This window comes from Camellia sinensis, chromosome 5, assembly GCF_055761805.1.
Source record: "Camellia sinensis isolate YWXY chromosome 5, ASM5576180v1, whole genome shotgun sequence".
NCBI classification, from domain to species: domain Eukaryota; kingdom Viridiplantae; phylum Streptophyta; class Magnoliopsida; order Ericales; family Theaceae; genus Camellia; species Camellia sinensis.
In genome coordinates this window covers 84,324,180-84,396,268 of record NC_138965.1, presented here as the reverse complement: position 1 = coordinate 84,396,268, position 72,089 = coordinate 84,324,180, and positions in this window count along the sequence as shown.

Sequence of the window (72,089 nt, the reverse complement as noted above, 5' to 3'; positions counted from 1 at the left end):
TCTCCCTCTTTGGTTAAGAGAATTTGGAATACGTTCCAATGCTTATACCTTTCCGAAACACCGGGATACGTCCCTATGTTTCTCCCTCTTTGGTTAAGAGCATTTGGAATACGTTCCAATGCTTATACCTTTCCGAAACACCGGGATATGTCCCTATGTTTCTCCCTCCTTGGTTAAGGGCATTTGGAATACGTTCCAATGCTTATACCTTTCCGAAACACCGGGATATGTCCCTATGTTTCTCCCTCTTTGACTAAGAGCATTTGGAATACATTCCTATGTTTGAACCATTCCGAAACACCAGGATATGTCCCTATGTTTCTCCCTGTCCCCTTTCCTCACACGATTTCAGCATGTTTGGAATTCATCTTAGGTTGCATTGTCATGCACACCTCTTCACTTGCGTTGTTACGCGCATTCCGCTTGCATTGTTATGCACGCTCCTTTTCAAAACACCGGGATATGTCCCTATGTTTTTCCCTTTTTTTTAGAGCATTTGGAACATGTTTCAATGCTTGTGCCACTCTTTTTCCTTTCGCATGCAACGCGACGGAATCTTGTTTGAGACCTCGGGTGTCCCCAATGGTCGCTCTTAGTCTTTCCTGCATGGCAAATGGTTGAGATTGTATGACTCTCTTACATCCTTTCTGCATTGTAATGTAGTTTGGTTTTTGCTTACTAAAAACTGTCGTATGTTGTGCTTCGTTACAGCTTTCTTTGCATGATCATAAGTTATGCTCGGCTTTGTGCATTGTCTTCCATCTTTCCCCTGCCTTCGGGCGCATATCTTTGTCTGTTGCTTGCATGCTTTGTCTAAGTATTTGGCCTCATCAAAAATGGATTGTCTCTGGGCTTTGACATTCACTCCCGTCATTGTTATGACTTTCGAGTTCTGTCAAAGAGGGGCAACTGTAGACACCCCATTTTTGACCGTCCTCAAGACTTGGATGTCATCGTTTGAACACTCGATGATCACCCATGTTTGTGCCCGTCTTGAGTTCTCGGAGGTTTCGGCTACGCGCCTTGCCTCAAGACCTCTCGACTTGTTTGTTTTGTGTTTGGTTTTGCACCAAACACTTGTTGTTTTGCTTCTGAGGGTGGGAAATAGCTTGTTGGCCATCCCCACACGTCACCGGCCATGGCCTGAGGCCACCGGCCCTGTTTTCTTGCTACCGGCCAAAAGTGTTGGCCGGTCGGCAATGTTTTTGGTCGGTCGACCATTGTTTTGATCAATCGGCCACTTTTCCTGGCCGAGACCTTTTCTTGAGGGAGCTTGACCCCTTTGAACCTTTGTTTTAGCTTCTTGAGGAAGCTTGAACCTTTTGAACCCTTATTTTAGCTTCTTGAGGAAGCTTGAGCCTTTTTTAGTTTCTCCAAAAAGCTTGACCCTTTTGCTCCAAGCTTCCAAGAGAAGCTTGAACCTTTCTTAGCTTCTTGAGGAAGCTTGACCCCTTTGCTCTAGCTTCCTCAAGAAGCTTGACCCTTTTTGCTTTAGCTTCTAAGAGAAGCTTGGACCTTTGTTCCTCTATAGAAGAGGGCCTCTCCTTCCATTTCAAGGGTTGAAAATTTTGATATAAAATATATATATCACTCTCTCACTATATCTCCATCTCTCTCTACATTTGTGTGGGTTAGAGTGTTCCAAAGTGAGTTTTTGTTCTTATTCTTGCACTAAAACACCTAAGAGTACACTACTCTTTGGTTACTAAGGTGCTAAGGAGTTTTTTGAGGGGTTTTTGAGCTGGTTTTGATCCAAAGAGGCTGCTGGTTTGGTATTCTTGGAAGTGGTCTTCAAGGGTAACTCTTTTTCCCTCTTTTATTCTCCGTTTTTGTACACACTTTTAGCCTATCTTGCACGCTGATTTAAGCTTACCTATAAACTGAAAAACGTTTTGTATTTGCATGCTTTTGAAGTTTGTTTAAGATCACTTTTGTGTTTGGGGTTGTTTACCCCCTCTTAGGCCATGTTTGGCCTCATTTTTGTGCCTTTTTCGTGAGCTTCGAGACCACCTTGTATTGGCCTTCTCTGGATTTCAGTGGTGGGGATGGTGTTTTGAGGTCCTAAGAAGGAGATGGCCATCCCCTCTCCTTGTTGTCTTGTTTGTTGGCATTTTTGGCCTTACAAAGGAGCCCTTATTTGCACACTTCTTGACCTCGGTTCAGGCCTTTTTCAGTGAGTTTTAGGGCCTGTATAACCCTTTTCCATAGTTGGTTTTGCCATGTTAGACGCCCTTCTTGCATGTGTAGAGCAACCCCTTGCATGGTCTTTCAAAGGAGCATCTCATTTTTGCACGCATAGACCATGTTTCAGTGGGTTTTTGGGCTTTATTTGGCATGTCATACCTCTGTCTTATGCTGGTTTTGTAGCCTCTTGAATGCCTCATAGGCTTGTACTGTAAATCCCATTCACTGGCTTACATTGCATGTTGTTTTAGCCCTTCATTCTAGCACATTTTGGCCATACTGCAAACTGATTTTGTCCTTATTTTGGGCTGCCTTAGCCCTGTTTTTAGGCCTCTTGGTCGATTGGTGCTTGCCATGCATGGTTGTAGTGTAATAGCCTTGCTTAGCTTTGAGTTTTGAAGCCTATTGCATGCTTATACTGAGGTGTTTTCATGTTTTGGGGTCATTGAGCATGTCATTTCAGAGCTTATATGTATGCCATTGTATGCCACGTTTCATCCTTGCATTGCTCTTGGAGAGTTGCATTTTGTGCCTTAGGCTTGGAGCCTTTGCATTGTAAATGTTTGCATGAATCTTGGGCCTTGTTCTCATCTCATTTGGCCATTGATTTGAGTGTGGCTGAGGCCCACTCATTTTAGTTTAACTCCATCTTGCATTATGTATGCCATGTTACAATGTGTTGTGCATGTTATGTTGTTGGCATTGTGTATGTCATGTCACTCCTTGCATTGTGTATGCTAGGTGGTTAGTTGCATTGAGCATGCCATAGTTCATATAGCATTGTGGGTGCCATATAGTCTATAGCATTGTGTATGCTAGGTTGCGTGTTTGCATATTTAGGTTGTATGCCTATTGCATATTGCTTGCTAGCATACTCATTTTGCATTAGTTTGCATGCATGCTTAGGTTGCATAGCATTGAGCATGCATCCCTTGCCTCTTGACCAATCATGATAGAGGTTGGGGCTTTGATGTGTTTTGTGTGCATTTCATATTGATATTGAAGTTGCACACTTGGCTTCTTGGGCCATCATGCATGAAAATGCGTGATTGGTGGCCCGAGGGTCGAGAACCATACTCCCTTGAATTCATGACATGATAGGGAGGGTGGTTATGCACACATTTGCTTTGAAAATGCATTGCCATGCTCTGTCTGTCCTCTGCTGCTGTCAAACAGGGTCCTGCAGGAACAGATGGCCGGTCGACCATCTTTAGTGTCGGCCGGCTACCAAAATCCAGCCGATGGCTCCACTTTTGGTCCATGACCATGTTTCCATGGCCGGTGGCTTTTTATCTTGGCCAGTGGCATCCCATTCTGATCAAGGGGTGGTTTAGAAGCAACATTGGGATTTGTGCAAGTCTTAGAGGCGCATAACAGTGTAAACAGAGGCAACAGTGGCATGGCATTGGGTTTCCGAGTGAAGCCAATCCGAGCATGCATTCATCCCTCTTCCTGAGGCTGTTTTACTGCTTTAGTAGCTTAATTAATTTGTTAATTAGTTAAGGGTTTTGTAATATTTAATTAGGTAGGGTAATTAATTATTTATTCGGTTTGTATTATTATTCGGACCCTCCGAACGAGGGCAATTGTGTAATAAGTGTGCGTGCGTGCATGTGTGCATGTCTTCCAACCCCACGTCTTTCTTCCTTTTATTTACTAGCTTACAATGGTTAGATTAGGGCATGTTTCAATTAGGATACTTATACTCGCATGTTTGCATTCATTCATCTGTCTTGCATGCACCGGGCTCGGCGTATCATGCTAACTGCATTGTATTTCAATTCCAAATTGAATACATTTTATCTGTTGCATCTCATATGCCATCTTAGAGTAGCCGAGCCTATCTTAAGTTTCATTTTTGCATGTGTTGCATTAGGCATCTCAGCATAGTTAGGATTCATGCATGATTTCTAATTAGCTTCTCTTTTGGCTTGGAGTACTCGGTAAGCTTTTATGCTTTAGCATCCTTGCATGTGTGTGAGTGACTGCCATGATAGCATGCTTACCATGAGGCTATGTGCTTATGTGATATAACTGTCTAAATGCCTGTGGGTGAAGGTTGGGTTGCTTGAGTTGGAATAATTCGCCGAAACCCGTATTTTAGCCTACTTGCGAGTAGCAAACTTCAATCCATTTTTCAAAACAAACAGATATACGATGCTTTGTTCCAACTTAGGCAATCCAGTCTATACTTGTATGCTGGGCGCATCACATAGTAAATCTAGGCTAATAACCGAATAAGAGCACATAATGTTTTCAAAACTCGATATCGTGGTTAGTAGAGGCCGATCTTTGATCGGGCGAGCGGGGGTGCTCACGAAGTGACCTTCCCCAATCGTTCCCAAGTTCCCAACCCGAAGCAACTTTGGTGATGACGGACACGTGGCCTTGGGCAAACGAGTCAGGGTTTCCTAAATTCCCCCATAAAAAATATTTAGGTGGCGACTCTGTATCTGGCAAAGCAGTCCATGTTTAGCACTTCTTTCTAAAAATCTGTTTTTTAAAAATGATTTGTCGGATTTGGACTCTTTGGTGATTTATCAATCTCGCATTGCACATTGTGAGATCAGATTAAGAACCGTGACAATTTGAGTCCGAACTGTAGTAAGCCCAAATGAACGAAACGGGATTCAATTTGAGTCCGAACAAAGATCAATTTGAGAAATCAAAGCCCAAAGGTAGTTCAATTAAACACAATTTCAAAGAAGTTTTCATGAACATGAAGAACATATGACATGCATGAATTCTAGTGAATTCTAATGCCTCAAAACATGATCCAAAGCAAGATTAAACTCAAAACCATGATGAACTCATGGACTAGAACAAGAATGTAAACTTGCATGCAAGATTTCATGAAAATCAACTTCAAAATGCAAGAATATGCACATGCATGCATGATTCAAGCTTCAATTCAACAATTTAAGCCATAACTTGGCTCTAAACTCCAACAATCCTCTAAACCATGCAAGAACCAACCCAAGATATGAACAAGAAGGTAAATTCTCTACCTTAAGTCTCCAATTTCAAATGTAGAAGCTCAAAAATGCAATCATCTCTTCAAAACTTCTAATTTCAAGCAAGAATTCTAGATGAATTCAATGTCTCCAACACTCTAGCTCTCTCTCACGTTTGGTCTTAGAGGAAATGAAGAATGATGCAAGACTAAGCTTCAAACAACATTTCGTGAAGTGGCCCACTAGATGGCAAAAGGGTAATAAACATAACTAGTGTAGTTTAACATTATTTAATCTAATTTAATCATACCAAATCAAGTTCCAATTAAATTTACCATAAAAAAACACATAAATTCTAACTAGCATAAAACATTAATCAATTTCAGATTCGGCCGCCGATAAGACCTTCAATTTACAGTTTAAATCGCAAAACATGAACAGATCATTCAACAGTCAACAGATAGAAATGCACTTAAGCTATACACCCAATCAATCAGTTTGGGATTTCAGTCAATCAGTCATTTAACATGCTTAATCATAGATTAGCACTAATCAGTGGTGAGGGTTGTCACACTAATGTTTTTGAATAAACACGTTTACCACTAAGCGCAAACGTTGCAGCATAGTAATGAAAAGGTCAAGGCTGACAAGGTCGTTATGACTCTAAGAATTTGACGCATGGCTCGTGAGAGCATTGTGTTGAATTAGACTCTTTAGCCTAATTCTCGCTTAAGTTACTTGGGGAGCTGTCATAGATTGATAGCTTATTCTCTCCTTCTTGTGGATAGTAGAATTAATTTCAAGTAACTATGAAGCGAGAAACAAAGATGGCAAGAGGAGCATCGTCATCCTTCAACTAGATGCAGTAAAGTGCATGGAAAATAAAATTGACTTGAAGGTGTAGGGGATTAGCACTTACTAGTTAAATTTGCAACTTAGGCGCACTTGATATCTCCATGACATCCTTTTATGATCTAGTGAATATGAATTAGTTGCAAGTCATTACCTAGTTGGGCCTAAATCTTTAAAACTTGTCTTCAAGAACTCACACATTAGAATGATTGGAATTAGTTTATGACATTGGTCATGAACCGGTGGCTTATTATACTTAATCACATTAATGAGAAGATGACATGGATGGTTTGAGTTGGCCTTCTCAGGCCCACTCGCTTATGACATCCTGCTCTCATGTGAATGTGTAACTTTGTTCGCAATGGTTGCGCACAAAGTAAGTAGGAAAGCCGTAAAAGGGCATTTGTATTGGCGCATTTAGTCCACTATGATATATGTGACTGGATATGTGTAAGGATATGGTAGCTAAGCCTCAATCTCGACATATTTATAGATTATGATACGCATTTTAGTCAAGACTATTTGATCTCCTATAAGTCAAAAAGTTTTGAAATGATTTTTGACATTGCACATATGAGGTCGAGATCAATTAGATAAGAGCTTTCATGCTTTTAGTTTGACCAAGGTGGCGACTATCTATTTGAGTTATTTTTTAGAGAGCTCTATGAAGAGAAATGGATGCTTAGAAAATTGATTATTCCTAGTACTCAACAACACAAAAGTGTAGTAGAGATAAGGAATTAAGTATTGTTAATGTTAGGTGGATGATGGCGCAAGATGTTTCCCAATTGGGAATTGCACTAGTTTGTTGCCTATATCCCTAACTAAGTGCCCTCCATATCAGATTTTACACTCCATTTGAGTAATGGGTTAGCGGAGAGCCATCTATGGGCGATTTGTAACCGTTAAGCAGCTTATCTTTATTTTACTTCTCATAAGATTACGAAGTTAAGACCTAGGGTTCTATAGCGCATTATTGTATGATGTCTTGTAAACACATAGGGTCATGTGGTGCATTATTGTATGCTGTCATGTAAACCCTCCGGGTCATGTGCATATAGGTAAGCAGCTTTGTGGTAGTGTAACTAAGTCACATAAAGTTTTCTTAGTAAAGGTGACGTGAATAGAGTTTTGGAACTCTATAAGATAAAGAATTCTAAGCATAGCGCTTTATGTAGCCTAGTTTAGAATGGAGAGAAATTTCCAATATCCTAGGGACAGTGGGAGCGATGTGCCTACTAGTGGATTACTTCATTACGGAAGAATACTCTACATTCTTAGTTGCGTGGTAGTGAATGTAAAAATTTTCCACGTCATCACTGGGTGATTGAGAGGGAAACATTCATGATTGCTTCGTAAGATGTTAAAGAGCCTAGGATAATGCCAAAGGCTCTAATCCCCTGTTTTTAGAAAGTGGATCAATGTTGCTCGGTTTAAGACAAAGTCTTTGAGGATTAACCATTTCTATAATTTGGTTGACTTTCCATTATGACGCGAAACTGTTCTAAAGTTATGCGCAATTTGGATAGTCATTGTTGATGCATAAGGCTCGCTAGATACCGAAAAGTCATACCATTGAGAAAAGTGTAGACCATGAGAAGACTTTCTCCTGGGGAGTGAGGTTATTTTGACTTAGGCTAAGATTGATATAAGTTCGGAACATTGATTTGTGGACATTGTGACCCAACTTCTCATTGGAGAATTGGATAAGTAGATCCGCAGATATTTACCTTCTGGTTTTATGGTGAAAAGTTAGGAGCGCAAAAAGGTTGCTAGTTCCAATAAATCTTTTATAGCCTAAAACAATTATCAAAATAATGGTTCTTAGATTTCGTCAAGCCATGATAGGCCGACAATGATTGATGAAGACCACTGAGGCATGATCAATGGTCCAAAAAGAAGTTTTTCCTTACTTAGTCATTATGAGCCAGGAATTTATAAGGTTATCGCCACCTAGGGTGGGCAATCCTCTGTTTTAGATATGATAGACATGGGTGATATAATTTATATGCTCGGATGTACGATCCTTAAGGATTGTTTTTGGAGAATTCCTGGTTTGTCTTTGATGACTTACATAAGGAATATCCTAGAATGATTCTAGATGCAAAATTGCAAACCCATTGACTTACCTATCGGTAAAAGCCAAAGCCTTAGCTATTGAGTGAATCCTCGGATTGTCTTTGGGAGAAACAAATGACCTATATTCCTTGTTTTTTTTTTTTTTTTGTTGTGGGAGCCTAAAGTACGCTATGTGGGCGTATTCGGTATGATAAGTGTTATCTTTGGTAAAAGGTCAACTGAGTTGTTTAGACATTGACCTTGCTCATTAGACTGTGGATAGAATGCTTTACTAGTGGTATATTAATTTGTCCCTTTTAAGATTCAATGCGCTAGTTAGGCGCATCCAGAATGAACGCAGATTGGTCACCAAAATATCTTTAGAGAGGTAATTGTGCAAGAAGTAGTGATCTTGAACCACTTCATGTGAGGCGCACATGGAGGATTCCGTTGTATATGCTTATCGCAAGAGGTGCTAATAAGGCTTATGCTTGGAATCTAGAATTACGCAGATTGTGGTCATTTTTTTTTAAATTGATCACTTATTTGTTGTGAGATGGTGGGATGTTGACACTATTATGGTTTGTGTCATAATGATTAGTAGATGATGATGTCAACAGGCAAGATTGACTCACTCACACGAGCAATCGCCCTTGGCGCTTGGGAGCGAGTAAGGATGAGACTAGTGGTTTGTTTTTATTTGGAGCCAAAAGAGGCTTAAATTATCCACTATGTATGTCGCCTTGGTTACAACCAAGATGAGGTCGTGTTAAGGACCAAACATGGATGTTAGTACCCACTTTCCATGTTGTGCCTGTTATGATTAGCCAGATACGAGATCTCATTTGGCGCTTGGAAGGCGAGCAAATAGAGAATTTGGGTTAGGCGCTAGAAAGGGACTAGACTAATATATGTACGGTGTATCGAGTATGACGTCACTCTTTTTGGAAGAGTTACTCCACCGTAACTTGTATTCATACTACATGTGCTTGGCGACGGAGTAATGAAGTGAGAGAATGGATCCCTGTTTCCGCACCATGTGAGTCTTACGTGTCATTATTGGTATGACTTTCATTTATGTACCCTTTTGTGACTTTTGACTATGTCATAAGGTAAGGGGTTGATGTTCTGCTACTTTGGTATGTTGCCTGCGGTCATGTATGATTCGGCCTTAAGGGACATCACTGGGAAAGCGGTCAATCCTAAACTAAATAGCATGAGGGCAAAGGGAAGATCATCTAGTATTACACCACTGTTATATATTCATTGCCAGCAACTCACATCGCCCTGTATGAGATGCGGATTGAGTGTGAATATATATTGCAAGAATTGAAAGGGTCAAACATGCTCTTTTGAGGGATTAGAGATGTTTTTTGGACCGGTGTAATTAGATGGGTCTGTGGTATATGAGACACTATTTCTATTCTTTTTGGGTTGATGTCTCTATGCTGGCTCATTTTTGAGTTTCTAGTATAGAGCTCCCATATGCAGGTGTTCTCAGCAGTCGCACGGTGCATTGGCTAGTATGAGATTGTTCATTTTTTTGGAAAGATTGAGATAGAGATGTGGCAGTGTCATGCCAACTCATGTGCGAGTAGGAGATGTTAGAAATTGGGCGCCCATGTGGCATGACTGTTTGAACCTTTTGAACCTTATCCATGTAAGTTTGAATTTGAATTCAAAACTTATTTGGATAACCACTCATGATATCTATATCTATCATAGCAACTGATATGGATAGATGATATATTTATCCTATATATCTGATATGATATATGGGATATGAGAATAAGGAAAACAACATATGTTTTTCCCATACTGGCTCTCTCCCATTAAAACAACGATCAAACTTTTTGCACTGTGACTTGTGTGGATGATACTCATATTGTGGTGTCACTCCACTGCTAGGTTCGTTGTTCACATTTTCGAAGCACGTGATTTACCCACGAGACTCTTCGCTTCAGGTTCTATCACCTAAGGTATGATCTGAATGTTTTACCCGCTGCGTTGTACTTTACATTTTGTACCATCCAGGGAAGGCCAACACCGTTGCCGATGCATTTAGCTGGAAATCTGTTGGGAACTTAGCTTGTTTACTCACCGAACAAAGGGCATTGCTACATGATTTGGAAAGTTTTGAACTTAATGTTGTATTACATGAACAAGGCAGAATTTTAGCTGCTATCTCTACACAGCTGGCAATACTCATGGAGATCAAAGAAGAATAATTACGAGATGAATTCCTGAAGAAAGTTGTGAATGAAAGGGATTCCAAACCGGGACCAGGTTTCCTTTTTAGATATAAAACTATACTCATGTATGATTGATTAAAATAAATAATAATAATAATTTAACAAGAAATTCTATCATTTTTTAGGAATAATTGGTGCTTCTCTGTTCATGTTAGAGATTCAAATACTTGACTTGGTAACTTAGAAATTCCACGTGGCTATTTTATATAATTTTTTGAGTTTGGATGCGCCGAAAGTCAAAAGAGAACCGCGTTGCATAGAGCATGGTCTAACCCAAGGCAGGCACGCAAGCAGATGCCTCCTCATTCTCCTATGAATACACATATACCATCATACCATCTTCTAAATTTTAAACATTCCCAGTTCACTTTCACATTCTCTCTCTCTCTCTCTCTCTCTCTCTCTCTCTCCAACAAACTCAAACTAAAACTCAGGACTCCATTTTCTCAGCTATATATCTATCCTCTGTCTCTCTGTGTGGTAAGTTACCGACGACATGGCAGCGATAGAAAGCAGTTTAGGAGAGATGTTAGTGAAGGTGGGACTGTTCATTTTAGTGCAAGCACTTGTTTATGTCATCCTTTCAAAATCTTCCAACATCTTCTCAAAGAACAAAGTGAGGCCTTCTCCAAGTTTCAAGACAGCTCGCTCCGTCAGCATCCGTAGATTGCTTGCCTTTCTTGGTGACATGCCCGCCGGTGGTGAGACTTCTCCATCTCCATCTTCTCCTCTTCCTTCCAAAGACATGATCAATTCGCCCACCACCAACAACAAGAAGAACAAGTCCCATTAAGAAACACACATTTTTTTTTTTACTTAGGAATGTTCTAAGCATTTCCCTTTGTATAATAATAATAGTATATTAGCCATTCATACATTAGTTTTTAGGTATTTGAGCAAAACAAGATTGATACATATTTTGATTGTATATTTTGGGAATCTTTTTGTTTTTTTGTTTTTGATTGAGTGTTAGATCCAATATGGATTCCATTGATGTACCTAGCCTAGCTATGTAGAACTAGTGGATGGTTGGTTTGTTTCTCCATGAGAATTGCCAATATATAAATAAATATATATATATATATATATTTAATAAATATGATGATTCTACTTCGTAGTTGAATAATTATTAAGTATTTTTACAATATTCTATAGCATTATGCGTGGTATTTTAATAAATAAGTTTTTTAAAAAAATATTATTCATACATAATTTTATATAAAATTTTAAATGATAATGATATGAGACACATCGTTCTCTGTAAAATGTTTTGTATACAAATTTTTATTAATATAACATTACCTCATTGTAAAATTCTAGTAAGTAGATTATTTAAATGTGGGATAATATTGTTTTATTAGTGAAATTTTTTTGCTATCTAATTAATTGGAAACACCGCATTAATAATAACACATAATATTTTAAAATTAGTAAATGATTACTCGGAATTAATATTCTATCCTCATAATATTGATTGGTTCAAATAATGACATGTGATACATAACCAACCAAACCAAACCGACCTTTGTTGACAAGTCTCAAGTATATCGCGAGAGAACTGCTCAAGCAAGAGATGGCCCCTTACCAAATGATAGATATTATCTTGTTCTATTATATGACCCACTTAACTACAATAAATATATAGTTTTGACATATTTGTCTCTTCTATTAAATAACTGTTAATACTCGTGTTGTTAACTACTTTAATAAATAATTATTAATAGTTTTCAAGTTCAACTAATTTTTTTATTTATCAAATTATTTATAAAATTTAGATGTAAAATTATAATTACATTACAGTTGCACCAACTGCTTATATAATTGTTGGCTTTTTGGCTTTCGAAAGTTATTTTTGTAATTATGAGCGTGCCAGCAAGGATCATTCAGTCCTTACAGAATTTTAATTGTCAACCAATTATTTCAGACGATTGTGTTATAGTTCTTTCAGCCTCAATGAAGACGACTTTTACTGGTCGCTTGATTTAGGAGAATTTAAACATAAGAACAGTTAAATAAAGAACAATTAAAGCATTTCATTAGCATGAAAGACTTACAATGATCCAAACTCAGCCTCGTAGAGATTTACAGCGACAATATACTTGAAAACTACTCCTATGAATGAAGTGTAGTGTAGGAATGTAAAGTACAGAAATGTAAAGAACAGGAAATATAAAAACTGGAATGAAATATGTAAAGTAAGACTGGTTTTTTAGATCTGAGCCTCTCCCTTTTCCTGGGGTCATCCCTGCTATTTATACTCCCCAAAGATAACCATCGAACTGCACTTCAAACCGTCGAACTGCTCATCTTTAATCGCTGATCATGCTGCCTTATGAATAGTTCCACTACGCTTTCACTTGCAGTTAGGCTTCCCTCCTATATTTGAATTTGAATGTGAGTAACCGTTGAGGCCACGCCACTTTGCATCTCTTAGTCGATCCACTGTTACTCAAATCTTATAACAACCAATTTTAACTGCCACATGTATGATCAGGATCGGAGACTTGACTGGTTTCCCCATATTACCCTTACTTTGCCACGCGTCGAATTGTCACTGGCTTGTATAAAATATGTAGCCAACATTACCCCCCGCATTAATATACCCAAGACTTGGTGATATTAGTGGATCAGGGTCTTTTCCCCACGTCTTAGAACGTGCATGGGTTTTGCATCTTCCCAGAAATGCAACTGTCACTCACCATCTGTATAAAACTCTCATTTAATCCTTTAAGCACTTCCACTGTCTTAGCATTCGAACAGACTGATACATTTCATGGCCGAATTAATTTTTTCCTCCAGTGATCGAGCACACAAAGAGTCATATGTCGATGCTGTTCCTCCTCGAAAGAACGTCCATGCATTTATTAGCCACCTTTACCCACCTTTCTATATTCAAGTCATGGATGCCTTTGTAAATTACCAACCTTTGGATTACGAACACATTGCTCTTAATCCTTCGATTCAGAAAGTTAAATAAACAACAATTGAAGCATTTCATTAGCATGAAAGACTTACAATGATCCAAACTCAGCCTCATAGAGATTTACAGCGACAATATACTTGAAAACTACTCCTATGAATGAAGTGTAGTGCAGGAATTTAAAGTACAGAAATGTAAAGAACAGGAAATATAAAAACTGGAATGAAATATGTAAAGTAAGACTGGTTTTTTAGATCTGAGCCTCTCCCTTTTCCTGGGGTCTTCCCTGCTATTTATACTCCCCAAAGATAACCATCGAACTGCACTTCAAACCGTCGAACTGCTCCTATGTAATCGCTGATCATGCTGCCTTATGAATAGTTCCACTACGCTTTCACTTGCAGTTAGGCTTCCCTCCTATATTTGAATTTGAATGTGAGTAACCGTTGAGGCCACGTCACTTTGCATCTCTTTGTTGATCCACTGTTACTCAGATCTTATAACAACCAATTTTAACTGCCACGTGTATGATCAGAATCGGAGACTTGACTGGTTTCCCCATATTACCCTTACTTTGCCACGCGTCGAATTTTTACTGGCTTGTACAAAATATATAGCCAACATTACCCCCCGCAATAATATACCCAAGACTTGGTGATATTAGTGGATCAGGGTCTTTTCCCCACGTCTTAGATCGTGCATGGGTTTTGCATCTTCCCAGAAATGCAGCTGTCACTCACCATCTGTATAAAACTCTCATTTAATCCTTTAAGCACTTCCACTGTCTTAGCATTCGAACAGACTGATACATTTCATGGCCGAATTAATTTTTTCCTCCAGTGATCGAGCACACGAAGAGTCATATGTCAATGCTGTTCCTCCTCGAAAGAACGTCCATGCATTTATTAGCCACCTTTACCCACCTTTCTATATTCAAGTCATGGATGCCTTTGTAAATTACCAACCATTGGATTACGAACACATTGCTCTTAATCCTTCAATTCAGAAAGTTAAATAAAGAACAATTGAACACATTGCTCTAAATCCTTACAAATTTTGTCTGGTAGGCAGCATCTTGCTGTATGAGTTTCATACTTTCTTGGAGTTGACGCATCATTTCCTCCATCCCCGCCATGTTCTGCTGTTCCGGCTGACTGACTAGTATATCCATCTCTGTGATAAAAACTGAGGCCTCAGCCTGACTGTTCACTGGTGGGGTAGATAAGGGCCACTGATCTGGTAACTGCTGAACTGGTGATCTGTGCCCACTGGCCCTTTTACCCTGCCCCTGGCAAAGGAACACTGATTGCCCTTGAACTGAATCTCTGACCTGACAAAGTCTATCAGCACAAGTCCGATGAACCTCGGGGGATATTGGGGCCTTCTGAAGCTATGGTTCCAAGACTACCTAGCAAAAGAGAAAACATGCAGCATCTCAGCCTGATTTCACCAAAATAGATATGAGTGTAGTTGAATGACCATGCTCTCTACCAAATTCTGCCCAAAAGTCCGCCTGTAAACTGATACCCTCAGGTAGAACTAATTCCCAAATATTGGTGCCCTCAGGCCTGATACTCAGACTTGCACACTGATACATGCATTCCTGTAGAGACACACTCTGGAAGCACATAGTAAGCAAGTGAGAGCCAAAACACCCCTATGTTGGGATAGGGTTTCCCTGTCCTATTTTGTCAGGAGCTAGGGTTTCACTACGCACGCAGCGGTTTCAAACAACCTATAAACGGGTAAGCAACCTGTCCTAGTTTGGAATGGTCACTATGGATTCTGAATATGCACTAGGTCGAATGGTCAAAAGGGTGCCCCCGTAAAACCGGGGTTTGTTTTCCCGTCGTGGCAGAGCCCGCAACCGGTCAGCCTTATGGCACGCTTCGCAAAGCGAGCCTCCGGCAAATCGTTCAGGAATAGCTACAGCAAACATGGTGTCCTAGGCACACCAATGCACATGCAATGCAAAAAACACACAAGTGTAGTCAAAACCAGATATCACGAGTTCGAGTCAAGTTCTCTAAGTCCCCAGCAGAGTCGCCAGAAACTGTAGACGTCCCCGAACGTCCCGGGAGGGAAATCCCCCGTTTTGTTCATTTGGGCTCACTACAGTTCAGGACTCAAATGTCACGGTCCTGTATCTAATCTCGTAGAGTGCAATGCAAGACCGATGAATCATCAAAGAGTCCAAATCCGACAAATCATTTTTGAAAACAAATTTTTTGAAAGAAGTGCCAAACATGGACTACTTTGCCAAATACAGAGTCGCCACCTAAATATTTTATTTTTGGGGAAATTTAGGAAACCCTGACTCGTTGCCTAAGGCCACGTGTCCGTCATCACCAAAGTTGCCTCGGCTCAGGAACTTGCGTACGATTGGGGAAGGTCACTTCGTGAGCACCCCCGCTCGCCCAATCAAAGATCGGCCTCTACTAACCATGATATCTAGTTTTGAAAATATTATGCGTTCTTATTCCGGTTATTAGCCTAGATTTACTATGTGATGAGCACAGCATACAAGTATAGACTGGATCGCCTGAATTGGAATGAAACATCTCATGTTTGTTTTGAAAACGGTTTGCTACTCGCATGTAGGCTAAAATGTGGATTTGCCACCCTCAGGTGGGCTTAGAAAACATGGTTTTGCCACTATCTAGCGGGCTTAAAACTCGCAGTCGATGAGTTGTTCCAATCCAAATAACCCAATCTTCACCCACAGGCATTCAGGCAGGTATATCACATAAGCACATAGCCTCATGGTAAGCATGCTATCATGGCAGTCACTCACACACATGCAAGGATGCTAAAGCATAAAACTTACCGAGTACTCCAAGCCAAAACAAAAGCTATGTTAGAAATCCATGCATGATCCTAACTATACAGAAATGCCTAATGCAACACATGCAAAATGCAACTAAGATAGGCTCGGCTATTCTAAAGATGGCATGTGAAATGCTACAACTAACAAGTATTCAACTCGGAATCGACATACAAATGCAGTTAGCATGATGCGCCGAGCCCGGTGCATGCTAGACAGATGAATGAATGCAAACATGCTATCATACTGCCCTAATCTAACCATCATAAGATGGTAAATAAAAGGGAGAAAGACGTGGGGTTGGAAGACATACATCACACGCACGCACACTTATTACAATTGCACCCTCGCTCAGAGGGTCCGAATAAATAATATACAGTCCGAACAAATAGTATAGTCCGAATAAATATAAAATCCTAATTAATTAACAAACTAATCTAGGAAAGCGAGTAAATTAACACGCAAATCCATGGGCTGCCTCAGCTCTGTTCCAAATGATGGATAATGCATGCTTGAGTTGCCTTGCGCAGAAATCCATTACGATGCCCCAGTTTGCCTCTGTTTGCAATTGTTCTTGGAATATTGCGCAACACTCCAAAAGGCCGCTGATTTCTGGTTTACTGCAACAGAGAGCAACAAAGGGGCATGGCAAAATATTTTCACATATGTATGCATGACTACTCTTCAGGGAGTGTAGTCCTCGATCTTCGTGCCACTAATCACGCATATTGATGCATGATGGCCGAGGAGTCAAATTGCACGACGCAATATGAAATGAATGCACGTGAAAACACAACAAGACCTAAACTCCATCATGGGTAATCCGGTGTGTCGGCGATAGGGAATTGAGACACGTTCCGTCACTCGGAGTACGAAACGTGCCTCGTTTCCCGTGCTTAGGCTAACTCCTATCCCAAACACGATGCAAATGAGATGGCATACACAATGCGATTAACGTACAACCTAGCATACGCAATGCTATGAAATGGCATACACAATGCTCGATGTAACATGGCATACACAACACTCTAACATGCAACCTAGCATACGCAATGCTATGAATTGAAATGGCATACACAATGCACGATGGACTTACACCAACATGAATGGACCTCAGCCACACTCACATCAGTGGCCATGAGATGGAAATGAGACAACCGAAATGCATGCACACATGCACGCAAACCGAGGACCGAACCTAAGGCATAAAATATCACTCTACCAAGGCATGACAAGGGATGCAAGGTGGCATTCAAATATGTAAATTTCAGCATTGAAACATGATGCTAAATGGTCCCGAAACATGGAAATATGGCACCCGATGCATGGAATAAGCCCCGAAACTCAAAACTAGGCACATGCATTGAACCACAAGCGCACAAAGCAAGCATTATTTGATCATGAAGTATAAAGACAGAGCCAAGGCAGTCCCAAAATATGCACATTTCTGGTTTAAAGCATGGCCAAAAGATGCTAACATGATGGACTAACATAGCATGCAACATTTGCTAACAAGCATGGTTTACATGGCATGTATATGAAGCGTATGAGAACTCATCAAACCAGCCAAAAATAGTGAATAAAACATGCCAAAATATGCCCAAATAATCACTGAAATGCAGTCAATGCATGCAAAAATGAGGGGCTTCTTTGGAGGGCCATGCAAGGGGTTGTTAAGCACATACATGGTAGACGTGAAGCATAGCAAAACCACCTCTGGAAATGGACTATGACAGCCCTAAAACTCACCAAATTGGCCCTGAAATGGGTCTAGGAAACATGCAAAGAAAGGCCCCTTTGAAAGGCCTTGGATGGGATCGCTCTACACATGCATTGTAGACATAAAATATGGCCAAAAGGGCCTTGGACAGAGCCAAGGAAGACCTTAAAACTCATATAATGAGGCCTGAAACAAGACTTCAATGCATGCAAAATAGGGTCCCTTTGGAAGGCCTAAAAGACCACCAAACAAGACAAGGAGAAAGGGGGTCACCCCCCTCTAATTTTGGCCCTCAAAAATACATCTAAGCCACTGAAAATCCATTGGATTTCAGTGGCTAAGAGGCCAAACCATGGCCAATGCAAGTGCTCTAATGCATGGCCCTAATCATGAAGAAATGAAGCATGCATAAGGGAAGATGACCCCAAACAGAAAAATGCCTTTAATAAAACTTGGAGAGGGGCTCAAAATAAGAACTTTTCTAGTTTATGACAAATCTCTAAAATGTTCACAAGTAAGCCTAAAATATGATGCAAAAATAGCCCTGAAAGAGAGATATAGGATAAGGGGAAGTAGATGACCTCAAACAGCAAAGTGCCCTTAAACAAACATGAAGAGGAGCTCAAAATAATACTATTTTCAGTTTACACCAAGGCTCTAAAATTCTTGCAAATGGAGCTAAGGTATAGAGCAAAATAATGCAAAAATGGGGGAAATAAGGACTTACCCTTGTAGCACAGCAATGCAGCCAACCCTAGACCAAGAAAGTGAGCTTTGAACCTCTGAAAATGAGTTCCAAGGTGCTGGAATGGATGGCGGAGGTGTTAGGCTCTGAGGTGTACTGTAAATGGCCAAGAAAATTAGGGTTTGGAGCTTTGGAGAAGAAGGCTATGGAAGGTGGAGTGCATGTGCCTTGGCCAAATTTTTCTAACCCTTGCAAAACGAGATGGAGGGTTGGTTATATAAAGGGAGAGAAGTAAGGCTTCTTGGAGAAGCCAAGAGAGAGGTTCAAAGCTTCTAAAGGAAGCTTAACCAAAGGGGTCAAGCTTCTTGAAGAAGCTAGACCAAAAGGGTCAAGCTTCCTCAAGAAGCTTGACCAAAGGGGCCAATTCCTCTTACCAACCAAGCAAAGGGGTCAAAACCCCCTTTTAAGGACCAAAACAGGGACAAAACCCTCGGATAGTGGGTCAAGTGCAAAACAGCTGGCACAGCTGGAACACACTTGAGGAGAGCAAAAAGCAGAAAGCTGGCCGACCAGCTAAGGTGGCCGGCCGGCCACTCCCCCTGGTCGGCCGACCAGGGGTCAAAAGGGTCAAGCAAAATTGCTGGTCGACCTACCCAGAAAGGTGGCCTCCCAGATGAGTAGAATACAACTGTGTGGTGAAAAACCAGAAAATGTGACCTAGGAGAGAGAAAAACCATCCTTTTAGAGTGGTTCAAAAGGGTCAAGAAGAATTACTGGTCGGCCTACCCATATTGGTGGCCTCCCAGATGAGCACAACACAATGATGGTATGAAAAGCCAGAAATTGTGGCTCAAAAGTGAGAAAAAACAGCTTTCTGTCAGAAAAATCAGCTTTTGGAGAGAGAAAAAGAAAAAACTGGTTTTTCAGGGGAAAAAGTGGCCTCCCACCATCCTACCACCTCCCTAGCAATGAAAATAGGGTCTCTACCAAAAATGGACCAAAACGGATGCAAAACGAAGGTTCGGGGGCCAAAACGCACGGTTCGGGGCCCCGAAAACAGGCTGTTAGGCACCGGAAGTGGCGTATGACCACGAAGGTGGTCTCCCGGGCCACAGTGTCCCTGAAAATGGAGGAAGCAAGGTATGTGCCAAAAACCAAAGCAAACAGAGGTAGTTAAGTGGTCCCGAACTGAGGCACACGGCCGACGGCTCCGAAAACCGGAAACTGGGCTCCAAATGGGAAAAATGGCCTACGACCACGAAACGTAGCCTACGGCCACTGAGAGATGGTCTACGAGACCTCTCCCTCCCTTCGGGAAGAGAAAACAAAGAAAGCAGGACCTAGTTCGCAAACCGAGGCAAAGCACAAAAGAGCCCCGAAGTCCGGAGGCAAGGCTCGCAGCCGAGACTCCGCAACCTCAGAACGAGCACAATATGCAACATCACCGAGCGCTCAGTTGGTGACGTCTGAGTCTTAAGGTCAGTCAAAAATGGGGTGTCTACACCTGACAACCGAGCTACCAACTAAAACCGGGCTCCGAGTTGAACTGGATGCTGATCTTGACGACCTGTTTGCTTGACTTTGTATTTTCTTCTTTTTACTTTTGGAAAGAAAACTGTAACCGGGTTGAAATCCCACCATTTTGTAACTCTTGATTTGCACTCTTAACGAAATCTTCTTTTGTTCCTACTATTATTTCGGTTAACTTCCATGTATGTACTTTACTCTGTAATCTGAATGAAATATAATATTCTCTGGCCGAGATACTTTATTCTGGTCTTAACTTTGCAATCTAACTGGCCATACCTGCCAACCTCTTCAGCCTAGATCCTTATCCCGGCTGAAGAGCAATAAGTGTTGATTTTTCCAGCCAACCTCTTCAGCCTAGATCCTTATCTTGGCTAAAGAACAATAAGTGTTGGTTTTTCCAACCAACCTCTTCAGCCTAAATCCTTATCTCGGCTGAAGAACAATAAGTGTTGGTTTTTCCAGCCAACCTCTTCAGCCTAGATCCTAATCATAGCTGAAGAGAGCTCAAAGTTGGTTTTTCCTGCCAACTTTCAGTGAAGTGTTTGGTTATTCCTGCCAAACGTCCTGCAGCCTGGATCCTTATCCTGGGCTTAGGAGGGGTGTTGGTTTTTCCTGCCAACCTCTAAGTTGGTTATTCCTGCCAACCTAGAGTAAAGTGTTTGGTTATTCTGACCAAACGTCCTGCGGCCTGGATCCTTATCCTAGGCTTAGGAGGGGTGTTGGTTTTTCCAGCCGACCTCTAAGTTGGTTATTCCTGCCAACCTAGAGTAAAGTGTTTGGTTATTCCGACCAAACGTCCTGCAGCCTGGATCCTTATCCTGGGCTTAGGAGGGGTGTTGGTTTTTCCAGCCAACCTCTAAGTTGGTTATTCCTGCCAACCTAGAGTAAAGTGTTTGGTTATTCTGACCAAACGTCCTGCAGCTTGGATGCTTATCCTGGGCTTAAGAGGGGTGTTGGTTTTTCCAGCCAACTTCTTCAGCACTGATCTTAATCTTAGCTAAAGAGAGTGCAAAGTTGGTTATTCCGGCAACTATGCTTTCAGTGCGCCTAACTCACTAAAACAATCTTTTACATAAGGAAACAACTATACTGAAAAGAAACTACTTGCTTTATTGAGAAAGAAAAAATTACAAATACTTGAAAGAAAAGCTAAAAATAAAATAGTTTGAGATTGGCAGTGTTCCATGGCCTGGGAATGGCTTTGTTGTCTTCATCTTCCAAGTGGTATGCCCCTTTTCCTGCTAATCCAACCACCTTGTAAGGTTCTTCCCAATTAGGTCCAACTTGCCATCTCCGGGTACCAAGGTGTTGCCCATCACTTTGCGTAGTACCCAATCTCTGATTTTGAATTGTCTTGGATGTACTGTTTTGTTATACTTTTTGGACAACTATTGCTGGTATGAGGCAATGTGAACCAGTGTTTTTTCTCTTCTTTCTTTTGCAAGGTCGAGTTCTAATGCTATGGCTTCTCCATTTAAGTCTGGGTCAAAATTTTCGCTTCTGATGGTGAGGAGGCCAATTTCCAGTGGGATTACTGCTTCCACGCCGTAGGCTAAGGAGAATGGCGTTTCTCCAGTTGATCGTCGAGATGTGGTACGGTAAGCCCATAAAACATGAGGAAGCTCCTTAGCCCACTTTCCTTTTGCTTTCTCTAACCTTTTCTTCAATCCATCCAAGACGACTTTGTTTGATGCTTCTGCCTGGCCATTTGCTTGGGGGTATGCCGGTGTAGAGTTGTAGAATTCTATCTTGTATTCCTCACAAAAGCCTCTAAAAATTTTGCCGTCGAACTAGGTGCCGTTGTCTGATATCAGCGCCTTGGGTATGCCTAACCGAGTGATGATATTCTTCCAGACGAACTTCTTCACATCTTTCTCCTTTATTGATGCTAGTGCTTCTGTCTCCACCCACTTTGTGAAGTAGTCTGTTGCTGCAAGGAAGAACTTTCTGTTGCCGGGTGCTGTTGGAAGTGGTCCTACTATGTCCAAGCCCTACATTGCGAAGGACCATGGGCTAGTTAAAGGTAGAAGCTCTCTGGCTGGTTGATGTATTTGGTGTGCGAACTTCTGACATTTCTCGCACTTCTTGACATACTTCTTCGAATCTACTTGCACGTAAGGCCACCAATATCCCTGCGAAATTGCTCTGTAAGCCAATGATCTCCCCCCTTGGTGGCTTCCGTATACGCCTTCGTCAATCTCGAAGGAATGCTTCAACTTTGCTGTGATGGACGCACTTCAGGTAAGGTCCTGTGAAGGATTTCTTGTACAAGGCCATTGATGGGGAGAGCCAAAATCGTTATGAATTTGCTCTAATCTTGTTGGCCTCCTTCTTCTCTTCAGGCAAAGTACCGTCTTTTAGGAACATTATAATGGGATCCATCCATGAAGGGCCTAGTTCGGCACAACATACCTCTTCTACTTCGGGTTCTTCAATGCTTGGTCTTGGTAAGTAGTCAATTAGTAATGGATGTGGGATGGATGTATCTGCCATTGAAGCAAAGCCTGCTAGCTCGTCTGCTCTGCTATTTTCTTCTCGGCCAATCTGCTCTATCCGTACTACTTCAAATTTCATGATATCTTTTCTGACCAACTCTTGGTACTTAGCCATCCTTTCATCCTTTGCCTCGTAGTCGCCTGAAATCCGGTTTACCACCAGCTGTGAGTCATTGTAGACCATGAGCTCGGTGGCCTTCATGTAGAATGTGGATTTCAGTCCTGCCAGAAGCGCTTCATACTCCGTTTCGTTGTTTGATGCTGGGAAGCCAAGGTTGACTGTCTGTTCCACTACTAGGCCATCTGGTGAGATGAGGACTATGCCGAGTCCTGCTCCGTGCCTGTTGGATGCTCCATCCACAAAGAGCTTCCACACCTCTCCAACGAATAGCTTCCAGCAGGTGGAGGGATCGGATGATGCCTTGGGGTCCTAAGTGTTGCTGGTGTTTTCTTCAAAATACACACTTACTGTTTACCCCTCGCTATCTGATTGTACCAAGTCTGTATTTGTTGATGGGTCTTTGCTTGGTGCAGCATGGTTTGTTTCTCCCTCTTTTTGTTCACTCTGGTCTGTCCTGGGAGGTAGCTGGGTATCCTATATTAGGGGTTGCGCTATTCTGCCACCACTTTCCATCCCTATTTCGGTTGTACCCGTTAAGTCAACTGGGCAGACGTGATGACTTCCTGGTGTGAATTCTATGACAAAGTCTGCCAAAGCTTGGGCTTTTATCGTGGTTCTGGATTGAAACTTGATGTCAAACTGTCCCAACTCTACTGCCCACTTCAAGATTCGCCCAGAAAAGTTTGCCCTCTCAAACAAAGATTTTAATGGAAAAGTTGTGAGGGCGATTATGGTGTGGGCGTGAAAGTAGTGCGACAACTTCCTTAAGGCCATCATCAAGGCTAAGGCCAGTTTTTCCAAGGGTAAGTACCTAGTTTCTGCGCCCAGCAATGTCTTGCTGACATAAAAGATGGGCAGATGTTGGATTCCTTCCACTCGGACCAACACTGCGCTAATTGCGTGCTGTGAAACTGCCAGGTACAAGAATAGTTCTTCTCCAGGTATTGGGGTCACTAGCAGCGGTGGGAAAGACATGTATTCTTTCAAACTTTCTAGGGCGCGGTCGCATTCTTCATCCCACTCAAACTTGGCCTTTAATGCTTGAAAAAATGGTCGACATCTGTCTGACGACCGACTTATGTACCGGTTTAGTGCGGCTGCCATACCGGTGAGATGCTATACTTCTTTTACTGAGTTGGGCCTCTCTAGATCCTGGATTGCTTTGATCTGAGAAGGGTCTGCCTCTATACCATGGTTGGTCACCAGGAAGCCTAGGAATTTGCCTGATCCTATGCCGAACGCACACTTAGATGCATTAAGGCGCAACTTATGCTTTTTTAGGATCTGAAACATCTCACCTAGGTCCCTGAGATGGTCATTCTCATCCTTGCTTTTGACTACCATATCATCGACATAAGCCTTCATTGTTCTGCCTAACAATGGTTCGAACATCTTGATGATCATCCGCTGAAATGTTGCCCCTGCGTTTTTTAGGCCAAAGGGCATGACTTTGTAATACAGTCCTCTTGGTGTTGTAAAGGATGTGATCTCCTGGTCTAGTTCATACATAGCGATCTGATGGTAACCTTTGTACGCATCAAGAAAGCTAAGTCGATTGTGTCCTGCAGTTAGATCTACCAGTTGGTCTATCCATGGCAGGGGAAAGTTGTCTTTTGGGCATGCCTTGTTGACTGTTTTGTAGTCCACACAGACACGCCATTTTTCGTTCTTCTTTGGCACCACTACTGTGTTGGATATCCACTTGGAATAGTGCACCTCTCTGATAGCTCCTGCCTCTAGAAGGTTTCCCACTTCTTCCGCTACTATCTCGGCGTGGTGGAGTGCTGGTCTGTAAGTGCGCTGTATGATTGGTCTTGAAGTCGAGTGGACATTCAATTGGTGACAGATGAAGTTTGGGTCAATGCCAGGCATGTCATATGGCGTCCAGGCAAACACTTCGATGTTAGAGGTCAAGAATTCCATGATCTTTACTCTCTCGGTGCTGGTTATAGATGAGCCAAGCAAAAAGAACTTTTACGGGTCCTTTCATCTATTCGTACTTGTACCAAGTCTTCCACTGCCTTCTGTTCAGCGGCTTTGCCAACATCCGCAAACAATTCATTGTTCTCGGGTTCTTCCACCATCTGAACAAACCCTTTGGCAGCTCGGCTGCCATTTACTGCGACGAAGCACTGCTTGGACATAATTTGGTCTCCAAAGACCTCTTCAATTACTCCGGCTTCGTTAGGGAACCGCATTACTTGATGGTAGGTTGACGCTACCGATTGCATGGCATGCAGCCACGTCCTCTCCAACATTATGTTGTAAGTGGAAAGGACTTTCAATATCCAGAATTCCACTTGTTTCGTCATGCTTCCTGCTCTGACTGGGAGGATAATCTTGCCGACTGGCCATTCTGGCATTGAGTTGAATCCGATCAAGGGAGATACGGCAGGTGCCAAGTTTTTGTCCTCCAGTTTCAATTGTTTGAAGGTTTCGTAATACATTATCTCACATGAGCTCCCTTGGTCAATCAGAATTCGCTTGACGTCGTAATCCTTGCCGCGGAGAGTGACGACCAGTGCATCATTGTGAGGGCAATATATCTTTGTCAAGTCTCTGTCTGAAAAAGACATGACATTTGTGGCCTCTGTTCTCCCCTTTTTAATGGTGGGTTGCGCACTTAATACCTCCCTTAAGTGGTCAGCCTTCTTTATCATTCCCCTGAGCTCACATACTCGCTCAGGTTCGAATACCCCATGTATTACGTTTATCACGCCTTGAGGTGGGGCGTCAATCGGTGTTCTGTCTGGGTGATCGTGGTTTTGAGGGGCTGGCTGCGTCCCTCCCTCAATGTACTGGTCCAGATGCCCAGCTGCCACTAACCCTTCCAGATGCTGTCTCAACGGGGTGTAATTCTCAGTGAGGTGCCCTTTTTCCTTGTGGAAGGTGCACCGGGATCTTTCGTCATAATCTTTTTGAGCCTCTCCCAATTTAGCTGGCCATCTGACGTAAGGTTCATCGCGTATCTCACTGAGAATCCGATAGATCGGTTTTTTGAACACCGTGGTAACGGCAGTGCCGACTCTCAACCACCTCTTATCGTGGTCCTCTCCATTGTCCTGCCTGCCTCGCCCGTTTCTGTTTGGACGTTCTACCGCGTTGACTTTTGCTGGAGTCTTTTTATCTGGTATCGCGGCTGTACCAGACTTTGTTTTAGCACGGGCGCCATCCTCCTCCACCCGAATGTGTTGGTGTACCCTCTCCATTAAGGCTTCCATTGTGAGGGGGGGTGTCATGGTAATTGAGTCCCTCAGCCTGTTTCCGACTGGAAGTCCTCTTTTATATTGTGCGATGGCGAGATTTGTGGGGCAATCTCCTATCTGGTTGAAGGTCTCCGAATAACGACTGTTGTAGGATCTCAACAGTTCCTTGTTGCCCATGTCAATGGAGAGTAGCTGATCAATCTCTACTGGCATCTTGGTGTTCGTTCTGAACCTTGTGACGAACGCCTCCACTAATTGCGCCCAGGAGGCTATGTTGCCTTCTGGTAGCCTTTCGAACCAGGTTAAACCTAGGTCGCCAAGGCTGGATGGGAATATGATGCACATCAAAGCCTCGTTCCGCCGATATACTGCCATGACCTGGCGAAGTGGTTTAGGTGCATGTAAGGGTCTGTCTTCCCCTCGTACGTCGTAAACTTAGGCTAGATGAAGCCTGAAGGTAATGGTACAATCTCAATCGCCAGAATAAACGGCGAGCTATGTAGCCTTGCCAATGCTTTATCTGTTGGTTTGTAGGCAAAGTGCGGTATTGGCATTCCTACCTCGACGCTTCCATGCGTCCGAGGAGCCAACCCCTAAAGGACTGAAACTCTGTGCAGGTCGCGTGCCCTGGCATCCTCCTTCCGTCGTGCCCTTTCTTCAAGCACAGTCCGTAAGTCGGACAATCTAGGCAACTCTGTTTGCCTGGATGATGTCTGGTGCGTATGTGAAGGCCGATAGGTGCTTCCCACAGTGTAAGACCTCAATGATCTCATTCTCTCAGACCTAGAGTAACGAGTTCTGAAAGTCCTTGATTGAGTGTCGCCTGTTCTGAGGCTCCTACTCTCTGCTTGCGATGGTGTGGTATGCCTACCATGATCTTCTGAGTGGCGAGGAGGCGTATTGTTTTTGCGCCCCTCTCTTGTCGCCACCACTTTCCCTTTTATCTGGCGCTTCATCAATTCCATGTCCGCCGTTATCTTCCTGATTAACTCGTCCTGCTCCTTTACCCGATCCTCTAAAACTTGAGGGTCGATCCTCCGTCTCTGTTTATCGGGACTTGATGAGCGACGGGGGCTATTACCCCGCCTTCCCCTTGTATCCCTCTGGGGCTCCAGATCTGCCATGGGAGGGATGGAAGGCAAACCTTCATGCCTCCCACCTCTCTCTGGGGTTTGCCCGTTAATGACGGACTGCGGCAAATCTTCATTGTGAGCCATTGCATCTAATCTAGCGAGGAAAACTTTGATCAAGAGGTTTTGTTCTTTCTGTGATTCCCACAGACGGCGCCAATTGTACGAGTAAGAAATAATCTTCTTGTATAATCCTGTTGATCAATTTTGCGCTCCTCTAAACGTCGTCGCTTTACTCCCTGAAAACACAAACGTGAGCAAGCCGGCAGGTGTGTGCCGGATACCTCTCCGATGCCTAAGTCAGCAAAATAGACAAATAGACAAAAGCTCTGTGTATTCGAGAATCAAAGTTGTGTTACCTCTCCAAATGTGATGTTATGAGCTTTTATAGGTTCCATATGGCACAATCCTTGCAAGACTCTTATTCCTCCATGTAGAGTCCTCCTAGGAATCACACTCCTGAAGGACAATGCTTATCCTTCCACACGGCAATTGAAAGGGTAATTTATATGTAAATAGGGCCAAGCTGGGTAATGGGCCATTATGTGGGCCACAGTAAGGACTGAGTAAAAGGGCCTTGAAGTTAGCCGGGTCCAAAAGAGCCTTGTAGTTAGCTCGGTCGGCATGGTCAGAGCAGCGATAGTTAGCTTGGTCAAACCAAATTGAGCCGGGGTATTGTGGGCCTTTTCTCAGAACCTTGCTGTTGAATAGCTCGGTCTGGGCACGCTATGGATAGCGTGGTTTCAACAGACAACCGAGGTACAATTGCACGAGAACCTAGTTAGCTTGGCGTTGTGCATTGGAGCATCAAGCTTGGTTAGCTCAGTCGTAAATGAATAGCCCAGTTGTAGTATGTCAAACTGAGGCACGCGCAGTGAAAGGAAGAACCGAGCTAGTTGGAGCTCGGTCTAGTCTGCGGCTTTAGCATGGTCATGTTAGCTCGGTCGTATTGATATCCAGCCAAGGTAAAACCACCTCACTTGGTTTAAACAGTGAGAGGGGTGTGGAAGGATAAGCATTATCCTTCAGGAGTGTGATTCCTAGGAGGACTCTACATGGAGGAATAAGAGTCCTACAAGGATTGTGCCATGCAGAACCTATAAATGCTCACAACATCACCTTTGGAGAGGTAACACAACTTTGATTCTCGAATACACAGAACTTTTTTCTATTTGTCTATTTTGCTGACTTAGGCATCAGAGAGGTGCACACACCCCGCCGGCTAGCTCACGTTTGTGTTTTCAGGGAGTAAAGCGATGACGTTTGGAGGAACGCGAAATTGATTAACAGGATTATATGAAAAGATTATATCTTGCTCGTATAATAATGAATGTGGCTTCTAGACTGGAGGATTCAGTTTGTCCCATTATTGGCTTATTTTCATTTCACTTGAACTACTCTATCTTAATTTAGTACCTTCTAAGAAAAAAAAATAAAAAAATAATTAGATCTCAACATCAACATGTTTGGATTACATTTATTTTTACAATCACGGATTTTTCTAATTTTTTTTTTTTTTTTTTGTACTAATATTATATTTGTTGGTAGGTGTAATTGGAGTTTCTTACTTGATTGTCTAGCTTAATATAATTTACATCACATTTATATAAATCTCCTATTAATTGTCCAGTTTGAAAATACATTTTTTGTCCAAAGGCTCATAATAAACCTCTTGCCACTGCTGAAAAAACGAATTTTAGCGGCGTTTAATTCCTTTAGTGACGCTTACCACCAAACGCCGAGGACGCGGTCGTCGCTATAAGTTTATGACGCTTTAAAAACGTTGTAAAATTAGTATATGCATGACAACCAACAGTAGAACACACAGTCATTCAGCGACGCTTCAAAAACGTCGTAATAACTTTTGTTATTTTAAAAATATAACTATAGTGGCGTTTTGAAAAACGCCGCAATAGATTTTTTTTTTTTTTTTAAACTACTAATTTTGTAAGATTTAACTTTAAAAATATACTTGTAAAATAGCAATAATGAATAAAACTTTGTACAGACATATATTTCTGTGAGATTACTATTCCTTCACATCTATAATAGTACCCAATACAACATCCTTTAAGCAAAAAAATCCAATAAGTTCAATCCCAACATCATTCTACCTTTGTATGTTTTATCTTGGACAAAAACATTAAATAGAGAGTATAATATCTACAGAAAAGCTCATCGTCAACAATCCAGTAGAAAAATGAAAAATGAAAAAGAGTGATATCAGATGATGAACAATGCAGCTGGAGGCAAAGTCGTTCCATTTTCCTTACCCACCTGAAAAATGAAAATCCAAATTACATTAACAACCTGTTTTTATAGCATTAAAGATCGAAATTTGACTAAATACTTAAATATTTTCTAAAGGGGTGAAACTGAGGCACATGCAAAATACATGTAATCGTCATGCCCCCACGATATTTTCCAATGGGTTCCTACTATTCCAGGGATCGTGTCAATCGATTCATGCTCGTTGAGATCAACAAAACATAGAAACACCAAATACCAAAATTTGTTAAGCCATTACACAAACACCCTTCAAGAATCTCTAATTATTTTCTCTTTTTTTTTTTTGGATAAATATTCAAGAATCTCTAATTCTAAATACATATAAAACACAAATCATAACCTTAATTTAAATTAATATCCCTTCAAATTTCAACTGGAAAAAAGTTGAAAACAAGAAAACCAATTGGAAGCCAATTTGGTTAATGCACAATCCCAATCCTCTCTCTCTCTCTCTCTCTCTCTCTCTCTCTCTCTCTCTCTCTCTCTCTCTCTCATAATATAACAGAACCATTATAGAAATTAGTCAAAAAACAAGATAACCCAATAGAAACATAGAAACACAAGATCCAAAACCAAAGGTAGTTGCCAACCTTGATTCAACAGTCGGCTGCATATGGGAACGACTTGCATGAAAGGTTCAAGCTTCTGGTGCTTTGCTAAGAGCTATGCCAAGTATTGACTACAAGTAATTAAGAATACCCAGAAACATATAAAACCCAATTCAATCAAAGCTATAAACTCATCAAAAACTACCCAATCATTAGAATCGAAATCGAATCGAAAAGGGTCGTATAATATACCTATCAACATCTGGGTTGGTCCTTATATGTGGAGAAGCAGTTCTTACAGGTGAGAAACTTGAATTCTGGGGAAACAAACTAGACATGGCTGGCTGCGATGCAAAAATGATTCTTGAATCTTGATTTGAGATAAAGTTCAAAACACAAATGAAAGGTTTTTGTACATGAGAACAAAAAAGAGAACTTTGAATGGTTGAAAGGTCGGTCTTGACAGCAAACCCCCTGAAAATGAAGGAAAGAAGATATGCTGGAAGACACATGGCATATGGAATTTCCAAGAAGAAGTGATATGTCAGATGGTTTGTATTCCAGCATTAATGGTGGGTCCCCAATGTGGGACAGCTACTCATTTTTTCAAACTAAACCAAAGAAAGAAGATTGCATTGGCCTTGCAGAAGCTATCACAAAGAGCATTCTTTCAACAGGTAGATTGCTTTCAAAAGTGATATGCTCTCATAGGGGAAGATTTACATCAAGACTTATCTGTTTGGTTCTCTATTGACAGGGCGTATAGACCTCCAAAGAAAATTATTTTGTAGCATACAACTGGTTAGTTTCGGAGTTTGTGTAAATTGCGCAGAGTACTACTTTACATATACTAGTTTTGGCATAGAATTAATGATACTGTTATTTGTTTTAGTTTGGTGGTGTTGCTTTGACAGCTGGTCTCATTTCTGCTACAGAAGAGAGGTTTGTTTAACTCTTGCTTATGTAGTATTAAAGAAAGTACTAAAATATAATCTATTATGATGCTTTATACATTACACAATTTGAAGAGATTCGTAATTTAAGTCTGAACAAGCAGAAACACATTACAATAAGCTCTCATCTTAAAAGTTTATGTAATAAGCTCTCATCTTAAAAGTTAACCAGAAACGACAGCTACTTAGTGGTTTCATCTGAGGGAATATACGAAAAGCTTACCGTCCAAGATGTCTGTGATCTTTTGCCGTACAGACATTCCAAAGGTTATGAAATGTTTAAGCTATTCCCTTCTTGCGATTATCCATCAGCCGAATGCATAGTAAAGACTGCCTTTGAAGAAGGCAGCATGGATAACTTGTCAGCCATTGTGGTTCCATTGAAGTCGGCTGGTCTTCTGTATAAGAACCTGCAAAATAGAAGCAGCAATGACGAAGCATTCAGTCTTTAGCTTTGCATTGCTTAGGATATTGTACAGTAATGACAATATACTAATTGGTTGAATTGGATTTTATTTTATTTTTATTATCAATCGACACGAGATGAGCTACAAAAATTACAAATATTATGCGAAGTATGTTAAACTAGACATTCACGAGTACATCATCATTATTCTACAGTCAAATGTATTGACAAAAAAAATTCTTTTCCTTTCCCTTGAACAAATCCTAGGTGGTCCCAAACATACCATGGTAGTATTCTACCCACAATGTAGCGATTATAAAAAATAAAAAAAAACACTCCAAAACCTCAATAGTACATGAAAACTCTGAAACTCTTAACTTTCAAAAGTTATCAATCCTATCTCAAATGAGTTTCAGAGCAAATGAAAAACATGCTCTGTTTGTCGAAGTAGAAACTTGAAGAATATCGATCTGATTGCAGATGCCTTTTGAAAGGCTAAAATGGCTGATTTTCCAAAATCACAAATTCTGTCCAGCGGGTTCTTGGGGAAAACCAGTAAAATTCAGTGGAATTACAACAGCTGACAAGTTGTCCCTACTGCCTTTCTTGAACGCTTTGTTGACAATGCGGTCAGCCAATGAGGAAGAGGATGAACATGAACATGAGCTTTTGGACATTTCATTTACTTGGACATTTGCATCCCATAAAAGATCACAAACTTTCTGTGGTTTCAAACTCTCGAAGATGCCATCAGATGCAACAACCAAATAGCAATCATTGGCAGTTAAATGCCGCCAACCTATCACTTCAGGCACGGGACTAACACCATATCTGACAGTTAAAAACAAAATAAACTGTGAAAAAACGTCTCATCCCTAGTTATATCAGCCATGTAATAATGATCAGTGCAAAGTTCACACGTTTGACAGAGAATGATAATATCAGAGATCGGCAATGGGCTCACCAAAACTATTTGAAAATTACATAATTCTCATCATTACCATAGGATGATGGCTAAAGAGCAGAACTAACAGCAAAACATAAAAAAGTGAAGAGGAAAAAGATGAGCAGCCTAAGCTAACTTTAGCTTCCGAAAATTCACCTTTTTAAGTACACATCACCAATAGATCAGTATACAGCTAAGATACCATTGACACGAGGCACACCCCACAAACGTACAAACCCACCAGCAGCTTCTATTCGGGCTCTCTCATCATCTCTATCTGGATGATGATCTCTTGTCAGTTCTTCCACATCAAGCACTGTTATTGAAGTACCTGTTATGTCCAAATGGCTTGAAATAAGACTTCTAATTATGGGTATACATGTAGATTAGTTGTCATATGCTAATAACATGCAAGACAAGTGTATTTTTTTAATCTAGCAGTGCCTAGTGAATGTGAGTCCAACCACAAAGGGACTTGATAATAATGGGAAGAATCAGACCTTCATCCCCCAAAACAGACTTGATTTCTCCGAGCACAGGAGTGCTTTTGAATCACCAACACTAGCAACTAAAATTTGACCATCCACCAAGAGAACGATGGTGGTCGTGGATCCAGAAATATATCTGTTATTGAAAGCTTCCTAGGAATGTAGGATGATCACAACAAACTAATGAGAAACACTTGTTGTGAGAAAGAAAAATGTAAAGACTGAATACTTACCAGTGAAAATTTTGTATCGATATCATGAATTGTCCTCAACAAAGCTTTCTGCAGAATTTCATGCATTGATTCATCACCAGATACAGGTATACCTTCATCAGAACTATGACGACATAACAAAAATAAATCAGATATCACTAACCCATGCTAAAGGTGGTATTCTTATTTTAAAATGTCAAACGGGTCGATATTTGAACGATATAAATAATACACAAACAAAACAAAAAATAAAATTTAAAAGTTCAAGTGGATGCAATAATAAAACTACAGAAATCTCAGAAAAAGGGTCACCATGTGGATAAAATGGAAATATTGAAATGCAATTATAAGCAGAGACTTTTAAGATGAGTATGCAAATAAATTCAAAAGCAAAAACAATGTTTGAGAATAAAAAGCTTCAAATTTTTGGGGAAAGCTTATGTAATATTCCGGAGAGGTCATTGCAGGAAAAAATCAAATTTAAGTCAATACCCAAATTAACCAATAGACAGACTGAATTTTAAATTGGTCCCAACTCAAACCATCATCTGATTCTATTTATATAACTACAACAGGCAGGATAAGTAAATCTTTCTACCCATCATCTTAACAATAATTTTGTCAATAATTTTGGCCTATCATAAACTCAAATTTTAGCCTATCTTTCTACCTCTTCCAAGGTTTTCCTCCTATTTGTTATTGGAGCTGCAGAACATAAACTCAAATTTTAGTCACTCTACGTACTCTGCGGGTCCATCAGATAAAATCCAATAAAATTTTGATGCACATATAAACAAACACACAGGTACATGGCTTTTGAAGACATTAAAATTTATGGAAAGTAGCAGAAAAATCCAAATGCATAAACGACAGGGCCAGACAGATCATAAGCAAGGTAAGGAAGGAGAGAATCAAAGAAGACTCACCAGAGTGGAAATCAGGTATCTGCAGTGCACAAAACCCATTGTGAGGAAGAGAGACATTGTTGCTGCAAAGATTGACACAGTATGGTTGTGATGGTGGTTCTGTGGCTCTGCACAAAAACGCAATAGGGATTAGCCTCAGTAGACTAACCCTAGAATTGCATACAAAGCACAAACGCAAAGATCACCACGAACGAGTCAGAAATAGAGTCGGTTTGAGGATGTTAATATGCGCATAGGGACTCAGACTTACAGATCTGAACGAAAGCAATCAATCGATCAAATCCAGAGAAGAGTGTTCGATCGCGATCAATAAATTAAAAATCAATCAATCGAGATTTGCCTAAAAATCGATCAATAGAATAAAAATCGATCGCGATCAATAGACATAAATTAGTATATATATATATATATATATATAAAACAGATTTGAGATCGTAGATCTAAGTTTGTATATAAACAAAATGAAAAAATCAGAGGACTCACAAAATTAATCTTCAAATCGGACTGATTGAGAGCTTTGAGCCAAGATGGAGAGAACCAGATCGTGAATCGGAGCCTACGAAGCTCGATCTAGTGACCTTTCACCATAAGAAAGAGGAGTGATGAAGGGATAGAAAACCTAGATCTATCAATTGCTGCGTGAAATAGAATAGAAGAATGAAAAACGCGTGGGTCTTAAAAGGGAAAACATGTTCGTACACCAAAAGCACGCGTGTTTTTTAAAATGAGTTATTTACAAAAATATTTTGAAAATCTTTAAAACGACGTTTTTCAAAAAAATGCCATAACAAAAACGTGGTTATATGCTACTTTTCTTGTAGTGTGCCTTAGAGCCCCTAAAAATATCTTTCTGCTTAAATGATCTAATTATAAAGGCTAAATTTTTTCTTTCGTTTTTTGGGTTATTATCTAAAAGTTCATTGAAAAAGAAAATTACTCTTACAAAGATCCAACTAAAAAATATATGTTTTGACTAAAGGCCCAAAATTTTAAATAAACCTCAAAATTTTGTTTACATGAAGCAAAAATCAAATTCACATTAAAAGAATAAAATATATAAATATAAAAAAGTCTCATGTTAAAATTACGCGTTAGACCAGTTTCAAGGTTGATCCGGGCTGCTTAAGTTATCCAAGTCTACCAGTAACATGGTCAATTCATTTTTCTAGAAGAAAAAAACAGTTCCTTTAGGATCAAGAATCTATACTATATATTAAGTGAAAGGGGGTTTTTAATCCCAAATTTCGTGAAAGTTTCAATCTTTCAATTTAAATTTTTTGATTTTTTGATTTAAAAAAAAAAACTTAGCATTTATTAACTTCTCCCAACCTCAAAGTCTTACTCTCATAAAAGTACTTTAATGCATTAAGAACAAGCATACAAAAAATTCTTTAAAATCCAACACATATAAATTCCTTGAAAAGTCCCAACACATATGATTATTATTCATCATAATAACACTTTAATGCATTAAGAACAAATATAAAAAAATTTCTTGAAAAATCCAACACATATGATTATTATCAAAATATTAAATTTTAATATAATATAATAAAAAAAAGACATTTAATTCCTTGAAAAGTCTAACACACATTATTATTATCAAAATATTAAATTTTAATATAATATAAAAAGAGAAAAAAAGAAGGCATTTAAAAAAAAAAAAAAAAAACTCAGCATTTATTGATTTGGTCAAAATCTCTTGATCAGTATTTATTAACTTTTTTCAATCCACATGTCTTTCTACATATCTGCATTTATTGATTTGGTCAAAATCTCTTAATCAGCATTTAAAATCCCCTCACACAAATAATTATAGATACAACTCATGCAAAGTTATTACAGTACCCTTTTTAACTTCTCTCATTACTATGGTTAGCGATAAAATTGTTAAATTATATTTATAAAAATCTTTAAAAACATAATTTATATATTAAAAAAATCTAAAATAAAAATAAATATTTATAATTATCCCGTGTATAGTAAGAGTAATAGGCTAGTTATAGAAGAAACGCAAAGGTGCTTTTTATTATAAAATCCTATATTTGACAGCTTTTGACAAATCTGGACACCAAGAAATGCATGATTATGGTAAGACATTCACTATTAATTAATTCTTTAATTGTAACTTTTGTGCGTAAAACTCATTAATTTATTAGTTTAAATCAAACTTAGATTGTGTTTGATTCATAAATTTGGGGAGGTATTTAAAAAAGAAAAGAAAAAATATGTGTGAAATACTATAATTTTATTTCATTCACATTTTATCTATTTTTTCTATTTCCATTTCTTTTTTCCAAATTCATTCTCAAATTCATGAAAAATAATAATAATAATAATAATAATAATAATAATAATAATAATAATAATTTATTAGAAAAGATGAAAAATCAAATCCGGGGAAACTCTACTATACACAACATATGCGCTCCTAATTATATCATTTTCTTCTTTACTTATGACTAATTTTTTTTTAATTATAACAATATTTTAGTTATAATTTATAAAAAAATTTATTATTCCTTATGTGATTTTTAATTATGAATTTTTTTAATTATAACTTAAAAATATAAAATTATATCATTTTTTTATTTAATTATAAACTACATATTGAGAGGTTGTTTGGAATGACCTAAATAAGTGCACTTTTTTGTCTTTTTACGAAAAGATGTGCAGAAAAGTAGAGAGGTAATGTAATAAAAAAAAGATAAAAGATAAAAAGTTGAATTATTTTATGTATACCAAACTTAGCCTGAGAAATGTGTAGCATAGGCTTTTCCCAACATCATAGATGGCCATCCAAATGTCTTAAAACCGATAATGTTTGCTTCAAAGAAACTTCTCTCTCTCCCTCTCTGTATATATAGATATATATATATATATATATATGAATTTAATATGAAATCTTTACATGGCATTGTGGACTAGGGCAAGGGCTGCAAACGAGCCGAGCCGAGCCGAACCGAGTCGAGCTTTGGTGTGTTTGGGCTTGTTTATTAAGATTTTAACCAGCTCGAGCTCGAGCTCAAGATGAATAAAAATTTAACGTATCAAGCTCGAGCCGAGTTGGCTTAGGCTCGACTCGAGCTCGAGCTTGTTCACGAACCTTAACGAGTCAAAAAATTTATAAATTCATACTTGCATTTGAGACTAAAGTTATAATTAAAACTTTGATTATACAATTATATATACAATATATATAAACATACTAAAAAAAATTCCATATTTTACTAAAATAATAATATCTACTACCACTATTATATAAATATACTATCTATAGTTAAGTATTATTTACATTTATATTTTTTAAATATGTAAATAGCATATTTCTCTTATTTTTTATACATAATTTTATATTATTTAATATATAAATAATAAATATTGAACGAGCCAACTAACGAGCCAAGCTTACGAGCCGAGCTTTAGAATGTTTGGGCTTGTTCATTAAAAATTTAACGAGCTCGAGCTCGAACGGCAAAAAAAATTAATGAATCGAGTTCGAACGAGCTCTTACCAAGCCGAGCTCGAGCTTGTTCATGAACGGCTCTATTCATTTGCAGCCTTGGGCGACATGGTTATACAGAAAGGAGTTAGTTGATTCCATCAACTAATTTATATTTTTTTTAAATAAAAAAATATTTTTGATAGTAGATTTATTTAGAGTAAATTATAATAACCTCTCTTTATATTTGTAAAACTTATAATTAGTTTTACAATTTTAACATAATTATATCAATCTTTCTTCCAATAAAAACCAACTTGATGATTAAAAAAACCTGATGACACTGCTGGAAAATAGACATTTAACGCCGTTTTGGCTTTTAAAAAACGCCGCTATAAGTGTAAAAAATGTCGCTAATTCTTTTTGTGACGTTTAGTACCAAACGCCGTGAAATGTCCTATCCTAACAGTACCGTGACGTCACTATGGTTTTAGCGACATTTTTTGAAACGCCGTCATAAGTTTTTGTAATTTTAAAAAATCCCAACCGTTAGTATGAGAATGACATTTTTAGAACTGCCATGTTATCTTCTTCTTTTTTTCTTCTGAAATTGTGGAAATTTTATGTGATTGAACTAAAAGAGTACCTATAATCAAACTGAATAACACTGATATGAAATAATAACTCCCATTCAAATAGCAAATGCAACATTAATTCACTTTCCCATTCAATTTAATATTCAATCACCATTACCCACAAAATAACATATCCAAAAATTAAATTTACAATTCTTAATCAAAAAATTACTACTTTGTATACAAAGTCACCAAATAATTACCCTCTTCTCTCTCTCACCACTCCCCCATTTAACACAAAAAATAAGAAAAAAGTGAACCAAAACACCCAACCCCCCAGTGAAATCAGAGGGAAAATAAAAATAAAAATCCAAAGGAAAGCCCCATCCCCATTCATCATTCGCCGTCATTCTGAATCAATCTCCATCCTGCTTCGCATGGTCTTCAATCCTCTTGGTCTCTGCTAATCTTAAAACATAATAATAATAAAAACAAAGCCAATAAAAGATGTGCAGTGAATAGATGACAAAAATAAATATGAGAAGTTCAAGTGAATGTTATATTAAATAGTCACATTAGGTCAAATTAACCTTGGGTATTTCAAACTGTTAGAAAGTACACTATTTTAAATAGTCTGCCCAGTAAGGGTGCGCGCGAGTCAGTTGCGGCCACGGAACCTCCAATCCGCCATTTGTTCACCAGATTGGCAAATTGAAAAAAATTCAATCCGCATCCGTCCGCCAATCCGGCCGATGTGGATTGAGTGGATTGACGGATGGATGCGAATCGATTTGGCAGTTTAAAATGTTATAAATTTTTAACATAATTCAATTTGTGCACTTCCTCAAAAATAATAATGATAATAATATTACAGTCAATGACTTAAAAAAGTATTACAATCACTGCATGCCTCATCCAAAAAAAGAAAGTTTGAAACTTCAAAATATTACAATCACTGCATGTCTCATCCACTTATTACAATCACAACATGTCTCATCCACATAATATATTACAATATGCAATTCTTAAAATATAAAAACAATTTAAATCACTAAAACCGTAAACAAAACAATAGTAGAGATTGTATGCCTCTTTATTGTTATATATATATATATATATATGTTTTTGAAAATAAAAACCAACCAGCATATATCATCTTTTATATTTATTATTTTTAGAGTTAGATTTAAAAACCAAAAAATATAAATAAATAATACATTTTTTTTTTAAATTCAAAAAATATATTCAAATTGAAAACTCTTTTTCAAAAGAATATATTCAACAAAATATTTAAACTCTTTTTCAATTGAAAACACAAACAAAATATCTAAACAAATTGAAAATACAAAGTCTTACAAATTACTAGGGGTGCTCACGATTCGACGGTTCGGTTGCGGTCAAATAAATCTCAAATCCGCCATCCGTTCAAAACTAGGGAGATTGGAAAAAATCAATCCGCAACCGTCCGCTCGTCATCATGCATCCGTCCAAAATGCGGTGAATTGGTTTAGTTCGGTCGGTTTGGGCGGATCATATCTGCTGCGCACCCCTACTGCCCGGCAATTCCTTTCACCACACTAAGAGGCCAGCTGACTCTAGCATTGTTCAATATGAAGCTGAAACAGAAATTAACAGAATAATAATATAAGAATTCATAGAAAAAAGTTTACGTTTGGTTTCGTTTTCTGAATTTTTTTTAAAAAAAAAAAAAATTTAAATACAGGTTTGACAACAATAAATACCAAAAAAGATATTTTCACCTCCAAAAGTGGAAAACATATGAAAATGACAAGTGTTTAAGATATTTTCTTTTTTTTCCCCCACCAAATTAGTGTTTAATTTTTTTTGAAATTTTTTCAACAAACATTCCCAAATTGAAACCAAACAGAGACAGTTGTGCAGCTGAATAACCACAGGATATTCAACATGAGCTGAATACCTCCATATAACCCCAACTAGACTCCGGATCATACTATAGCTCAAAGAAGCTTTCCTCGGAAATTTCTATAGAGTTCTCTTTTAGAACATTTTGTACTGTCAAACCACTGAACAAAGTCTACTTGTCAGTTTACTTAGAACAAGCAGTGTTACAACCAATTAGCAAGAAAGTAGATTGAAATCTCACTCCCTCCTCATCACTAAAAGCAATCACCTGCAAGGTTCAAGCGCAGTGTAAACATGATGTTATAGGTCCAAGCTAAACGTCACAACAACCCCATATAGTTCCACTTTCAAATTTTAGGTTTATCAAAGAACGTCTACCCTGTAAACCAACGCAAACAAAAAAAAGGCGGGAAGAAAAAGAACAAAAAATCAATTTTGAATACAATTGTTTTGGGTGGCATACGTGAGTAAATTTTAAATAGTTACCATGATCATAATCCTTATATTATTATTCTTATTATTTTTACATCATTGTTAATCACAAGCCGCCAGCAATTCTATAAATAACCTTGGGGAAACATTGATATGTAAGATTGATATATTCATTCTTGAAAGAAAAAAATAAGGCAGCAATACGAAGGAAAAGAAAAAATTCTACATTGAATATTTACTATTACATAATAAAAAATAAAAAAAGAAAAGAAAAGAAAAGACAAGTGCATTGTATTTCCAAGTGCTAGACCTAAGGTTGTGGCAAGCTTTGGGTACTAGTATTTTTTTTTCCCAGACACAGTGATTTGGAACACTAAACAAGATCGTAAGGTAAATTTAAATACTTATATATCTATAATAAACGGAATGTATAATAAATGGACCTTAAAAAAATGTCATAAATCTCAATTTTCAACCAATGAACCAGAAGCTAGTTTTTCTATGCTTTGCTTCAAACTTGTCCATTCAAAGCAGAAGAAGACATTTTCCATCTTTTTTGTAAAAGCTCAAAGAAGAACATAGAAAGCAATAACATTAAGCAAAAACAAGTGTAGATTTTTATCTCCTAGCCAATACATCATAAGTGGGCAGACAACTCCAAATCAAAATGATTTCAACCAGAAATTCCAGGCTTCCAGCCAATATTAATGATGACTAAATTTGGGCTGGGAGTTGGGAAACAACCTTTATGAATTAGGTACAATCACAATGTGTTTGGTTTAATTTTTCTGAATTAAATTTTTTGAAAATTGAGTTTTTTATTTTTCGTTTTTTTTGCTTTTAGTGAATATTTTTGAAATTTTAAGCATTTTTTTTTTACTTTTTTAGATGCACCTTACTTAGATGTATCTAAAAAGTAAAAAATTTGTGAAAAAATATTTTAAAAAATTAACAAATACATAAAATACAAAAAATATACTAAATTTTCGTATTTTTTTTTGTATTTTTGGTATTTATTGAATTTTTAAAGAATTTTTTCAAAAAAATTATACTTTCTATGTGTATTTAAGTTAAATGTGTCTAAAAATTAAAAAAATTACTTAAAATATTAAAAAAAATAAGTAAAAAAAATACGGAAAACAAGTAATTACAATTTTCTAAAAACTATTTTCAGAAAAACAAAACCAAACAATTCTGGGGAAATGACATGACAGCAGGACTGGCATAATGTTTTATATTCCATGATGATATATTTAATAATAGACTCTCCGTTTGGGAAGTGGGTTGGCTTTTTGGCTTTTTGACTTTTTTGGCTATTTTAGCCTGGGCTTAAAAGCTTGGTTTGGGAAGGGCTTTTTGGCTTTTTGGCTTTTTTGAGTTTTTTTGTGAGAGAAGAATGTAATGATTATGGATTGGATGTGATGTTTTGTTTGTTATGGCTAAAATAGCCTATTTTGTTTTTTGTGGCTAAAATAGCCAAAAAAGCCTGCAAACCTACTTGCCAAACAAATAAACAGGATACTTGGGATTGGAAACACATACTATTTAATAGTAAACACATAAACAGGATAATTGTGCTAGTTGTCGAATCCGGATCCTTGGTGCCCCTTTCCTGCCGCGCATCCCTGTTGCCCTCCAAAACGACGTGATTTTGGAAGTTTTTTTTTTTTTTTCTTTTCTTTCTTTCTTTCTTTTCCTTTTGCCCCTGTTTTCTTCTTTCATTTGAAAAGGCCTGAACTCATTTTGACTTAAGTGTATATGTATATATATACACACATATGTATACATATGTATATATATAGAGGATCATAGATTCAGTTCTTGGGTTTGAAATTTTGGGTGGGTAAAATGTTTTGATGATGCTTGATGAAATTTTGATTCGGTCCAAATCCCCTCACCTCACTATCCCCCAAATCACCTCCGCCGAATCCGAGAATTTCACTGTACTGTTTGAAGCTAAAGCATTGCATCAAAGTGAGGATGATGATGACACTCAGAAGATCAAGAAACCGAGAAAGAAATTGGATTCTTGTTTATCATGTTTTGGGAATTCTTTGTTTGAAAAGAATGAATCTGAATTTGGTGATTTGGATTCTGGGTTTATGAGCAAAAATGAAAAGAAGTTTGAATTGGGACTTTCCATTGACGGGTTTCACAAGGGCGATGAATCAAAGAATACCGAAGCAAATTCCAAGATTGAATGCTTCAATGAGAATTCAGTTGAGCAAATCCAAACCTTGAAGAACAAGGACTACGGTTGCCCAATCTGCTTCAAGGTTTTTCAATCAAGCCAAACAATGGGAGGTCACAAAAGGGCTCACTACATTGGAATACTCTCTGAAAACAAAAACAAAGAGAGTGTGTTAGCAAAGCAAGAGTTTCCGAACCCATCAACAGAAAGAAAGAAAGAAGAAGAAGAAAAGAAAAAAGAAAAAAGAAAAAAAAAACCCTCCAAAACGACGTCGTTTTGGAGGGCGATGGGAATGGACTGCAGGGGAGTATGACGGAGGATCCGGATTCCTAGTTGTCAGTCTCTCTTAAATGAACATGCGTGCACAAATACATAACTAATATTGGAAACTACATTTAGGGAAATATCAAGATTAAGCCCACAACTTGACTCAAACACATAATGCAAGTTTACATGATCAACTACAAATGAGCAAGTTTTACTATATAACAGATATATAACCAAAATCAACAAGTTTGTTTGTTTCACTTCTCCAAAACAGCCTTTTTCCCTAGTCAAAAAAACTGAAACCATGGTTATGGCTTATTTAGCAAAAAATACATCAATTTCCATTAAATTCAACTCTTGTTATCGGCATGTTTTACAGTTCCAACCAAATAATCCAATAAAAAAAGGCAATAATTTTAAAAGAATACGAGATAAAGCCAAATTTATTTACAGTCAAACAGCAAAATTATCACTAATCTCAAAATTCTCAACTATAGCACTACATACCAATATGGTGAAGAATATATGTTGCCAACAACATTCTCAGTGTCTGAATCCAGAAACAGTCACAGAACTAAACTCCAAAATATTTTTTGTTTACAATTAAGAAGAAATTGAAAAATCAACTAAAAATTCACGTTAGAAAATGAGCAATACCAAAGATTGCAATCATCAAATTCTAGACGCAAAACTCACCAGGGTGGCCAAAGTTGTATTCATGAACTCTTGTAAGTTCCTCGGGGGTCAAATTGTGATAAAAAGAATCCTGCCAATCCACAGCATGATATTTATTTGCAATGAAAAATAAATCACCTCATCAAAGAAATCAAAGAGAAGTGGTGATCAGCTGTTGTAAATTTGGGAGGCAAATGTATGGAAATGTGGATGAAACTTCAATTCTAAATGCTGATAAAAGACACATCCACACACACAACGGGGGGGAGAGAGGCATTGAAGAAGAGCATAGGTGAGCTGATGAAAAAATCACTAACACAAATTGAGCCCTATTAAGTGCTGTTTATGTACTCAGGTGCAACTTGAAGTGCGAATTTACAACAATTATGTTTATCCTATTTAGCCATTAAAGGATAATGTGATGACAATGTGAGAGAGCAAGTGAAGCCCAGTTGAATACTTTCAGTTCAGGGAACAAATAGTTGTTGATTACCTAACAGACCTACCAACCCCCCAACCGATGAAAAAAAAGGGAAAAAAGATGCTTGTGATAGAACTTAAAGGGAAATTACTTACAATGCAATGAATATGTAAATTGGGCAATGATGTAGATACAATGCTAGGAAGGCAGTCCCGAAATGATCACAGCTAAATTCACACAAGCACATATCAACCTATTCGTGAAAAATAAAATAAAATTCCAGAAAATTATACTATATTCAGTTACTCAGAATCATCTACTCCGGGGACAGGTTTGAGCATTAGAGATTCATCAAGGGGATCCAACTAGTGCAAAGCCCTAAGTCCATGAATATATACAGTTACTGTAATTATATTTTTAACTTCATACACTACAAGAAAAAGCACCTTTGGCGACTAAAAATAAAGTCCATTTTAAGTCGCCAAAAGTCGACTTTTTAGTTTTCCCGACTAAATTTTTTAGTCGCCGGCTTTGTCGCAAAAACATGGTCGCCGGAGGTATTGGCGACTAAAACTTTTTTAGTCGGCAAAAAATAGGTCTTTAGTGACCAAAGTTTTGGTCACCAATAGTGAATTACAGTTTTTAAAATTATACATTTAGCGACTAATCTTTTAGTCGCCAATAGTCAATGAATCGCCGACCAAACCGTTTAGTCGCCAAAAGAAACACTTTTGGCGACCAATAATTTTAGTCGCCAAAGGTTATTCCGTGAAAAAAAAAATACCAACTTTTCTGGTTTTTTTGATATTCGAACCACCGACCTCCCACATTCTAAACCTTTAGCAACACACTCTCTCCACTATGCCACTACAACACCACATGAATATATATGCAACATATATTATTTATATAGTATATTGACCCGTATTAATATAAAACTATATATATAAACATAATTATTTTTATTCAATATAATTTATGTAAAAAATAAATTATTTACTAAAAAAAAATGAGACCACTTTTGGCGACTAAATCTGTTTTTTGGTCGCCAATTCTATAGTTTTGGCTACTAATTATATGTTAGTCGCTAAAAAAATTCATTCCTGCCTAAAAATAACCACTTTTAGCGACTAAACTTATTTTTAGTCTCCAAAACCTCCACTTTTGGCGACTAAAGTGAATTTTAGTCGCCAATTGTACACTTTTAGCTACTAAATTTTTTTTAGTAGCCAAAAACATTCACTTTTGGCTACAAAATTTATTTTTGTTGCTAAAACATGTATAATCGGTGACCAAACTATTTTTTAGTCGCCAAAACCTATACTTTTGGCTACTAAATGTTTTTAGTCACCAAAAACCTTCACTTTTGGCTACTAAAAATTTTTTAGTCGCTAAAACCCATATAATCGGCGACTAAACTAATTTTTAGTCGCCAATAACTATACATTTGGCTACTAAGCTGTTTTAGTCGTTAAAAGTCTTCCCTTTTGGCTACTAATTCCATTTTAGTCGCCAATTCTGCTACTTTCAGCGACGAAAGCTCTTTTTTTAGTCGCCAATTCTGCTTTTTCTTGTAGTGATACAACATTCTCAGCATATATGATAGAGAGAAACCATTGGCGATTCTCAAAATGGCCAATGTCACTCTTCTTACTAGGTGCATTTGTTGGTCTTCAGTGTATTGAAATCATCTTAATCAAGTTTTCCCTCATTTTATTTTCAATAAGTTTTCCCTCATTTTAAAAACTAATAAACTATTACTCAATACAATGCTGAATTTACAATTATGGTTGATGACAAAATTAACCGCATGCATGGTACCAAGAAAAACTAATGGAAAATAAAACGAAGTGCCTATGGAAGCAGGTTGATGAAGTTGATTCATTTCTTACCTAGAAATTGTAATGAACAGATATAATGGATAATGATGTAATGGAAATTGTCAGCTTAGTTTTCATAATATACATATAAGATTCAAAACTTTTCGTTCAACAAATATATAATCTAGTATACAAAATATATTTACACTGCCAAACATTTCTATAAGATTTTAACTGAACATCATTGCATAACTGAACTTATACCTCAATGTGCACGGTTTTCCCAATTTTCCAGAACTCAACGCAGCAATCAACTCCAGAACTTGCAAGTATCATCCACAAAGTATCCAAGTAGGTAGAGAAAGACAATATGCTGACCTGAGAAGCTCACAATAATTGACTTTGTAGATAGTCTTTCCATGGACTTGTTTTTGTTCCAAAACTGAATATCTGTAAAGAACGAAAAGAAGGACATGCCAATTCAACAATAAGCTGACTTGTTTTAGTTGGTCTAAACTTTTCTGTGTTATTCTACAAAAAGAAGGAATGGAAATCCATGATTCACTATTTGAGTATATTGAACTAAGAATGTGCCAATTCAACAATATAAGCTGAAGCACGTAACAATTCAACAATATGTAGCATCTATCAAATTCCCAACTTCAGTTCTCCATGGATCCTTAACTTTAAGCTGAAAAGGTCCTTGATAAATCAACCCCACATTTTTTAAAATAATTAGAATATAGAGTAGCCCACTGTGGAGAAGTGGTTTGGAAATACTCTAAGATCTAACAAGACGTCCTTGATCCTCTGATTGCTATTTGAAAAAGGGATGAACACTCCGGTCGGGGTTGCCAGAATTAGCACTCCGACGGATAAGTTAATATTCTCTCAAGTTTACTTCTGTCTCAAGTTATTTTGTCTATTCTCACATACCTGCTTTAGTTGGCATTCCTCCCTTTTTATATTACCTTTGGGTCTGTGGGTTAGGCCCATTCTCGATCTCCCATGTGGTTACCTATTCGGACTTCTTATTGAATATTAAGCCCTGCTCAGCTCTTTATACGGCTTTGTCCTTGGTCAAGGCCAAAATACTTTAGTCGAATGGCGATCAAAGTCGGCCTCTTCCTAATTGAAATTATTCGGCTCTCACAATTGCCCCCTGAACATCCGTCTAATACCATTTAGTCAACATGTTCGGTTTTGCGTGTGGAGAATCAAAATATACGGCGCTCGCACTACTTCCAACACCGAAGCATCAGAATGAACACAGTTTTAGAAATTTTTACAACTTCTCGCCTCTTCGTACACATTGCTCATTTAATGTGAAACACAACTGCGCAAAGTTTTTTGGCTCATTCACAGTATCTCTCTTCCAAGACCTCTACAACTTCTGCCTGCTACCCATTATCTTCCTCTCTTTAAACTGTAAGTTCCTCTCTTCCTTGTATTTCGTTCCCTTTCCAGCACTCATTTTTCTTGTTCATTTTTTTTTTGTTAGCGTGTTTTCTATTTCGGTTTAAATGGCGAAACACCTGAAAGACCTTCTTTCTACGGACCGTATCTCTGCCTTTTGGCGCCATTTCTCAATTCCAGATGACGTCCATCTATCACTTGTGGCAGGCAGCGTAGTTGATATGAAGTAGGCTGATACAAGTACGATCATCTTTCCTCTTCTGTCAATCGCTAAGAGCGGAGTCTGTTTCCCTCTTCATCCACTTCTGAGGGCCATTCTTTGACAAATTTTTCCTTCTGAAGTCCATTAATCAATGGTCGGTTGGCCTGATTACGAAAATTTTTGAGAGGGCGTCCATGGAGTGGTAAAGGGGTTATATACCTCTTATGAAATCGGCATGCGCCTTTGTAGACACCCCATTTTTGACCGACCTTAAGACTCAGACGTCACCAATTGAGTGCTCAGTGATGATGCATATTGTGCTCGTTCTGAGCTTTCAGAGTCTCGGCTGAGAGCCTTGCCTCCGGACTTCGGGGCTCTTTTGTGCTTTGCCTCGGTTTGCGAACCAGGTCCTGTTTTCTTCATTTTCTCTTCCTGAAGGGAATGAGAGGTCTCGTAGACCATCTCTCGGTGGCCGTAGGCTATGTTTCGTGGTCGTAGGCCATTTTTCCCGTTTGGAGACCAGTTTTGCGATTTTTCGGAGCCGTCGGCCGTGTGCCTCGGTTCGGGACCGCTTACCTACCTCCGTTTGCTCTGGTTTTTGGCACACACCTTGTTTCCTCTCTTTGGAGGGACACTGTGGCCCGGGAGACCACCTTCGAAGTCGCACGCCACTTCCGGCGCTTAACAGTCAGTTTTCAGGGCCCCGGGCTGCGCATTTTGGCCCCCGAACCCTCGTTTTGCATCGGTCAGGGTTCATTTTTGGCACGGACCCTAGTTTCATTGTTAGGAAGGTGGTACAAGGGTGGGAGACCACCTTTTCCCCTTGGAAACCAGCTTTCTCCTTGGAGACCACTTTTCTCTCTCCTCCAGTCAGTTTTTTTGTCGGGAAACTGGTCTCCCTCACTTTTGGGCCATAATTTCTGGTCTCCCATACCACCATTGTGTTGCATTCATCTGGGAGGCCACCTAATTGGTATGGCCGACCACCTTTGGTGCTTGACCCTTTTGACCCCTTGGTCTCCCTCACTTTTGAGCCACATTTTCTGATTTTCCATACCACCATTGTGTTGCATTCACCTGGGAGACCACCAATATGGGTAGGCTGACCAGCTTTTCTTTTTGACCTTTTTGAACCCTTGTCGGCCGACCAGGGCAAGTGGTCGGCCGACCACTTGAACTGGTCGGCTAGCCATCTGCTTTTTGCCCTTCCTGAGTGCAACACAGCTGTGCCAGCTGGAAGCATTTGACCCATCCTCCGGGATTTAGCCCCTTTGTTTGTCTTCTTAAGGAAGGTTTGGTCCTTTTGCTTAGCTTCTAGGAGAAGCTTGACTCTTTTGTCAAGCTTCTTGAGGAAGCTTGACCCCTTTGGTCTAGCTTCCTCAAGAAGCTCGATCCTTTTTGTTAAGCTTTTTTTAGAAGCTTTGACCCTTTGTTAAAGCTTCTTAGAGAAGCCTTGGCCCTTTGTCTTCTATAAGAGAGGGTCTCCTCTCCTTTTGCAAAGGTTAGAGATTTTTGTCTGAGGCTGATAAACTTCTCCCTCCGTAGCTCTCTTTTTCAAGCTCCAAACCCCATTATTCTTGCACCCATTACACTAAACCTCCTAGCACAACACCCCCACCATCCATCCAAGCACCTTGGATCTGATTTGTAGAGGTTGAAGGCTCATTACCTTGGTCCAGAAGTTGCTGAGGGTCGGCTCTACAAGGGTAAGCCTCTATTTCTCTCCTTTTTCGCATTATTTTGCTTCATATCTTAGCCCTATTTTCAAGCATTTTGGGTTTCAACATAAACTAAAAAAGTTTTCTTTTGAGCTTACAAACATGTTTTATTAAGGTCATTTTTCTGTTGGGGGTCATCTACCCCCTTCCATGCTTCATTTCCTCATATTTTGAGCTATACATTTGAGCATTTGCATTGGCCGTGGTTTGGCCTTTTATCCACTAAAATCCAGTGGATTTTCAGTGGCTAACATGTGTCTTTGAGCTTCAAAATCATAGAGGGGTGACCCTCTCACCCCTTGTTCTCTTTACTAGCTTTGTTGGCCTTCCAAAGGGCCCCTTATTTGCATGTTTTGAAGTCATGTTTCAGGCCCTATTTGGTAAGTTTTAAGGTCTGCATAAGCACTATCCAGAGCCCTTTTGGCCATGTTGAATGTCTATTATGCATGTGTAGAACAATCCTATTCAAGGCCTTTCAAAGGGGCTTTCACTTGCATGCTTCCTAGACTAATTTCAGGGCCTTTTTGGTGGGTTTTAGGACCCTCATAACCTCTGTCCAGGGGTGGTTTTGCCATTTTGTGTGTCCATCATACATGTGTAGAATAACCTCTTGCATGTCCTTTCAAATGAGCACTTCATTCTTGCATGTGTTGACTGAGTTTCAGTGGTTATTTGGGCATATTTTGGCACGGCATACTTCTGTTTTTGGTTGGTTTGGTGAGCCCTCATGTGCTTCATATATGTGTAGTGTAAATCATGGTTCATTAGCTTACTTCGCATGCTTTGTTGACCCTTCATGTTAGCACCTTTTGGCCATGCCTTAAACTGATATTGTGCGTATTTTGGAATGCCCTAGCTCTATTTTTAGGTCTCATGATTGAATGATGTTTGTTTTGCATGCTTGTAGTTCAATACCCATGCTTAACTTTGAGTTTTGAGGTTCATTCCATGCATATACTGAGGTGTGTTCATGTTTTGGGCCCATTATACATCATATTTCAGAGCTTGTTTGAATGCCATATTGCCATGTTTTGTATTCTTTAAATGTGTTCGAGAGTCGGGCTTGTATGCCTCATTTATCGACCATTGAATGAGTTCCATTTCCTTGCATTCCGAACCATCATTTTAGGCCATTTCCCCACTGTTTCAGACCTGTCTGGGGTCTGTTTGGGGTTGGTTTTGCCATTGGTGCATTGCTTTGGATACCACTAATATAATGCACTTCACTAGTTTCGGTACCCGGGCCATCTAGCATGCATTGGGTGACATATTTGCATGTATCTCGGTTGTCTCATTTTCATCACATGGCCACTGATTTGAGTGTGGCTGAGGTCCACTCATATTGGTTTAAGTCTACCTTGGATTGTGTATGCCATTTGGTTCATGTTGTTGCATGTTTGACCGCCGCATTGTGTATGCTTTGATTATGCCTTTGTGTATGTCCATCTTCGTGTGTGCATTGTGTATGCTAGGTTGTTAGTCGCATTGTGTATGCCATATAGTTTATAGCATTGTGTATACTAGTAGCATGTTTACATCTCATCCTTGCATGTTTGCATGGTTAGGTCGCATTGCATTAGGATTGCATGCTAGTTGCATTTGTGCATGTCACGCATATTGCATTGTGTTTGGAGTAGGAGTTAGTCCAAACACGAGAAACAAGGGACGTTTCATACTCTAAGTGATGAAATGTGCCTCGATCCCCGGTCGTCGGCATTCTTGATTACCCATGATAGAATTGTTGGCTTCATGTGTTCATACTTGCATTCATTCCATTAAGTCGTGCAATTCGACTCCTTGGCCATCACGCATCGAGATGCGTGATTGGTGGCACGAGGATCGAGGTCTACACTCCCTTGAGCTTGTGCAAGGACGGGGAGAGTGGTCTTGCACACATATGTTGAAAATACCTTGCTTTCTCTCCCTCTTGCCTTTGTTGCAGAAAAACCAGAATCCAGGGGCAGAAAGTGGTCGGCCAACCAGGTTTTCTGGCAGGCCGACCACCTTTTTGGTTTCCACCACAAAGGGTGGTCGGCAGGTGTTTCCCAAGCCAATATCTGGTCGGCAGCCTTCCCAGGGTGGAGTTTCAGCCTCTTGGAGCCTTGTGCAAATTTCTAAAATCAGTTGCAAACAAAGGCGAGACGAGGCATCGCGATGAAATTTCCCGATGAAGTGACTCGAGCATGCATGCATCCATCGTCACCCAAAACAGAGCCGAGGTAGTCACATTCATGTAGTTTACATGCTTACTTAGCTAGTTTGTTAATTAATGTTGTGTAATTATTAGCTGTAGCTGTTATTTATTCGGACTATATTATTTATTCGGACCCCTAGAGGGGGGCAATGTTGCAATAAGTGTGCGTGTGTGTGATGTATGTCTTCCAACCCCATGTCTTTCTCCCTTTTATTTATCACCTTATGATGGTTAGATTAGGGCATGTTTCAATTAGCATACTTATGCTCGCATGTTTGCATTCATTTATCTGTCTTGCATGCACCGGGCTCAGCGCATCATACTAACTGCATTGCATTTCAATTCCAAGTTGAATACGTGTTAGTTGTAACATTTCACATGCCATTGTAGAATAGTCGAGCCTATTTTAGTAGCATTTTGCATGTGTTGCGTTAGGCATTCTAGCATAGTTAGGATTCATACATGATTTCTAATCAACTTCTGTTTTGGCTCGGAGTACTCGGTAAGTTTTATGCTTTAGCATCCTTGCATGCGTGTGAGTGACTGCCATGGTAGCATGCTTACCATGAGGCTATTTGCTTATGTGATATACCTACTTGAGTGCCTGTGGGTGAAGGTTGGGTTATCTGAATTGGAATAATGCATTGACTGTGAGTTTTAAGCCCACTAGATAGTGGCAAAACCATGTTTTCTAAGCCCACCCGAGGGTGGCAAAATCTGTATTTTAGCCTACTTGCGAGTAGGAAACCGTATTCAAAATGAACATGAGATGTTTTGTTCCAATTCAGGGGACCCAGTCTATACTTGTATGCTGAGCGCATCACATAGTAATTCTAGGCTAATAGTTGGAATAAGAACGCATAATGTTTTCAAAACTCGATATCATGGTTAGTAGAGGCCGATCTTTGATCGGGCGAGCGGGGGTGCTCACGAAGTGACCTTCCCCAATCGTACCCAAGTTCCCAAGCCCAGGCAACTTCGGTGATGATGGACACGTGGCCTTAGGCAACGAGTCAGGGTTTCCCAAATTTCCCCAAAAATAAAATATTTAGGTGGCGACTCTGTATCTAGCAAAGCAGTCCATGTTTGGCACTTCTTTCAAAAAAATCTGTTTTCAAAAACGATTTGCCTGATTTGGACTCTTTGATGATTCATCGGTCTTGCATTGCACTCTGCGGGATTAGATACAGGACTGTGACATTTGAGTCCTGAACTATAGTGAGCCCAAATGAACAGAACGGGATTTCTCTCCCAGGACGTTCGGGGACATCTACAGTTTCTGGCGACTCTGCTAGGGAGTTAAAGAACTTGACTCGAACTCGTGATATCTGGTTTTGATTACACTTATGTAGTTCTTTGCATTGCATTGCATTTGCATTGGTGCGCCTAGGACACCGTGTTTGCCGTATGCTATTCCTGAACGGTTTACCGGAGGCTCGCTTCGATAAGCGTGCCATAAGGCTGACCGGTTGCGGGCTCTGCCACGACGGGAACACAAACCCCGATTTTACCAGGGCACCCTTTTTTTACCATTCGACCTAGTGCATATTCGGAATCCATAGCGACCATTCCAAAGCTAGGACAGGTTGCTTACCCGATTATAGGTTATTTGAAACCGCTGCGTGCGTAGTGAAACCCTAGCTCCTGACAAAATAAGACAGGGAAACCCTACCCAACATAGGGGTGTTTTGGCTCTCACTTGCTTGCTATGTGCTTTTAGGGTGTGTCCCTATAGGAATGCATGTAACCGTTTGCAAGTCTGGGTATCAGGCCTGAGGGCATCAGTATGTGGAGAATTAGTTCGACCTGAGGGTATCAGTTTACAGGCAGAATCTTGGACAGAATTCAGTATAGAGCACAGTTATTTGGCTGTTCATATCTGTTTTGGTGAAATCAGGCTGAGATGCTGCATGTTTTCTCTTTTGCTAGGTAGTCTTGGAACCATAGCTTCAGAAGGCTCCAATATCCCCCGAGGTTCATCAGACTTGTGCTGATAGACTTTGTCAGGTCAGAGATTTCAGTTCAAGGGAAATCAGTGTTCCTTTGCCAGAGGCAGGGTAAAAAGGCCAGTCAGGCACAGATCATCAGTTCAACAGTCTTCGGATCAGCAGTCATTATCCATCTCACCTGTGTGCAGTTGGGTTGAGATATCTCTTTTTACCACAGAGACAAATATACCAATAGATCAGATAAATCAGGGCAGTATGTCAGAGGGCAATATGTCAGGGATGGAAGACATGGTGCGTCAGCTCTAGGAGAGCATGAAAGCCATGCAGGAGGACGCTGTTCGTCAAGCAGAATTTGCCAAACAGTAGGCCATTGTCATGGCCTAATAGACAGAGCTAATTACCCGGCTACAGCAGCAAACCGGAGCATCTGCTTCGCACCAAGCTCCTTCTCCACCAGGAGTTCCGACGCTCGGGGAGGCACCAAATGTCCAGGGAGAGACGGACATTCCAACAGGGCTGGCTCTGCCCCCGATTCTACATCAATTGTCCAAGGCACCTACGCCTATCAATCAACCGGACTCTCCCTTCGAGTTCGAAGTGGACCCTACAGTACTGAAGTTGAGCAAGCTCGAAAAGTTGTTCAAGAAATCCCAGAAGGTAAAGTCCATCCCAGATATTGAGGACGGCTATACCAACGTGGCTGTGACGCTGCCAGATAGGTTCAAAATGCCACAAATTGACCACTTTGACGGATCTGGCGATCCCATGGTGCATCTCCGGTTGTTCTCAGATATACTACGGCCGATGGGCCTCACCAGACCGCAGAAGCTTTCATTATTTGGCCGGACCCTGTTGGGTGTGGCCGCTATCTGGTATGCAAAATTAGAAGACGATGTCAAACGGAACTGGGATGAGATGGTCGAGGCCTTCGTTGTGCAGTACTTCTATAACACGTAAATCGAGATTATAACTCCTGATCTTGAGACAATAAGGCAAGAGCCTAAGGAGAGTTTTTCTGATTTCGTAGCCCGCTGGAAGGCCAAGGCCTCAATGATGACCCTTAGGCCCACTGACAAGGATCAAATCTGGATGATTGTGTGCAATCTCCAACCTGAGCTTATGCAGAAAATGATCGTACTCCCCTTCCCTACCTTTTTAGATTTGCATGAGATGGGAGTACAAATTGAGGATTCTATGATGCAGGGCCTCATTGACCAGGAGAAGGAGCAGCCCAGGAGGGCATTTTCCCGCAGTTCGAATGCGACCACCAGTGGTGATGCAGCCGCAAGATCTTCTGAAGTGGGCATGGTTACCACCACCGCATCAAAAACGGCTACCCCATTCACCGGTACGTCCGGAAGTATCTCACAAAAAACCAAATATCCGCCTCAAGTCAAGAGGGTTTTTACCCCACTTTATATGCCTTTGTCAAAAGCTCTAGAGGCCTTACTCTGGAAGGGATATCTGAAACCATTGGAACAACGGCCTCTACCCAATCCTATCCCTCCAAAGCATGAGCACACTAAATACTGTGCCTATCATCAACAAACCGGTCATGACACTGACAGTTGCTTTTGTCGTCGCCATGATGTACAAGATCTGTTTGACAACAAAGTCATTGTCGCACCAACTCAGCCAAGTCTATCGGCACTTGATCAATGAACTTGTGGGGGATAATGTGATGTGATCAGGGGATGAACCACCTGCGGGCAACACTCAGTTTACTCTAGATGTGGCGTATGGCACGCACTATTTTGAGTATTTGTGAATGCTAGTTTTGTACTTCCTGACTTGGGTATTGGGTCAATTTTGTTGTTTTGTGCATAGTCAGTCTTTTTGTACTGAGTCAGTCGGGTCTCTCTTGTGGAATTGAGTCAGTCCTGTTGCGTTGGAGTCAGGTGATTCTGGGAGTGTTACCTCGGACATCACTTTATTGTATTGTGTTTGTCTTTTTTGCTTTCTTTTGAGTCTGTTTCTGCCTTGGAGTCAGTAATGCCAACAGATTTGAATGAACAACAGTGATTTTCACACCCTTGTGTTTGCTTCTGCCTTGCGCCAGTTATGCCAAAAAGTTTGAATGAAACGACAGTACTTTTTGCCTACTTCTATGTGCCCCGAACTCATTGCATGTACCTAAGTTTTTCAAACCTTTTTGAACATTGTGATGAAAACAAAGAGGAAGGAATTCCTCGGGATTCGCAAAAAAAAATTTGATCAATTGAGAGAAAGAGAGGCATGCTAAGCCCTTAATGAATGAAATCATGTTTGCTAATGTGAGTATTGAGAAGGACCCTGGCTTGATCCAGATTGGTTTTACACTGTCTTCAGCGCGAGCGACTAGTCGCTTTCTTAAAAGATTTCAAAAAAAATATTTTCCGCGGTCCTGCGAAGACCTGTGTGGAATCGCTCTTGAGATTGTGCAGCCTAGGATCGCTCTCAGCCTCGAGACTCGACCCCTTGCTTTCGAACCATGAACCTAGATTCAGAATGTTCAACGGTCAACCACCATGTAAAGCCTGTGTGGCTGGATCAGAAGCAACCCTCGAACTAGGGGCAGGGAAGTCAGATCAAGAAGATCTGGTGTCGTCAAAAGAAGCTTGCAAAGCTAGATCAGAAGCACCCCTTGGACTAGTGGCAAAAAATGTTAGATGCGCTCGAAGAGTCAAAGATGAGTCGTTTTCGGCAAACCAGGGAAGACTGGAAAGAATGCCAAATCCTAGAAAGGGAAAAGAATAAAGTATTGCTGAAGGATAACTGAGTTCCTATCCGCAACACTAGGAGCAAATTCAGCCCCCCATTGGATGGACTCCTGCATCGTCAGCGAACAACAGCCATTCTCCTGGATTCAGATGACTTCAGGATCTCAAAACCATTTGACATGGACAAAGCTACACTTTTACCCTTGAGAGGCTCGCTGGGCCAAAAACCCAAAAGGGCAACCCAGGCAAAAGTTAGAGCAAGAAAAGAAAAAGAAAAAAAAAATGAAGAAAAAGAAATAAAAAATCTTGAAAAGATTGAAGAAAAGAAAATGAAAATGATTGAAAAGAAGAGAAGAACAAAGCTCACAAGGTTGAAAACGCAGAAGGGGCGGCCTTAGCAAAAGTTAGAGCACAAAAGGAGAGGTTAATACCCGAGTGTACCTTACCCTGAACTACGTAAGGCTTGATTCCCATCTTTGGGATACGTAGGCAACTTTACTTTGAAGTCCAGCCGTAAAACACTTCAAATTCGACTGTGTCCATGTGATGGTTTTGATCATTGTTGTCTTCTCTGTATCCGAGAGTTCGGTTGTAATCGTCACCTTGAAAACTGGTTACAGTGTGCTGCGGTGCTATTCAAACAAGGGGCAACTTTCCGTTGCCATACAGCGCACTGCGGTGCTATTCAAACAAGGGGTAACTTTTTGTTGCCATACAGCGCGCTGCGGTGCCATTCAAATAAGGGGTAACTTTCCATTGCCATGCAGTGCCGTTTAGATAAGGGGCAATTTTCCTTCAGATCTGAGGTTGTGCATCCCGAGAGTAGGTTCCGTGCTCGTTGAGCAGTGGCTGTTTGCAAAAACAGTTTTGAGGAATTTTTACTAAAGTTGACTAATTCTCTCGAAAATTATTCCACTTTCCCAAAACTGGACCATTTCTTGCACCCAAAAAGGAAAAATTTCAATGCTCATAACCTAACTTGCATGATTTTAAGTCAGAAAATCGAACAAATATGTTAATCTAACTCTTATGTTGGTCAAAAATTGTTTTAGCAGAACGTCAAAAACAAAAAAAATGGTCAAAATAATGAACTAGGGGCACAGTTGAGTCAGGCTTCCTGTCTTTCCCCCGTTGTCAATGCATTTTCCAGAAAGGGCACCCTATTCGCCAAGAAAGGCACAGCGGAAGCTAATAGAAAAGGGCTGAAAGCTCTCACATCCTCCAAGCAATAAGGTATCAAGCCAAGTATGAACCACGAACTGGAATGGATCAAGATATTCCACCTCCTCATCTGGACAAATCTGATCACGTCCAAACTCCCCTGCAAAGCATCATCAACCGATGTCAGCTGCAAATTTGCTACACGCCCCATCTTAGTGCAACCCCTCTGTAGGAGGAACTAACTGGCTGTGAAGGGAAGAAAGAGAATCTGGCAGCATGCCAGGGGCAAGAGCCCGCAATTTTTGTTTATCCATCAACCACCCTGGGAAGGGATGAAAAATGAGAGATTAAAGGATAGAGAGATGTGCGCTGAGAGGAAAAGCGAGGAAAGGGTTTTAAGAGAAAAACCGAGCTTGAGGGCCGAGTGATGTGAGAATCACAAATGAGAAAAGGTGGGAAACAATACCCAGAGAAATAGGCTTCCTGTGCACTTCTGAGCGTCGTGTCTTTTTGTTTTATCTCGATTCTTGTTTTGAGTCGTTTTGAGTGTTACTCGGTGTGTTTAGGTTGTTTACCTTTTGTTTTCCGTTGTTGAGTCATAGTGCGCTGTGTTCAGTCGTAAACTCAATACCCCGGTCAAAAACTCATCTCTCAATTTCAAAAATAAAATCGTTTTGCGCCCCAAGTGCTGTGCCGTTCTCCACATCTGTGCAAAACAAGATTCGTTCTTTCATAAAACCACAGGGTTCAACCCAGGTCATGCACGAATAATAAAACCAGGACCTATCTGAAGCTATGAAAGTTCCAGGCTGCAAAGCAAAAGAAAAAAGAGAAAATGTCGGGTATCTGAGTTTGTTTCAACTTCAGTAAGTTCCGAGATTATATTTTGTGTGTACCTCTTCAGGTATTGCCAATGCTCCGAAGCATGAGTGTGCCTCTACCTCAAGCTCAAGATCAAGCCTGCTTCAAGCCAGGATGGCGACCAAAGGTGCTCTCCCTAAGTACCATTCCCTGCCAGAGGCATCTTGGCTGTGTTCGCAATGAGTTCCTAGGAGACCAACTGCGACGGTGGAAACTAGAGTTCGAATGGCTGTTGCCTAGAACGCAAAGGTTCGGGATTTCCGAGACTAAAGTCTGGTTTAAATACCCAGAGGCGTGTCCTCGGATTGAAATCTGTATGGAAGCCCCATAGGTTGAGATAGCGTGTATGCACCTCAATTCTGGATACCGAACCAACCTAGTCTGTCACCCCATTGGAGAATAGGGAAAGTTGTGAATATGATCAAGAAGAAAGGCAGCATCCAAAGTGTTCTACGTGAAGAACCCTTGTCAGTATTCCAGAGCCTTTGTACTGTCAGTTGAAGGTAAGTGTTCGAAGAGCACGAGGGGAGATCCCCGTCAGAGTAGAGCGGTTCATCGCCACTCACCCCATGAGGTGCTTTCTAAAGCGCCCCTAGGTTTGTTTATTGCATTCCTTAAACATCATGCATTGTATTGCATTGTACCTATTAAGTTTCTTTCTCATACATGCACGATATTGTATGTGCAGTTCATTTGAAACTGGCGCAACCAGGCGATATTGTATGTACGGCTCATTCAAAGAAGTTCCATTTGAGATCATTTATTTAGTGTATCAATCACACTTCATTCACTTAGTGTATCAATCACACTTCATTTATTTAGTGTATCAATCACACCTCATTCACCCTTAGTGTATCTATCACACTTTATTCATTCGCTTAGTGTATCAATCACACTTCATTTATTTAGTGTATCAATCACACTCTCTTCACTTAGTGTATCAATCACACTTCTTTCATCTTTTGTATCTATCACACACATTCTCATTTTCTGTATCTATCGCACACATCCTCATTTTGTGTATCTATCATGCACATATTCACTTCATTTACTTTAGTGTATCCATCACATTTCATTATCTTTTTGTGTATCCATCACACTTGTTCACTTAGTGCATCTATCACACTTTGTGTTCACCTTTTGTGTATCCATCACACTTGTTCACTTAGTGCATCTATCACACTTTGTGTTCACCTTTTGTGTATCCATCACACTTGTTCACATAGTGCATCTATCACACTTTGTGTTCACCTTTAGTGTATCCATCACACTTGTTCACTTAGTGCATCTATCACACTTTGTGTTCACCTTTAGTGTATCTATCATACTTTGTTCACTTAGTGCATCTATCACACTTCGTGTTCACCTTTTTGTGTATCCATCACACATGCTCACCTCATGTATCTATCACATGTTCACTTTGTGTATCTATCACACATGCACACTGTATTCGCAGTGAGAATTACAGTAATTCTCTTACCCCCTTTCTGCATGTAATGTAGTTAGATTTGTGTATTCTTGCTTAAAACTGTTACATGTTATGCTTCGTTACAGCTATCTTTGCATAATCATAAGTTATGTTTGGCACCGTGCATTGTCCTTTGCATCTTGCCCCCGCCTGCGGGCATGCCTGCGGGCGCACCTCTTTTATCCCGTTTTCTCCATTTTCTCTTCCCGAAGGGAGGGAGACGCCTCGTAGACCATCTCTCAGTGCCCGTAGGCTACGTTTCATGGTCGTAGGCTATTTTTCCCGTTTGGAGACCAGTTTTCGGTTTTTCAGAGCCGTCGGCCGTGTGCCGCGGTTCAGGACCGCTTAACTACCTCCGTTTGCTCCGGTTTTTGGCACACACCTTGTTTCCTCTCTTTAGAGGGACACTGTGGCCCGGGAGACCACCTTCGGGGTCGCACGCCACTTCCGGTGCTTAACAGTCAGTTTTCGGGGCCCTGGGCTGCGCGTTTTGGCCCCCGAACCCTCGTTTTGCATCGGTCAGGGTTCATTTTTGGCATGGACCCTAATTTCATTGTTAGGAAGGTGGTACAAGGGTGGGAGACCACCTTTTCCCCTTGGAAACCAGCTTTCTCCTTGGAGACCACTTTTCTCTCTCCTCTAGCCAGTTTTATTGTCGGGAAACTGGTCTCTTTCACTTTTGGGCCATAATATCTGGTCTCCCATACCACCATTGTGTTGCATTCATCTGGGAGGCCACCTATTTGGTATGGCCGACCACCTTTGGTGCTTGACCCTTTTGACCCCTCAGTCTCCCTCACTTTTGAGCCACATTTTCTGGTTTTCCATACCACCACTGTGTTGCATTCACCTGGGAGACCACCAATATCGGTAGGCCGACCAGCTTTTCTTCTTGACCATTTTGAACCCTTGTCGGCCGACCAGGGCAAGTGGTTGGCCGACCACTTAAACTGGTCGGCCAGCCATCTGCTTTTTGCCCTTCCTGAGTGCAACACACTGTGCCAGCTGGGAAGCATTTGACCCATCCTCCGGGATTTAGCCCCTTTTCTTGTCTTCTTAAGGAAGCTTTGGTCCTTTTACTTAGCTTCTAGGAGAAGCTTGAGCCCTTTGGTCTAGCTTCCTCAAGAAGCTTGACCCTTTTTGTTAAGCTTCTTTTAGAAGCTTTGACCCTTTGTTGAAGCTTTTTAGAGAAGCCTTCGCCCTTTGTCTTCTATAAGAGAGGGCCTCCTCTCCTTTTGCAAAGGTTAGAGATTTTTGGCTGAGGCTTATACACTTCTCCCTCCATAGCTCTCTTCTTCAAGCTCCAAACCCCATTATTCTTGCACCCATTACACTACACCTCCTAGCACAACACCCCCACCATCCATCCAAGCACCTTGGATCTGATTTGCAGAGGTTGAAGGCTCATTACCTTGGTCCAGAAGTTGCTGAGGGTTGGCTCTACAAGGGTAAGCCTCTATTTTCCCTTTTTTTGCATTATTTTGCTTCATATCTTAGCCCTATTTCCAAGCATTTTTGGGTTTCGACATAAACTGAAAAAAAAATTCTTTTGAGCTTATAAACATGTTTGATTGAGGTCATTTTTCTGTTGGGGGTCATCTACCCCCTTCCATGCTTCATTTCCTCATATTTTGAGCTATGCATTTGAGCATTTTCATTGGCCTTGGTTTGGCCTTTTAGCCATTGAAATCCACTGGATTTTCAGTGGCTAACATGTGTCTTTGAGCTTTAAAATCATAGAGGGGTGACCCTCTCACCCCTTGTTCTCTTTACTAACTTTGTTGGCCTTCCAAAGGGCCCCTTATTTGCATGTTTTGAAGTCACGTTTCAGGCCCTATTTGGTGAGTTTTAAGGTCTACATAAGCTCTGTTCAGAGCCCTTTTGGCTATTTTGAATGTCTATTATGCATGTGTAGAACAATCCTATTCAAGGCCTTTCAAAGGGGCTTTCACTTGCATGCTTCCTAGACTAATTTCAGAGCCTTTTTGGTGGGTTTTAGGACCCTCATAACCTCTGCCCAAAGGTGGTTTTTCCATTTTGTGTGTCCATCATACATGTGTAGAATAACCTCTTGCATGGCCTTTCAAATGAGCACTTCATTCTTGCATGTGTTGACTGAGTTTCAGTGGTTATTTGGGCATATTTTGGCATGGCATACTTCTGTTTTTGGTTGGTTTGGTGAGCCCTCATGTGCTTCATATACGTTTAGTGTAAATCATGGTTCACTAGCTTACTTCGCATGCTTTGTTGACCCTTCATGTTAGCACCTTTTGGCCATGCCTTAAACTGATATTGTGCGTATTTTGGACTTCCCTAGCTCTATTTTTGGGTCTCATGATTGAAAGATGTTTGTTTTGCATGCTTGTAGTTCAATACCCATGCTTAACTTTGAGTTTTGAGGTCCATTCCATACATATACTGAGGTGTGTTCATGTTTTGGGCCCATTATACATCATATTTCAGAGCTTGGTTGAATGCCATATTGCCATGTTTTGTACTCTTTAAATGTGTTCGAGAGCCGGGCTTATATGCCTCATTTACTGACCATTGAATGAGTTCCATTTCCTTGTATTCCGAACCATCATTTTAGGCCATTTTCCCCACTGTTTCAGACCTGCCTAGGGTCTATTTGGGGTTGGTTTTGCCATTGGTACATTGCTTTGGGTACCTCTAGTGTAACGCACTTCACTAGTTTCGGTACTCGGGCCATCTAGCATGCATTGGGTGACATATTTGCATGTATCTCGGTTGTCTCATTTTCATCACATGGCCACTGATTTGAGTGTGGCTGAGGTCCACTCATATTGGTTTAAGTCTACCTTGGATTGTGTATGCCATTTGGTTCATGTTGTTGCATGTTTGACCGCCGCATTGTGTATGCTTTGATTATGCCTTTGTGTATGTCCATCTTCGTGTGTGCATTGCGTATGCTAGGTTGTTAGTCGCATTGTGTATGCCATATAGTTTATAGCATTGTGTATACTAGTAGCATGTTTACATCTCATCCTTGCATGTTTGCATGGTTAGGTCGCATTGCATTAGGATTGCATGCTAGTTGCATTTGTGCATGTCACGCATATTGCATTGTGTTTGGAGTAGGAGTTAGTCCAAACACGAGAAACGAGGGACGTTTCATACTCTAAGTGATGAAATGTGCCTCGATCCCCGGTCGTCGGCATTCTTGATTACCCATGATAGAATTGTTGGCTTCATGTGTTCATACTTGCATTCATTCCATTGAGTCGTGCAATTCGACTCCTTGGCCATCACGCATCGAGATGCGTGATTGGTGGCACGAGGATCGAGGTCTACACTCCCTTGAGCTTGTGCAAGGACGGGGAGAGTGGTCTTGCACACATATGTTGAAAATACCTTGCTTTCTCTCACTCTTGCCTTTGTTGCAGAAAAACCAGAATCCAGGGGCAGAAAATGGTCGGCTGACCAGGTTTTCTGGCAGACCGACCACCTTTTTGGTTTCCACCGCAAAGGGTGGTCGGCAGGTGTTTCCCAAGCCAATATCTGGTCGGCAGCCTTCCCAGGGTGGAGTTTCAGCCTATTGGAGCCTTGTGCAAATTTTTAAAATCAGTTGCGAACAAAGGCGAGACGAGGCATCGCGATGGAATTTCCCGATGAGGCAACTCAAGCATGCATGCATCCATCGTCACCCAAAGCAGAGCCGAGGCAGTCACATTCGTGTAGGTTACATGCTTACTTAGCTAGTTTGTTAATTAATTAATGTTGTGTAATAATTAGCTGTAGCTGTTATTTATTCGGACTGTATTATTTATTCGGATCCCTCGAGGGGGGCAATGTTGTAATAAGTGTGCGTGTGTGTAATGTATGTCTTCTAACCCCACGTCTTTCTCCCTTTTATTTATCAGCTTATGATGGTTAGATTAGGGCATGTTTCAATTAGCATACTTATGCTCGCATGTTTGCATTCATTTATCTGTCTTGCATGCACCGGGCTCGACGCATCATACTAACTGCGTTGTATTTCAATTCAGAGTTGAATACGTGTTAGTTGTAGCATTTCACATGCCATTGTAGAATAGCCGAGCCTATTTTAGTAGCATTTTGCATGTGTTGCATTAGGCATTCCAGTATAGTTAGGATTCATGCATGATTTCTAATCAACTTCTGTTTTGGCTTGGAGTACTCGGTAAGTTTAATGCTCTAGCATCCTTGCATGCGTGTGAGTGACTGCCATCATAGCATGCTTATCATGAGGCTATTTGCTTATGTGATATACCTGCCTGAGTACCTGTGGGTGAAGGTTGGGTTATCTGAATTGGAATAATGCATTGACTGTGAGTTTTAAGCCCACTAGATAGTGGCAAAATCATGTTTTCTAAGCCCACCCGAGGGTGGCAAAATCTGCATTTTAGCCTACTTGCGAGTAGCAAACCGTTTTCAAAATGAACATGAGATGTTTTGTTCAAATTCAGGCGACCCAGTCTATACTTGTATGCTGAGCGCATCACATAGTAATTCTAGGCTAATAACCGGAATAAGAACGCATAATGTTTTCAAAACTCGGTATCATGGTTAGTAGAGGCCGATCTTTAATCGGGCGAGCGGGGGTGCTCACGAAGTGACCTTCCCCAATCATACCCAAGTTCCCGAGCCGAGGCAACTTCGGTGATGACGGACACGTGGCCTTAGGCAACGAGTCAGGGTTTCCTAAATTTTCCCAAAAATAAAATATTTAGGTGGCGACTCTGTATCTGGCAAAGCAGTCCATGTTTGGCACTTCTTTCAAAAAAATCTGTTTTCAAAAATGATTTGCCGGATTTGGACTCTTTGATGATTCATTGGTCTTGCATTGCACTCTGCGGGATTAGATACAGAACTGTGACATTTGAGTCCTGAACTGTAGTGAGCCCAAATGAACAAAACGGGATTTTCCTCCCGGGACATTCAGGGATGTCTACAGCCTTCGTGCTGCACGAAGAGAGATAGAGCAAAAAGACGGCCGCATTCGGAGCTTGAAGCATTGGGCAGAAAAACCCGAGAACAAGTTGAAAAAAGCTAAGGCCGCCGAAACTCGTTCAACAAGTGAAACAAACCTGATCGTGGCGGATAGAGTAAACCAACGCCTTTTGGACCATGTGATTGCCGACCGAGATACGGCAAACATGTTCGCTAGAGAAGCGATAAGAACGAAGGCCTACGAACAAGGCTTTTTTGACGGTCAAAAAATTGATATTGAAAAGAAGAAGGAAAAGTCAGCCGAAGATATCTGTCGGTGCGAAAATCGTGGATTTAAACATGGGTGAATTAAGGCTCTGCAGGCCGTTGGTATCGATTTGGTGTCACCTCTATAGCAGAATTTCACGTTTCCCTTCGAACCTTACGACGCCGAGAAAATCGACAATGAAGAGGATGCCGAGCCGAGGAAGACTTAGATATCAATACACATTATTGTACTTTCCATGTATTTGTACTTCTTCAATGAAATAAATATTTGTTATATAGTTTTTTTTAATGTTTGTACCTACTTGCGACGATCGTATGTTGGTACATGCAATTCTATTACTAAATATAAAGGTTCTTCCGTATTCGGAGGATTACTCGGCCGTTCGTGGTTTTGCACGAAATATTCTCCGAATTCAGAGGCTTTATTTGGTCCAAACGTGATATCCACGAATGGGGCTCCGAATTCGAAGTCTTTTGTGTTGGCCAATCATGAAACACGAAGGGGGCTCCAAATTCGGAGGCTTTATTTGCCCCAAACGTGATATCCACGAATGGGGCTCCGAATTCAGAGTCTTTTGTGTTGGCTAATTGTGACACACAAAGGGCACTCCGAATTCGGAGGCTTTATTTGGCCCAAACGTGATATCCATGAATGGGACTCCGAATTCGGAGTCTTTTTGTGTTAGCCAATCGTGAAACACGACGGGCGCTCCAAATTCGGAGGCTTTATTCGGCCCAAACGTGATATCCAAGAATGGGGCTCTGAATTCAGAGTCTTTTTGTGTTGGCCAATCGTGACACATGAAGGGCGCTCTGAATTCGGAGGCTTTATTTGGCCCAAACGTGATATCCACGAATGGGGCTCCAAATTCAAAGTCTTTTTGTGTTGGCCAATCGTAAAACACGAAGGGCGTTCTGAATTCGGAGGCCTTATTCATCCCAAACGTGATACCTACTAATGGGGCTCCGAATTCAGATTCTTTTGTGTTGGCCAATCATTAAACACGAAGGGCACTCCGAATTCGGAGGCTTTATTCGGTCCAGACGTGATATCCACGAATGGGGCTCCAAATTCGGAGTCTTCTTGTGTTGGCCAATCATGAAACACAAAGGGCGCTCCGAATTCAGAGGCTTTATTCGGTCCAAACGTGATATCCACGAATGGGGCTCCGAATTCGGAGTCTTTTTGTGTTGGCCAATCGTGAAACACGAAGGGCGCTCCAAATTCAAAGGCTTTATTCGTTACTAAACCATTATTAATGACACTATGATAAGAAAATGCATTGTATTGGAGAATTGAAAGATGTATACATAACATATCAGCAAAAATTCGAAACAAATAAGCACACCGTACAAGTTGGCTTAGTGAAAAAATTTGTGCAAATCTGTGGAATTCCAAAGGTGTGGCAAACTTCTCCCAGCCATGTCTTTGACCCGATACGCCCATGTTCCGACGATTGAATCATTCTGATAAAGGCCATCCTAGTTGGGGCATAATTTTCCGTCTGCTGGATTCTTAGTAGCAGGAAGCACTTTCTTGAGGACCAATTCTCAAGGCGTATAATGACGCAACTATACACGTTGGTTGCATGATTTAGTGAGTTGTTGGTGATACTGCGCCATGCACACGAGGGCACAATCTTGACGTTCTTCAATCAGAATCAAGTCTAAAGCCCAAGTATCAAACTTGCAACTTTATTGTGATGTAAGGTACTTTTTGAGTAGATTTTATCGTTTAGATTCTTAATTTTTTAATTTGTTTTGTTTTAGAAATTGTAATTTATTATTTTTGATATATTTTTAAGAGAGTTATTCCATGCCATTTGGTTTGTTGAACATAGAGTTATTTCACGCCATCTGGTTTGTTTGTAAGACAAACATAAAGTATTTCTAACATCCAGAATTGCTTTTTGCTATCAAGTAAACAAAAATGTAACAGTGTTAGTGTGTTACAGCTTCATTATCAATATCATTAATCTGAATATCATAGTCCAAACTCATTGATCTTATAGATAATCTCGCTACAAATAACTTAATATCTAGGTGAATAATTAAAATAAATGCCTTTTTCGCCCAAATAATTTTGATAGACACAAAGTAGAATAATACAAAATAAAAATACCATCTTTAGGCGGTAGACTAGAAGGAATCAAATTGCACAAATCACCAAAATTGAAACCCTAGTTTATAAATCTAATCCTTGAACAGAGCATTAATGGCTAACTACATACATCAACTACTGAAAAAAAATCCAAAAAATATATGAAACTTGAAAACGCTCAATAAAGAAAACAATTCAAAATCTATTTACCATATTAACAATAACGCCAAATTAGAAGCTAAAAAAATTGTGAAGATTGAAAACCCATAAAAATTCTACAATAGCTCAATCAAATTGATGGAATACAGGAAAAAATAGAGAAAAATAACCTGGGTTTGATGCAGAGAGTGGAGCCCTATTTATACAAGTCTAGTGTAGAGAGAACAATACGCCTGCTCAGAGATGCGATGTCAGCCGCGTTGTAGAAAGACAACAAGGGCCGACGGTAGTGCAGGTGCTAAAGGGGGAGTAGCGAGGGCAAAGCGCGATGACGGAGAGTATTAGGTGCGTGCGTTTTAAGAGAGAAAGAGATGATAAACGAAAAAGGAGATGATAAACAGCAAAGGGGAAAAAAAAATAAAACCCTATTTTTTTTCATTACGGCTCAATACTCAAAAATTTTTCCACTAAAATTGGTGACAACATTAATTCCTCACCAAAAAATCCCCAATATATTAAAAATTATTAGTGGCGAAAATATATTTTTTATTAATAATTTTATAATTGGTGACAAATTTTTTCCTCACTAAAAGTCTCAAAATTTTGGTGCTACTCAAAAAAATTAGAAGAAAAACTTTTGGTGACGAAATTTAATTTTTCCTCTGCTAAAAAGAAGTATTTATTGACGAAAATAAATTTTGACACCTATTATTTTTACTTTTTTATTCTATGTGACAAAATTTTATAATTCGTCACGGATTATTCATATTTAGTGACGAAATTTATTTTCTTCACTACTTTTCTTCACCATAGATTACTTTTATTGTAGTGATTCAGAAGTATTAAATGGGTCGAGTATAAATCAGGATGGCTATAAACATCCTGGCAGAAGTTTTTAAAAGATGATGTGGCAAATTATTAAACTCACTTTTTAAGCCTAATGATGTAATAATCTATTAGATTTATAATATCTAAGATAACTATCTATCATATATTCTCTAATCATCTATAAACAATCTCACATACATATTATTGAGTTTAGAAAGTAAACTTTTATATTATTTTCTTTTTTAAAATTATGTTGCTAAAGATCAATTTTTTTTTTTTTTTTTCCGGACGGCCTTTCTGTCATGGCTCGCTTGACGATTAAAATTGGTCTCTTGATATTTTTTATATCAATTTTTTTACTTTTAGAAACGAAAGAATTTGATCTTGAAAACTTTTATACGTTGTAATAATATTTGTACAATAGAAATATTCCAAGAGCTGACTAAATTATTCTAAATAAATTACTAATATTTCTTCTAACTTCGTGTATAGGTATGAGCCCTATATCAATATAAAACTATACTCGTGTATAATTGATTAAAATAAATGATAATAAAATAATAATAATAATAATAATAATTTAACAAGAAATTCTATCATTTTTTAGGAATAATCGGTGCTTCACTGTTCATGTTAGAGGTTCAAATACTTGACTTGACTTGGTAACTTAGAAATTCCACGTGGCTATTTTATATAATTTTTTGAGTTTGGACGTGGCGAAAGTCAAAACAGAACGGCGTTGCATAGAGCATGGTCTAACCCAAGGCAGGCACGCAAGCAGAAGCCTCCTCATTCTCTTATAAATACACATATACCATCATCCCATCTTTTAAATTTTAAACATTCCCAGTTCACTTTCACATTCTCTCTCTCTCTCTCTCTCTCTCTCTCTCTCTCTCTCCAAGTTCACTTTCACATTCTCTCTCTCTCTCTCTCCAACAAACTCACACTAAAACTCAGGACTCCATTTTCTCAGCTATATATCTATCCTGTCTCTCTGTGTGGTAAGTTACCGACGACATGGCAGCGATAGAAAGCAGTTTAGGAGAGATGTTAGTGAAGGTGGGACTGTTCATTTTAGTACAAGCACTTGTTTATGTCATCCTTTCAAAATCTTCCAACATCTTCTCAAAGAACAAAGTGAGGCCTTCTCCAAGTTTCAAGACAGCTCGCTCCGTCAGCATCCGTAGATTGCTTGCCTTTCTTGGTGACATGCCCGCCGGTGGTGAGACTTCTCCATCTTCATCTTCTCCTCTTCCTTCCGAAGACATGATCAATTCCCCCACCAACAGCAACAAGAAGAACAAGTCCCATTAAGAAACACACATTTTGTTTACTAAGGAATGCTTTAAGCATTTCCCTTTGTATAATAACAATAATAATAGTATATTAGCCATTCATACATTATTTTTTAGGTATTTGAGCAAAAAAAAGATTGATACATATTTTGATTGTATACTTTGGGAATTATTTATTTATTTATTTTATTTTTTATTTTTTGTTTTTGATTGAGGGTTAGATCCAATATGGATTCCTTTGATGTACCTAGCCTAGCTATGTAGAACTAATGGATTGTTGGTTTGTTTCTCCATGAGAATTGCCAATATATATATATATATATATATTTAATATATATGATGATTCTACTTTGTCGTTGAATAATTATTAGGTAATTTTACAATATTATGTAACATTATGCGCGGTATCTTGATAAATAATTATTTAAAAAAAAAATAATATTAATACATAATTTTATATAAAATTTTAAACGATAATGATATGAGACACGTCGTTGTATATAGAATGTTTTGTATACAAATTTTATTGATATAAAATTACCTCATTGTAAAATTATAGTAAGTAAACACCGCATTAATAATATCACATAATATTTTAAAATTAGTAAATGATTACTCGGAATTAATATTGTATCCTCATAATATTGTTTGGTTCAAATAATGACACGTGCTACATAACCAACCAAACCAAACCCACCTTTGTTGACAAGTCTCAAGTATATCGCGAGAGAACTGCTCAAGCAAGAGATGGGCCCTTACCAAATGATAGATATTATCTTGTTCTATTATATGACCCACTTTTTTTTATAGGTAAAAAAGAATTTTATTGATGGAATAAATAAGAACACAATACAAAATAGATTACATCAATAAAAAAGGAGAGAATGTAAAAGTATCATAATAAACTAAATCATTCTAACTAGATTGGCACGAAAAAACTCATCCTATCATTTTTGCTAGCACCTCCATACTATCATTTTCTATTGTATGACCCACTTAACTACAATGATTATATAGTTTTGACATATTTGACTCTTCTATTAAATAACTGTTAATACTCGTGTTGTTAACTACTTTAATAAATAATTATTAATAGCTTTCAAGTTCAACTAATTGTTTTATTTATCAAATTATTTATAAAATTTAGATGTAAAATTATAATTACAATACAGTTGCACCTACAGCTTATATAATATATATATACATTATAAAGAGAAGCCTTTTCTTGTTGTTTATGTCTCATATTTTAGAATTTTTTATTTTTTTAATACCCCTATATTAATTATATGAGCAATTATCTCAAATTTTTTTTTTTAATCTCTAACCTTTGAATTTTCTAAATTCATTTTAATTTTCAAATTTTAAATTCAATCACACAATTTACATCTTAGTTTTTGAAACAAAGTGATTATATACCACTTCTGAAATACATACATATGCATATCATATTTGCTAGTTGCGTTGGCTCAAAAGTTCTTTTTTGGGAAATTTAACCAAAATTCATCCATTGAACCCTTATTTGGTGAAAAGAATAATTTAATTTATTTTACTTCATAAACTCTTTAAAGATGAGATGCATAATTGAGTAAGGACATGGTAAATTTTTTTTTCTTAGATAATATTGCCCATCTATATATATATATATATCAGAGAACTCTTTTGATGAGGAACATTTTTATTTTATTTTATACAAGTTTAAAAATGTTGTGTTGTGTATTTTTGGTTGGTTCATCTAATATGTACTCTATTTTTTGTAATAATAAAATTTTACTGTGAATCAGAGTAACATGTTACTGTAAGACAGAGTAATATATTATTATTTACATCAATTTCAAAAATATTTTTTATATTTTTTATTTTTTAAGAATTTCATAATCAAATGAATCTTGTTTGATAGATCTTGATGAGATGATTCTAAAAATAATAATTTTATGAAAAACTAACATCTAAATCAAAAGTTATATTTTTTTAAAATTTAAAATATTAAATTGCTCACTAAATATATTTTAGTAGTAGTGGTATTGGTATATGTTAAATTTTTTCAAGAAAACTTTTGTGATTGTCCTTAATGTATTAAATTTTTATTATGAGGGAATTTTGACTGAAAGATAATTGGCTCCAAAGTCGGTAATACATACTCTCCACTACTGGATATAAACCTATCTTCCATCAAACGACTAAAAATAATGAATGCGGCTTCTACACTGGAGGATTCAAGTTCGTCCCATTATTAGCATATTTTCGTTTCACTTGAACTACTCTATCTTAATTTAGTACCTTCTAAGATCATTCATGAAAAGGGCAAAAAAAAAAAAAAAAAAAACATAATTATATCTCAATGTCTACATGTTTGGATTGCATTTATTTTTACAATCAAGGGTTTTTTCTAATTTGTTTATTTATTTCTTGTACTAATATTATATTTGTTGGTAGGTGTAATTGGAGTTTCTTACTTGATTGTCTAGTTTAATATAATTTTCTTCACGTATATATAAAATCTCATATAAAATCTCCTATTAATTGTCCAGTTTGAGAATACATTTTTTGTCCAAAGGATCATAATAAGCCTCTTTGCCTTAGAGCCCCTAAAAATATCTTTCTGCTCAAAGGATCTAATTATAAACGCTAAATTTTTCCCTTGTTTGGTTATTATCTATAAGTTCATTGAAAAAGAAAATTACTCTTTCAAAGATCCAACTAAAAAATATATGTTTTGACTAAAGGCCCAAAATTTTAAATATACCTCCAAATTTTGTTTACATGGATGAAAAATCAAATTTACATTAAAAGAATAAAATATATAAATATAAAAAAGTCTCATGTTAAAATTACGCTTTAGACCTGGTTCAAGGTTGAGCCGGGCTGCTTAAGTTATCTGAGTCTACCAGTAACATGGTCAATTCATTTTTCTAGAAGGAAAAAACAGTTCCTCGAGGATCAAGAATTATAGAAGAAACCCAAAGGTGCTTTCTATTATAAAATCCTATATTTGAAAAGCTTTTGACAAATCTGGACACCAAGAAATGGTCGCTAAAAGTCAATTTTTGGTCGCTAAAAGTTATCCGCGACCAATTTTTTTGGTCGCTACTTTGGTCGCCAATTGAGGGTCGGCAAAAGTAATTCGCGACCAAAATTGTGGTTGGTCGGCAAAAGTTAGATTTCGCGACTAAATTTTTAGTCGCTAAATGTTTAATTACCGCGACTAATTTATTTTGTCGCCAAAACACTTTGGTCGCCAAAAGTGAAATTTTCCCGACCAAAAAGTTTGGTCGCCAATTGTGACATTCCACGACCACAAATTTTTGTCGCCAATCATGACATTCCGCGACAAAAAATTTTTGGTCGCCAATCGTCACATTCCGCGACAAAAAAATTTGGTCGCCCATTGTCACATTCCGCGACCAAAATTTGTTTGGTCGCCAACTGTGAC